At 46.2% G+C, this 72,089-nt stretch overlaps 2 protein-coding genes and 2 pseudogenes across 2 annotated transcripts; 3 read left to right on the plus strand and 1 right to left on the minus strand.

The window, feature by feature from the left end:
* Window positions 1–5,756: 5,756 nt before the first annotated feature.
* LOC136551033 (uncharacterized) lies at window positions 5,757–6,453 on the plus strand (annotated as a pseudogene).
* Window positions 6,454–29,868: 23,415 nt separating this feature from the next.
* Window positions 29,869–31,015, plus strand: LOC136548125 (uncharacterized; annotated as a pseudogene).
* Window positions 31,016–32,125: 1,110 nt separating this feature from the next.
* On the minus strand, window positions 32,126–32,952 carry LOC136551034 (probable histone H2A.5). Its single transcript, XM_066542629.1, has one exon. It carries the CDS (start codon window positions 32,911–32,913, stop codon window positions 32,437–32,439), a length of 477 nt encoding a protein of 158 aa, XP_066398726.1. The 5' UTR covers window positions 32,914–32,952; the 3' UTR covers window positions 32,126–32,436.
* Window positions 32,953–50,039: 17,087 nt separating this feature from the next.
* Window positions 50,040–51,817, plus strand: LOC136551035 (putative F-box protein At5g42430). The gene is made up of 2 exons (XM_066542630.1): window positions 50,040–50,179; window positions 50,271–51,817. Exon 2 carries the CDS (start codon window positions 50,304–50,306, stop codon window positions 51,522–51,524), a length of 1,221 nt encoding a protein of 406 aa, XP_066398727.1. The 5' UTR covers window positions 50,040–50,179; window positions 50,271–50,303; the 3' UTR covers window positions 51,525–51,817.
* Window positions 51,818–72,089: the final 20,272 nt, after the last annotated feature.

Raw genomic sequence — 72,089 nt, forward strand, 5'->3', positions numbered from 1 at the left:
CTATTCCTGCTGATTATGAAGTGTACAACACTGAGAAATTTCAAATGGAGGATGATCCCACCTCATTTGAAGAAGCCATGAGAAGTGATCATTAATCAAAGTGGCTTGAGGCCATGAAAGATGAAATGAAATCAATGAATGCCAATAAAGTTTAGGATTTAGAGATAATTCCTAAATGAGCCAAAACAGTAGGCTGTAAATGGGTCTACAAGACAAAGCTTGACTCTCAAGAGAATATAGAGAGATATAAAGCCCGACTTGTGGCAAAAGGCTTTACGCAAAGAGAAGAGATTGATTACAATGAGATTTTTTCTCTAGTCTCATGTAAGAATTTCTTCAGAATTATAATGGCATTAGTGGCACATTACGATATAGAATTACATCAGATGGATGTAAAGACGATATTTCTCAACGGAGACTTGGAGGAAAATATTTACATGGCACAATCGAAAGGTTTTATCATGGAAGAAAAAGAACGAATGGGATGCCGCCTAAAGAAATCCATTTATGGATTAAAACAAGTTTCAAGACAGTGGTACTTGAAGTTTGATCAGACAATAAAGAATTTTGGGTTTAAAGAGAATGTTGAGGACAATTGTGTCTATACAAAGTTTAAGAATAGAAAGTTCATCTTCCTTGTCCTATATGTGGATGATATCTTACTTGCTAGTAGTGATGTCAGTCTACTACTGGAGACAAAGAAGTTTTTGTCCTCAAAATTTGATATGAAAGATCTTGGTGAAGCTTTGTTCGTTCTAGGGATCGAGATTCACCAAGATAGAAGTAAAGGGGTATTAGGACTGTCACAAAAGGCATACATAGAAAAGATCTTAAAGAAATTCAGTATGCACAAATATAGTCCCTCACCTGTTCCTATAGTCAAGGGCGACAGATATGGGGATTTTCAATGCCCCAGGAACCAATATGATATCGATCAAATGAAAGTGGTTCCATATGCTTCAGCTGTCGGAAGCTTACAATATGCTCAAGTATGTACGTGCCCTGACTTGGCATTTGTTACCGGGTTACTTGGCAGATTCCAGAGCAATTCTGGAATAGAACACTGGAAATTGGTAAAGAAAGTCTTGCGTTATTTGCAAGGAATGAAAGGCCTCATGATAACGTATAGAAGATCTGATTCACTCCATATAGTGGGATATTCAGATTCTGATTATGCGGGAGATGATAGAAAATCCACGTCTAGATATGTATTCACTCTCGCATGGGGAGCTATTTTATGGAAAAGCTCAAAGCAAACCGTCACTACATCGTCCACAATATATGCCGAGTTTGTAGTGTGTTATGAGGCAACGGGGCAGGTGAACTGGTTAAAGAAGTTCATATCCGGTTTGAAGGTGGTTGATAACATCTATAGACCACTAAAGTTATACTGCGATAATAATCAAGCAGTACAGTATGCTCACAACAATAAGTCAAGTGGTGCTGCCAAACATATTGACATAAAGTATTATGTTGTGAAAGATAAAGTCCGGGATCAAGTCATAAGTCTTGAGCATATAAGTACAGTAAAGATGCTCGTGATCCGCTTACAAAAGGCTTACCACCCAACGTGTTCAGAGAACATGTAGCCGGCATGGGTTTAAGGGAAAGCCTATAATTCCTGAACAAAAGAAGGCCCAAAGATAAGTATCTATTTCAGAACAGAGTAGTGTGTTGTAGCTGTTAAATCTATCGGCAATGGACCGTGACGATGAGATATGCTCTATGCGCTAATCTATAATGGAATGAACAAAAGTAAGGAATATGAAAGTGAAAAATAGAAAGAGATCAATGGAGAGATTGTTAGATTGATCTCTAACCTAACTGGACCCAATGGCCCAGTTGGACCTTTGATTTGCGCCCTGATCGGGGGCGCCTAGCCCACCATGGCTGGAGGGCCCCTGTCACCCTGCGCTATATAAAGAGATGGGGGCCGGTGGCTCTAATCACGAGGTTGACTTGAGCCGACCTCCCCACCGACAAACCCTAAACCCGATCTAAGTGAGGGGCGCAGCCAGTGACGGGAAGTGCCTCCACCGCTGCACTGTGCCGCCGTCGATCTTCACCACCGGCACCGTATCTCCGACCGATCTTCACTGACCGTCGCTGCCTGTGCGCAGACATCACCAACGAACCCGATGGCGCGCGGCCACTGAACCCTCCCCCTCCTCGGTATCAGGCACTGTTCGCCTAAACGGCCGTTTAGCCCGTTTACACACCGTTTAAACGCTACACGGTGGTACACTGTTTCCGTTTAATCGGTTGTTTTGACCGTTTAAACGGCCGTTTTTCCTGTTTAAACACCCGTTTTGCCCGAATAATGGGCTAAACGGTAGGTGACCGACTGTTTACCGTTTAGCGTTTAGGATAACACTGGTATCAGGTTCAGCACCATCTCCCTGTCTCTCTCTAGTTCGTTCTACATGTATTAGGATCTACTGCTTCAGCTTTTATTATGAATAGGACAAGTCTATTGCTAGATCTATGATCTCTATGATCCAACAGTTTAACAGGTTATTCTCCAGCGGTGGACACTGAGGGTTGCACGCGGGGCATGCCGCCTTGCACTCCTCCCGCGTGTAGTAACAAAGAGGATGCGGTCGATCCATCTGGCAGCAGTAGCATATCTAGAATTTACAATAATTCTCGGTGCAAAATTTCAGGTAGACCTTAGTATTACTGTCATCTCTAGATGTGGAGTCCATGGTGGTAGCGTCGATTGAAGTTATTGCGTCGTCTGCGTAGCTCCCTTGTGTTGCGGCCTCGTGTGCAACATGACGACGACCTGATCCGATCCAACATTTTTTTTTATATATTCATCGGGCCTTGTTTGGACATAGTTAGATTAGCATCAATCTATATATGTGTTTACGAGATTCAAGTGGAAGTCGAACTAAATTTTACCTGATCCACACCGGCACATGTGGTTTGAGGGGAATCCGACGACATTCAAACAAGACCTCGAGAATTCAAGATCGGTAATGCGTGCACGTATATAATGGCAAGGAGGCTGAGAAAACACAAGAAAGATATGATGACGTACGTAGAGGCACACTTGGTAGGCATTGCTCTGTCCACCAGATGAGGACGATGAATATGATGGGCATCATCAGGTACCGCACGCCGCGGCCGCCGTCGCCGCACTTCATCATGTTGAACGAAATGTTGAGGAGAGAGAGATTGGAAGTAAGCGAATGCAGGGAGCTGCTTCCTCCGGGCCTCATATTTATAGGGTCTTTTCTTTTTGCGATTATATTTATTATAGGGGTCAAAAAAATGTTTTCCCCTGAATACGTCGAGTGCTTTTTAGGTATATATATATTATATGAAAAAAAGAGATATAAAGATATATTTTATATCCGATCCATGAATACACTGGAATACTACGATTTTTTTGGGTAATATACATATATAAAACAGTGTCAATCAAATAAAGAAAAGATATGAACTTCATTTCAAGATATGCGCTATCGTAGCAGAATATTTCTTCAGCCGAGAGCCCATTGATTCAGATTTAAGCTTTGATAGCTGAATATTTCCATTTATCTATGCATATAGGAGTATCAGCCTTTAAGTACCGTGATGCAACTATGATTTTAGACAGCCATATAAAAGGATCTAACCTCTCTGAGCACTTCCATAGGAATACAATAATATATACTCTCTTTTTTCATGTATACATATATAAGCCCAAAAGGATATATTGTAATGCAATGAATTCTGAACATTGAAGCCTACTTTGTTCACCTTCTGATTAGTTTTACTTTTCTATCAGTGTATATTTATCTAGGCTAATGTCATGTTGCTCCTTACATCAAAATACCTGAGCCTAGCTAATGCTTAAGGACTGATTGATTGATATGATCATTGAATTATTGTCCGATATCTTCTTCTGAAGATAGCCTGCACAAAGGAAAGTCACACGTCCAGACGTCCTTTCCAAAAAATAAGATCATTATGGGTACACTAAATCGCCTAAATAATGGCAGCAACCCACACAAAAATTAAAAAACATTCCTTTTGAGCAATGCTGGTTAACCAATTTCCAAGCATGAGAACTATGGATCGAGGTGGGGTTAACCCAAGCTATGTGAACAATTATATAAATAAATAGATGGTGTCCTCCAAAAAAAGAGGTGAACAACAATTCTGACTACCTGATAAATTCCTGCTAGTTAAATTGTCTTTAGTTAAAATCACACTCTTCTGAAGACCACAAATGAAAATCTTCATCTTCAGAGGTAACTTCAACTTCCATATGAATTATTAATGAAATGACCGTGTTTATGTAGTAAAAATAGTCCTTTTATTAGAAAGTTGAACCTCAACTAATTTAGCTACTAGGTTATTCCAAGCAGTCAGTTTGTCTTCCGACAAGAACTCTCCAAAACGATACATTAAGGATCGGTTTGCTTGATACCCTGGCAGAACTGCCTGGTCTAGACAGCAAATCCAGGCCATCGATTTCGTCAGGCCTTGGGATGCAGTTGCCTGGCTCAAGCCACCATCCAAACACGTCCTAAGTGAAGGTGCCACCGCAACATGTGGATAATTGACTATATTACAGGGAATTGCTCTTTAACAAGTTTCAAAGGATTTGGCAATCCCGTGTTTCAAAGAAATGGATCTTTTGGAACTGTGATAGAATATTCTCAAGATTCAGCTTTGAAGAGAATCAGTGCCGATCCTAGGATTTTGAGGGCCCTCTCGCAAACTCGTTGCTCTAGATCATGTATAAAATCTTATAATATATAGGCGCTAATTTTACATGCAAAGCGAAAGCAAATCTAATATTTTTTTTTAATTTAACATGTCTGATAATTATCAAGGAACAATGTAGATTAAAAAAACAATATATTTTATACATGTCTGATAATTATCGAGAAACAATGTATATTAAAAAAGTAATATATTTGTTTTCTTTTCTCAGCCCCCGATAAATGTTTCTTAGATAACATTCTAAGATTCTAACACCTAAATCAGATAAAAAACATGACTGTATGAGTACAAAGTACTATAAGTCTGGAATACTATACAAATAATTAATTTAGATTAAAAATAAAAATGAAAAAATACATTGGGCCTAAACAACTAATCAACGATCGCAATTCGTAAGAAGCCAAAAATTAAAATGCCGTCGTCGTGGTGCCCTTCCTGGTCGCCACCGTCGTGCGCCGTGTCCGTGTCTCCGGTAGTCCAGCTCCGCGTGTGTGCGTCGGCACGTCACGAACTCACGATCAGAGTGTGCTGTGTGCAGCGTGACTCCTCACGCTCCTCTCTGTTCGAGGGCCGTGAGGAAGGGAAACTAGGAAAGAAAGGCTGATGTTGTCTTTTGGGCCACAAGGTCAATTCTGTACCTCTCTTCTCATTAGTTTATTAATGTCTAATGAATTATAAGGTCTGATGTTGTATACCTGAGCTTGGACCCCTCCGCCGCCTAGGCCCTCGCCCGTCGCACCCCGTGCCTTTCCCCTCGGGCCGGCACCGGAGAGAATAACAGTAACAGGAGTGCAATTGTGCAAAGCAGAGTATGCGCCCCAGAATCGCAAAAAAAAAAAAGTATGCGGCCCAGGGCCCAAGCCGTCCTGCCTAGGGCTATAAATAAAGTCCCCAATGTCCCAACTCGATTTCAGTTCATCGGCACCGGTCTGCGCCGCCGCCGTCGATCCCAGCCTCCCCTGTTGCTGTTGTATCTCTCGCTCGCGCCTCGCATCTTTCGCCCATCGATCCGCGTTCTGTAGCTTGCTCTCGGTGGCATGGACTGCCCCAAGAGGAGACGCGATACGGAGGCTCCGGGCTCCCCGACGACCCCCTGCTGGAGATCCTCTCCCGCGTCCGTGCCAAGTCCTTCTGCCGCTTCAAGTGCGTCTCCAAGGCCTGGCGCGACCTCATCGCCGATCCCCACCACCGCAAGAAGCTACCCCAGACCCTAGAAGGATTCTTCTTAATGTTCGTCCAAGAGCATTGTGAGTATGATAGCTGCGGCGATGACTGCGACAGCTATGACGGAGATGGCGATGACTGCGACAGTGATGACGGAGATGGCGATGACTGCAGCGCTGATGGCAGCGACAGCGAGGAATTGCCTTGCCCAGGCTATGGTTTCGTCGATGTATTGGGTACATCTGTGCGTCCCGTGGACTTCTCCTTTCTGACTGAGCTGGGTAGCATTGAGAAAAGCATGCTCTTGCATTGCTGCAATGGCCTCCTCCTCTTTGTGGTTGACTGCAATTCGGACATTTCAGACAGCTATATTGTGTGCAACCCTGCCACTAAGCAATATGTGTCTGTGCCCAGCAGCCCCTACTCTGGCAGAATAAGAAGGGATCCGATAGTGACCTATTTGCTTTTCGATCCAGGCGCCTCTTCGCACTTCCACTTGGTTCAGTTCTCAGAGGTTGGGCCACCACCCTGTGGTCTACTCATCAGAAACTTAGGCTATGTTTAGTGGGACGAAATTTGGGAATTTGGTTACTGTAGCACTTTCGTTTTTATTTGACAATTAGTGTTTAATCATGGACTAATTAGGCTCAAAACGTTTGTCCTGCGATTTCCAACCAAACTGTGCAATTAGTTTTTTTTTCGTCTACATTTAATGCTTCATGCACGTATCGCAAGATTCGATGTGATGGCTACTGTAGCACTTTTTGGGAAAACTTTTTGGAACTAAATAAGGCCCAAATATGACTGGGATTACCGTTCCCTGTACATAGTACCTCATTTTCCCAATGCCTATGTTAATGGCATGCTACACCTGATGTTATATTCGGGAAAGGATCAGCTAGCTGTGGTAGATGTGGAAGGGAACATACAGAAGATTTCCCCTCTACCATGTCGGGCACGTGCAGGCTGGGGACAAGTGTTCTCTCATTATATTGGGCAGTCCCAAGGGTGCTTGCATTACATCTGCCGTGAACCAAAAAATTGGTTCTGGTCGTGGAAAACGGTTCCGGGAAAGATTATTAATCTGGGTTCTACAGAACTATCAGCCGGCTTATCAGCTAGAATTTACAATATTTTTCTCTCATAACAAATCAGTTAAGATCAGCTTATCAGCCGGCTTTAATACCGGCCAAACTGACCCAGACATCAATGGGTCCTGAAGGACACTGTAAGCTTTTTGAAGTTGTTTGGGAAAAGGAATTGCCATCTGCCTCGCTACAATGTTGTTGGAATTCATCGAGATCACAGTTTGGTTTTTCTTGTTCAGCACTGGGACCGGAAGCTGATATCATATCACATGGATAGTAAGGAAGTGCGCGATCTCTGGACTATTGGACATGGATACTAGTGCATCGCTCCATATGTTCTCTACTTCTCGGAGTTTGGCGCTTGAAAATAAGCAGTCAAATTATTGCTTGTGATCTACTGTTGGTATTTTTTAACGTCTACAGAATTAATCTGCAAGCGCACGGAATTACCGTTGTAGCTTTTACCCGAAAGTATTCAGGGTACCCTATTTTTCATAGAGAACGAAGGTACTTTTTCTAGCTAATTCGTCTAAGGATAACACAAGGGGTAAAGTTGGAAATGGTAGAGATTGATTTCTATGAATTTAGGGTCTATTGGATAGATAAACTCTACTTCTATTTGCTTACTTCGGGCATTGGATCACATCTGGTCTGCCAGCTGAGGACCGCCTATAGCTCTACGTTGAACCCGAACATGGGGGATTATAAGGGACGGACATGGCTGTCACCACCTGCCGCCTACCCCTCAACCGTGGGACACGAAGCAAACGAAGGTAACCTCTAGCCTGATACCACGTCTTTGCTATTGGTTACTACTCTAGCGTGCGCAGTGTTATCCATCTTTATCAGGGCCCTCTACTAGAGTATCCGTCATGGAGACGAACGACGACCCCGCAAACAAGTAAGAGCAAAGCTTAACTAATCAAAGACTTTATAACCAAAAGAACCACAAGCACTCACTTAGCGGGAGAACCTATTGAAGTAAGGATGCTCGTTGAGGTACAAGTTGGGGAGACACCGACAAATCCGGCGCTTCCCCGAGCTCTTCCACACATCTCTTCCTTACAACTCTAGCTAGCTACTAGGGCCTAAGCCCTTAGAGTGTTGCCCAAAAGTGGAGTGCTCTTCCTGGGTGTGTTGTGTGTAGAATGGGAGCCTCCCCCCTCCTTTTATAGCATCCCAAGCGCGGTTTGCTCAGTTATTTTTAGGAGATCCCCGCCGCAACCGACCTTAGAGAGGCGGTAAGAAGCACCTAGTCAAGGTTGGGCCCGAGGCGAGCCTGTAGGGGGGTGGCCAGCCCCATGGGTCGGTCGCTCCCTGGAGATGCCGTCCTGGCCCAAGTTTTGTCTAGTGGGCCTCTAGGGATGCGTGGGCCATGCTTGTAAAGTTTCACGCCATTTGGAGATCGTTTGGTTTGGGTATGGGCCCTTTTTCTCCATATGCTTGGCCCTGATTTGGCTTGGTAGTAGGCCTTTCCCCCTTGGGCTCTTTTGCTTTGCGCAATATGATGTCACACTTTGTTTCTCTGCACACTTTGAATGTGTTTTCCATGTATTCCATAAATGCCCTCCTGTAAATGGTCAAACACTAAAACTTGTGGAGATTGTTAGTTCTAAAGCCCTATTTCTAAGCTTGGTGTTATTTTAGCAGTTTTTATATGAAAGTTGGCAGTTAAAAATGTGAGTTAAATACCTCCAGCAAGCTCCCCCACATTTACCCGTTTGCTTGTCCTCGAGCAAAGTTGAGAGATAAAAGTAATCATGAGCATAACATCCTAAGATATATGGCTTACATAAAAGTTATTCCAACACATTCCCAACACAAGTGGGATATGCGGCTTTAGCTAACATGTTTCCTTGGGTTGTTGAAAAGCGAAACATTTCTTGAAACAAAGTCATCTTCTAAATTTCACATCTTAGCAACTCAGAGTTTTTGAAGTTTTCTCAAGAAAAAGCATAGTTCACTTTATACTCCTCAAATGGCACTCTCAAATCACTCAATGGTGTATAACTCCTCAACAAGGCATAGCATAGTTTTGCCTTCTTTTGTTTTCTCCTACTTCTAAAAAGGTTTATGTGGAGCTTTAGGTAGGGATAAACAATGTAGCATATTTGTATTGCATATGTTGTAAAGTCAAATCAAGGATCTGAGGAGAGAAGTGTCATACTCTTAGATCATGACGTGCATGTGTGTGGAAAAATGGTAAACTGAAACTATCGGTGCAGAAAGTGACCAACACGTAAATAATTGTAGTTTTGCTGTACGTTGTGATCAGAGGTGGCCTAGCACTCAATGACACAAGTTTTATACTGGTTCAGTTATTCCTAAGCCCAGGTGCTCGAAGTTTGCTGTGGGGTTACAAACAGAAGGGAGAAAGATGGGGGGTACAAGAGGTCTGGTCGGACTCTGGTCTAAAGGGCCGAAAGTGATTGGAGCTCCGCTATGCGCTAAGTGTTTGAGCATGTGCTCGAGGCTTGAACCTAGTGGTTCTGCTGTTGTGTGCTAGTGAACTGATCGATCTACCTGTTGGGAGAGAGCATATCCCCTTTTATAGATGAAGGGGATGGCCTTACAAGTAAGAGAGGGAGAGTATACGTATGCCAAGTCTTGTTGCCCACGCCATTGGGTACAAGATGATTGTAGGCGCCCATAACACTGTTAATGTCAGATGCATGTGGGAGGTTGCGTCGTCTTCTTCTGGTAGGGCAGACGTCGGTGCCTGCCATACTGTTGATGCTCAGAGGCATGCAAGGGGTTTTAACGTGCTTGCCTAGTACAGTAAATGCCGACGCCCACAACACTGTTGATGCTCAGAGGCATGTGGGGGAGCCTTTACCATGTTTGTCTGGTATGGGAGTTGATGGCGCCCATAATACTGTAGGGAAAATGTTGGCGCCTACAACACTGCTTGGGAAGGTCGCAGGGTACTGTCCTGTAGGTGTACAGAGTATGGTCCTTGGTATTATGGTTGACTTAAGTGCCCTGCCTTACTTTCTCCATCTATTTCCTGGTCCTTACCGAGCGGGCGTCCCCGGTCGGTTGGTCCCAGTCGACTCTGATTACGCCAGTTGGAGAAGAGCTGTGAGCCAGGGTTCGACACATCCCCGGTCGAAGACGCGGGTTGGAGTTGGAAGTGGTGTTTGGCTAGGCCTTCCGGTCGGAGAGGCCATCTGGAGGTGGGCTAGAGTCAGAAGCGAGCGTTGTTCTTCTTATGGTCGGAGAGGCGGACCGGAGTCAGAAGCGGGCGTCGTTCCTCCTCGGCCAAGCCTTTCGGTTGGAGATTTGGATCGCCCTTTTGGCCTGTCGTTTAGGTTTTTGGGCCAGCCTAGGAGTTGCGTGTCATTTACAACGTTGTCTGCTGGGTCGAGCTTTTGTTGGGAAGCTGGTCCATAAGGGACCCCGGGTTTATGAACTCGACAGGAGCCCCCGAGCCCCCGGGTGATTCGGGTAGAGTCGTCTAGGGGATTTTTGTCTTGATGGCAGGTGAGCATGAGCACACCTGCCGGTGTAGCCCCCGAGCCCTCGAGCGATTCGGGTAGAATCGTCTAGGGTTTTTTGTGTTGCCAGCGGGGGAAGTTTCGTTTCGTCAGCGGGTGTGCGCGAGCGCACCCACGGGTGTAGCCCCCAAATTGCCTGGGGGGTTTTGTCAGCGGGCATTTTTAGGGATTGAGGTAGTTTTCAAGGATCGAGCGAGACGGAGCTCGTGGATCCTAGCGTCGGATGTTTTAGGGATCGGGTGAGACGGAGCTCGCGGATCCTGGCGTCGGGCGCACGCATCGGGCGCAGCCGAGGCAGTTTAGGGATCAGGCGAGATGGAGCTCGTGGATCCTGGTGTTGGGCGCAGCCGAGGCAGTTTAGGGATCGGCCGAGACGGAGCTTGCGGATCCTGGCGTCAGGCGCACGCATCAGGCGTAGCCGAGGTAGTTTAGGGATCGAGCGAGATGGAGCTCGCGGATCCTGGCATTGGGCGCACGCGCCCGACGCAGTCGAGGCAGTTTAGGGATCGGGCGAGACAGAGCTCTTAGATCCTGGCGTCAGGCGCACGCATCGGGCGTAGCTGAGACAATTTAGGTGCCTTGAGCCCCTGAGTCCTGTTGGGCTTGGTAGGGGTCAGTTGAGTTTTGTGCATTACCCTGTCTGTGGTTTCTCGCAACCGGAGGGGCTGAGCTAACGTCGCTTGCCTTGATGGCTCGGGCTCGAGTGACGCGCTCGGTGAGCTCGCTAACGGGTATGATCGAGTGAAATTTAGGTCCATTGTTTGTCACGGGGTCGACATAGCCCTCATGTGACATTCCACTGCTCCTTAACCTGCAACCTGGCAGATGCCTAGGTTGTTCCAGAGACCGACCCGGGTGGCCCACTGGCCTCCCCTCAATAGAGATTCTGTGGGTTTGGTAGAGGTTAGGATCAAATAAGAAGGTTGAGATGACCCTGTCTGCTTTGGGGCAGACTGGGCGAGGGCCGCTCGGGGCTCATCTGTGTTTTCTCCAATGGCTCATCCTTCGTGGGCTGGCCTTTGAACCCTAGTCGGTCGTTGCTCATGTTGAATGAGGCAACTGCCGCTTCGTGACACAACACGGAGCGTTGTGATGCATTTGATTGCATATGCAATGCTTTGGATGTATGGAATGAATGAATGTGTGTATAGATGTATAAATGATTATATAAAGAAATAGTGGGGGTTGGTAATGTTACCTTGATGACTCGACTGACGGGGTTTGAGGAGCTCTAATCGGAAATGTCGGACTAGGATCCATGCTCGTCGTTCATGACAGAGTTAGCATGGCCCACATGGGCGTCCCTCTGCTCCTTACCTGTCTCTCGGCGTTTGCCTGAGACGTCCGATCAACTCAGGAAGCCCGATTGTCTCTCCTGGATGGAGATCCCATAGTTGGGCCTTTCCAAGTCTCGCCTAGGAAGGCGGAGGGCCGCCTGTGCATGGTGGCGCTTTATTTCTCACGCTCGGTCATGCGGTAGTGGTGGGCCATACCCAGGCCATGTCCCATCTGACCAGGCGTTGTTCTATCGGGCAGGGTGCGTCCCATCGGTCAGGGCACGTCTCATCATTTCCCATCCGTATTGAATGGGGGAAGGGAGAGGGTTTTTCACCCCAATCCTTTCGCCTTTCCTCAGCTGCTCCACCTCTTCTTTAAATAGGGGAAGGGAGAAGGAAAGGAGAACTCACAGACCCGTTCATGATTCTGGAGCACGATGTCGAGTTGGAGGTCCCCCAACGTAGATGAGATGGTGCTAGTCGCCTTTGCCAAGAAGGGGTTGGTTCTGCCGAAGGAGGTGGCACACTAGAGGGTGTCGTACGTCGTCGGCTTCATCACCGTCTGTGAGGCCTTTGTTTGGATGGAGCCATACGTGGACTCCTTCTGGCAAATCTTCTCCGGGCGAGCCTTGTCAGAGGGGAAGATGCTCAGGACTATGCTGGTGGGAGGTTTCGCCCCTGCAGCTGATCAGGTTGTCCAGTTCATAAAGTTTGATGATACATCCTCTAGCCATGGTGGCCATACTTCGGCGGGCTGCGTCCCTACCTAGGAGCTGCCTCGACTGCATGAGAAGGTCAGGAGCTCCATGCTCTTCTGCTGAGCATCTATGGGTGGGACTCCCTTGAGGTACCCGTTGCGCTCACCGAAGTCGAGGGAGTGGAACCAGGCGGGGCCCTTAAGGTACACGTTGTGCTCGCCGAAGTCAAGGGAGCGGAACCGGGTGGGGCCCTTGCGGTGGTGGTTATGTCCAACGGTATGTGCCGTGGCCTCTCCTTTGGCATCAGTCGATGCCCCCGAGCAGCCATAGTAGTATTTGGAGTAGAAGTAGTCAGCAAATGTAATCGTTAAGTTCGTGGGGGAGCCCCCGTATGAATAGTTTTTTTGTATCGACGAATACATCAGTTCTGTTTTGTGATAGAATCACTATATGTTCCTTGTTTTTTATCCTAGCATAGCTTTGTTTTTATCCCTTCTTTTTCATACCTGCCCATTCGTTCTATAGGCTACAACTTTTAAGAACCTAGGCATGGCCCGCGAGGCTCGGCTGCTTGTAACCATAGGTCATGGTGGGGTGCGCTCGATCAGGAGTAAAAACAAAGTCACGTAGGGTAATCAAAGGAATGGAATGCGCTTTCATTTCAGGAAAAAAGTTTTTACCATGTGATAGTAAAAAAGAGAGTTAGTATTTAGTATTGTACCCTCATGGACCCCCGAGCGACCCGGGCTAAAAGTGTTCGGGCTAGGGTGCTTTTACAGGAGCAAGTGTTGAATAAAAGTGGTAAGACCAAATTTAGGGGGAAAATGACGTAGCTGTTCAATGTTTCAAGTGTTGGTGAGAACATTGCCGTTATTGTCCTTTAGTTGGTAGGCACCCAGTCGGATCACCTCGGTCACCGTATAGGGTCCTTCCCATGGTGGAGAGAGTTTGTTTTTCTCCTTCGTTGATTGGGTCCTTCGGAGTATGAGATCATCAACTTCGAGGATCCTCCCCTTAATCTTCCTTTCATGGTACCTACGGAGAGTTTGTTGGTAGCGAGTGGAGCGGATGACGGTCATCTCATGGGCCTCCTCGAGCAGGTTGACTGCGTCTTGCTGAGCCTCCACGGCTCGATCGCGGTTGAAAGCCTTCACTCTTGGGGCACCATGGTCGAGGTTGGAGGGCAACACTGCTTTAGCTCCGTAGGCCAGGAAGAAGGGTGTGAACCTTGTGGATCAGTTCGGGGTCATTCTCAGGCTCTAGAGGATCGCTGGGACCTCTGCAACCCATCGCCTAGTGTACTTGTTGAGTCGGTCGAAGATGCATGGCTTAAGTCCTTGGAGGACCATGCCATTGGCATGCTCGACCTGACCGTTAGTACATGGATGTCCGACCGAGGCCTAGTCGATCCTGATGCCGTATCCATCACTAAAGTCTAGGAACTTCTTCCTAGTGAAGTTAGTCCCGTGGTCAGTGATGATGCAGTTAGAAACGCCGAACCAATAGATGATGTCGAGGAAGAATTTGACCGCCTCTTCCGAGTGTATGTTGGTGATGGGCTTGGCCTCTATCCACTTGGTGAACTTGTTGACCACTATAAGCAGGTGAGTGAAGTTGCTTGGGCCCTTTTTGAGGGGTCCTACCATGTTGAGGCCCTAGACCACGAATGGCCAGGTGATTGGAATGGTTTGAAGCTCCTGTGCCGGCAAATGAGTTTGTCGGGCGTAGAATTGGCATCCCTCACACCTACGGATGACCTCCTCTACATCTCATAGTGCGGTAGGCCAATAAAAATCTTGGTGAAAGGCTTTTTCGTCCAGTGACCTTGGGGCCACGTGATGTCCGTAGATCCTGGCATGGACCTTGAGGAGGAGCTACTTCCCCTGGTTGGTAGGGATGCACTTCATGAGCACCCCTGATGGACTCCGTTTGTAGAGTTCATCACCGAGCGTGACAAAAGTCTTGGCGCATTGAGCGATCCATCGAGCTTTAGTCCTTTTGGGTGGGAGAACCTCCTTGAGGAGGTAGGCGAGTAGCGGCGCTCGCCAGTCGGTTTGATCGAGTGCCAACACGGCGACATCAGTGGGTGATGTCATCACGGAGGCATTAGGGTCAGAGCCCTCAAGCATGGCTTGGCATTGGGGTGTGTCTGGATTAGACCTTCTAGGACGCGGGTGGATGGCTCGCAGAGATCGTTGATGAAGATCTCGCTCAGAGACGGATCCCGCCTGGCGGCCAATTTTGCAAGAAAATCGGTGGCATCGTTGTCCTTTCGGGGGACGTGATGCAGCTCGATCCCTAGGAATTTATCCTTGAGCTTGTGCACCTCCTGGCAGTATGCTACCATGAGGGGTTTTTGCAGGAGGACTCCTTCATGACCTGGTCAATGAACAACTCCAAGTCACCGTGGACGTAGAGTCACGTAGCACCAAGCTCGATGGTGATATGTTGCCCGTTGATGAGGGCGTCATATTCCACGGCGTTGTTTGAGGCCGAGAAATGGAGGCAGATGGCGTAGCAAAGCCTACTTCTACCCGAGGAGATCAGAACCACTCTAGTCCTCGAGCCGGGCGCCACTACAAACCCATCAAAGTACATTGTCCAGTACTCGTGGGTGACGTCTGGGGTTGGTAGCTGCACCTCCGTCCATTCGGCGACAAAATCTACGAGAGCCTAAGATTTAATAGCAGTACGGGGGATATACCTAATGTCATGGCCCATGAGTTCGAGTGCTCACTTGGAGACCCATCTCGTGGCATCGCGTTTGCGGATGATGTCCCCGAGCAGGTATGAAGTGATGACCACGACTTCGTGGTCGGTGAAGCAGTGTAGGAGCTTCTAGATCGCCATCAGCATGACGTATAGGAGTTTTTGCACTTGGGGGTACTAGACCTTAGGGTCGGTGAGTACCTCCCCAATGAAGTATATGGGGTGCTAGACCTTAAGGTGGTGTCCTGGCTCCTCCCTTTCGATGACCAGGGTGGCGCTCACCACATGGTTGCTTGCCGCGACGTAGAGGAGGAGGGGTTCTTCCTGTTCGGGAGCGATGAGGATTGGGGCTAATGTTAGGGATGCCTTGAGGCTCTCCAGAGCCTACTGAGCTTCCTCAGTCTAGACGAAGGTGTTCGTCTTTTTGAGGAGCTTGTAGAGTGGCATCCCCCATTCGCCGAGCTAGGAGATGAATCGACTCAGGGTAGCCAGACTGCCGATGAGCCTTTGTACGCCCTTGACGTTGCGTATAGGGTCCATGTTGGAGATGGCCATGATCCTTTTGGGGTTGGCCTCGATGCCATGCTTAGACACAATATATCCTAGCAGCTTCCCCTTCAGAACCCCGAAAACACATTTCTCGGGATTCAATCTGATGTTGAACCTTTGGAGGTTCATGAACGTTGCAGCCAAGTTTGTGATCAGGTCACAAGCTTGAGCCATTTTGACCACTATGTCATCAACATATATGGCGATTGATGGTTTCAGCCACTCAGCTTGATCAGGCTAATCGAGCGGGTCGATTTGGTCGGTGAAGCATTGCTGCATGCACCTTTGGTAGGTGGCGCCAGTGTTCTTTAGGCCAAAATACATGGTTATGTAGCAGTCCAAACCATATGGGGTGATGAACGAGGTTGCGAGCTGATCGGACTCTTTCATCGTGATTTGGTGATAGCCTGAGTAGGCATCCAGAAAAGAGAGGATCTCGCAACCCGAGGTGGAGTCGACTATCTGCTCTATGCATGGCAAAGGAAAGTGATCCTTTGGACATGCTTTATTGAGGCCAATATAATCAATGCACATTCTCTATTTCCAAGTCTTCTTTTTCACAAGAACAGGATTGGCAAGCCAGTCAGAGTGGAATACCTCTCTGATGAATCCGACTGCCAGGAGTTTGGCAATCTCTTCGCCTATGGCCCTATGCCTCTCATCGTCAAAGCGATGCAGGCATTGCTTAGTGGGTTTTGAGCCTAGGATGAGGTGCGGTGCGTGCTCGGCAATGTCCCATGGTATGCCCGGCATGTTAGATGGCTTCCATGTGAAGACATCGTGATTGGCGCATAGGAAGTCGATGAGCTCACATTCTTATTTGGTCAGGAGCTGGGTCCTGATCCGCACTGTCTTGGTTGGGTCAGTGGGGTCGATCCCCACCACCTTAGTTTCCTTAAGTGGATGGAAGGCTATCAAGGAGGTTGGTTTGTTGTAGTCTAGGACTACTGGGGTCGATGACTCCCCGAGCTATGGGAGCTCGGATGAGTTGATGACCACGGTGGCAAGCTCGAAATGCTCGCGATCGCATGTGAAGGCATGTGAGAAGGCGCTGCCCATGGTGATGACACCGTCTGGTCCTGGCATCTTCAGCTTGAGGTAGGTGTAGTTGGGGATCGCCATGAATTTGGTGTAGCATGGCCGCCCCAAGATGGTGTGGTAGGACCCTGGGAAGTCCACCACTTCAAAGGTGAGGACCTCCGAGTGGAAGTTGGCTCGGTTGCCAAACGTGACGGGTAGGTCGATCTGCCTGAGCGGGTACGCCTGTGCTCTCGAGATCACACCGTAGAAGGGGGAGCCCGCTGGACGGAGATCCAACCGGGGGATGCGCTTGGCGTCGAGGGTGTCGACATAGAGGATGTTGAGGCCACTGCCTCCATCCATCAACACCTTGGTAAGGTGCTTCTTGCGGACAATGGGGTCGACGATGAGTGGGTAGCATCCTGGTCTCACGATGTGGGATGGATGGTCCCTCTGATCGAAGGTGATCGGATATTCCGACCAGCTAAGGAAGGAGGGGACGGCCGTCTCTGTGGCGCATGCCTCCCTATAGCATACCTTGTGTTGGCACTTAGAGCAGATGGTGTCGAATCCCCTAAAGATCATGATGCATTCCTCGGGGTCGGGGAAGCTGTCCCCATCCTTGCCTGCCACGCCTTCCTTCTTGGCTGCTGCCTCTTTGCCATATCCTTCTTTCGGTCTGCCGGCCTGTCGTAGGAAACGTTTGAGGAGCTCACAGTCCTTGTAGAGGTGTTTGATGGGGTAGGTGTGATTGGTGCATGGGCTATCCATGAGCTTTTTGAAGTGGTCATGCAGGCCCTACTGAGGCTGCTTGCCCACGTGATCAGCTACGGTGACCAACGCAGTGTTGTCCGATCGGCGCCGATCCTTTTTGTTCTTCTTGCCCCTCTATGTGGAGGGGCCCTTGTCTTGGTCCCTGTGCTTGGCCTTGCCTTTGTCCGGGCCTCCATTGAAGACCGCTCCAATCATCTCCTCGCTAGAGGCATGGTTAGTGGCGATGTCGAGTAGGTCACGAGTGGTATGGGGCTTTAGGCAGCCAAGCTTGTGGATCAGGGACTCACAGGTTGTCTCAGAGAGGAATGTGCTGATGACATCCGCGTCGACGACATTAGGGGGGAGTTGCATTGTTGGGAGAACCTACATATGTAATCCCGTAGGGACTCGCTGGGCTCCTGTTGTCAGCTCTTGAGGTCCCAGGAGTTACCAGGGCAGACATACAACCTCTAGAAATTTCTAACAAAAAAACCTCTTAAGGTCTGCCCAGTCGTGGATGCTGTCATTCAGGAGGAATTCAAGCCATGCCCGAACATGTTCCCCGACACAGATGGGGAGATATTGAATGATGAAATGGTCATCATCCACTCCTCTGGCTCAGCAAGCGAGCCAGAAATCTTCGAGTCAAATAATGGGGTTCATCTCCCCAGTGTACTTGGCTATGTTGGTGGGCGGTTGGAAGCGCTGTGAGAACGACGCTCTTTGGATACACCGGCCAAAGGCCCATGGTCCTAGGCCATCCGGGCTGGGACTCTGGTCGTCTGGCCGACGACCATGCCTGGGGCGCATTTCACCGCTCCCTCGATGGTCCGGCCAGGGCCCATGTCGCTTGCCCTCGCCACCTCTTGAAGGACGTCATCATCATACCGGGCCTGATGTCGGTTGCTGATGATGCTGCGAGCGTCTTGGTGTAGACCGAGCCATTCGCGTACCGACGGTCAGTGTGGAGCAGGTGCCAGGTTGGACCATGGCATAGCCACGGCCTCTCGAGCCACGCTTGGCTGCTATAGCGATGAGCGGATGCAGCGATCCCGTCTAGTGCGTCCCCACTCCCCCAGTACGGGGAGAGGGCGCGAGTCAGAGTCACGATGTGGAGCTTTCCGCTTGTTGAATGGTGGCAGCTTCCACCAGCGCCCAGAGGTTTCGGTAGACCACCCGCTCCTAGGGGTCGACAGGCTCGGAAATGTTGTGCAGAAGCATTGCCGCAGCGGCGATGTTCTAGCTAGCCCGACCGAATTGTGGGGGGGTCGTTCCCCTCGCTCATGATGTCACGCTGGACCTAACGAGCACAACCCTAGGCGCCGCTCACCGGGTCATGCGCATGGGGCACAATGTGCTGCACCGAGCGCGCTGGCTCAGGCGGTGGCTGGTTCTGCCACCGTTGTTGTAGCTCCTCGGCGTGCTCTTGCGCGAGTACGAGGGCCCCACACGTGGGTCCAGAGGGGTGTGAGTATGCAAAGACTCCGCTACCACCGGTGGCTATATTAGAGCGTCCACCATAGCGCACTCCCAGGACGGACAGTGGCTAGGTGCCACGTCATCGATGCTGGAGCCATCGCTCTCAACCTCGTCATCTAGAAGTTCATGGAAAGTGGTGGGAGCATAGCTCGCCATTCCCACAAATTCGGATGTGAGAGGGGCGACGCCAGTGTCCTTTGGAGCCCCCAAGCCCACATGTCTGCGGGGGACACAAGGCCACAGGGGAACCAGTCGTACAGTGTTTGCGGTGTGGGCAATACAGTCCCTCTAGATAATCAGCGGAAGATAATAAATAGCGAATAAATAACAGCATGTACATTACTCATAGTGGGGTTTGAGTAGAGCGTTTGCTCGGATTGAAGCATTGGTGCCTCATCGTTGAAGTCATTGTGCGTCATGAAGTCGATCGAGGCGCCCCTCCAACGGGCGCCGAAACAAGTGCCTCCTTGCGGAGGTGTAGTACGTCGAGCCAGTCGGCGACAAAGTCCAAGCTTCCGAAGAGGAATGCCTGGGATGGCTTGAAGATGGGTGGAACCTACATCCCAACATGTGGGAGTGTGGGAAACTCCAACAAGCCGAAGCGAGTCGTATCTCTCGAGCCTGCCATGGCGGAGATGGCGAAAAAGTGGGCCATCCGATGACTAAAAAGTGTGAACATACATCATCTTCCCCACGGACGGTGCCAACTGTCGGTGCAGAAAGTGATCAACACGTAAATATTTGTAGTTTTGTTGTACGTTATGATCGGAGGTGGCCGAGCACTCAATGACATAGGGTTTATACTGGTTCAGGCAACGTGCCCTATATCCAGTTTGAGTCGGTTGGTGACTTTATTCCTGAGCCTAGGTGCTTGAAGTTTGCTGTGTGGTTACAAATGGAAGGGAGAAAGATGAGGGGTACAAGAGGTCTGGTCGGACTCTGGTCTGAAGGGCCAAAAGTGACAGGAGCTCCGCTATACGCTAAGTGTTTGAGCGTGTGCTCGAGGTTTGAACCTAGTGGTTCTGCTGTTGTGTGCTAGTGAACTGATCGATCTACCTATTGGGAGAGAGCACATCCCCTTTTATAGATGAAAGGGATGGCCTTACAAGTGAGAGAGGGAGAGTATACGTATGCCAAGTCTTGTTGCCCACGCCGTTGGGTATAAGATGATTGTAGGCGCCCATAACACTGTTAATGTCAGATGCATGTGGGAGGTTGCATCGTCTTCTTCTGGTAGGGCAGACGTCGGTGCCTGCCATACTGTTGATGCTCAGAGGCATGCAAGGGGTTTTAACGTGCTTGCCTGGTACGGTAAATGCCGGCGCCCACAACACTGTTGATGCTCAGAGGCATGTGGGGGGAGTCTTTACCGTGTTTGTCTGGTATGGGAGTTGATGACACCCATAATACTGTAGGGAAAATGTCGGCACCTGCAATACTGCTTGGGAAGGTCGTAGGGTACTGTCCTGCAGGTGTACAGGGTATGGTCCTTGGTATTGCGGTTGACTTAAGTGCCATGCCTTACTTTCTTCGTCTGTTTTCTAGTCCTTACCGAGCGGGCGCCCCCGGTCGGTTAGTCCCAGTCGGCTCTGATTGCGCCAGTTGGAGAAGAGCTGTGACCCGAGGTTCGGCGCATCCCCGATCGAAGACGCGGGTCAGAGTTGGAAGTGGTGTTTGGCCAGGCCTTCTAGTCGGAGAGGCCGTCTGGAGACGGGCTAGAGTCAGAAGCGAGCGCTGTTCTTCTTCTGGTCGGAGAGGCGGGCCAAAGTCAGAAGTGGGCGCCGTTCCTCCTTGGCCAGGCCTTTTGGTTGGAGATTTGGATCGCTCTTTTGGCATGTCGTTTAGGTTTTTGGGCCGGCCCAGGAGTTGCGTGTCATTTGCAACGTCGTCTGCTAGGCTAAGCCTTTGTTGGGAACCTAGTCCTTGAGGGACCCCAGGTTTATGAACCCGACAGAAACTGCACTCCCTTTATAGATATGATCTCTTATAACTTATTGCTTTGAAATAGGGCTATCTTTCTTCCTTCTCTTTTTTTCAATACATGAGCCTTCATGTGCTCATCATTTTTTTTTCTTTTGTACATGAACCTTCATGTGTCCATATTTTTTTTCAAACTTATGTATAGCTCATGTCTCTCTCTCTCTCTCTCTTTAGACCACATATTAGGGAGAGATCACTATCTTTTAGAGCATGGAGTATTTTTCTAACAAACATATTCTTGTCTACCCCCAGTGTAGGAGCAGAATTTTTAGTGGATCTGGATGGAAGTATGTATTTGCGTACTCCCAGTGTAGGAGCAGCAAGTGTATGTGGAGTGTACGTGATCTTGGTCTTGGGAGTATGATAAATCTCTCAACAAGGACCAACAAGACTTGGCCAAACTCAATACAATAACAAGCAGCTTATGTAGAAGGCTTGAAACTTACAAGATGTGACATTTGGCTTTGGTAGGAATTATTTACCAAATAAGGAGTATGTGATACTATGGTTTTATAGAATTTTTATGAAAATAAATTATCTAAGCACTTTGAATAGAAATGGTAGGATTTATTAGTCAGAACTATATCACACTTCACAACAACTTAGTCAACATGATTATCCTATTAGAATATTTTTTCCACAAGCATAAGTGTATATATATATAGAACAAACTTTATGCAAGCTTCTATCTTAAACATGTTATGAACATGTCACTTCTCAAAATTTTAAACCAAGTGTGGTTTATAAAATTGCATAGGGGCATTGTTCATCAAGAGGAGATAGCAGGGATAAATTGAGTTTAATTTTAGTGATTTATGTTTGTTCAAAACTCAAGATTGGAGAGAGTTGAGGGTAGTGTTGCACAAACCATCGGTTGAAGAGGAAGGAGCTGAGGTTTGGCTAAACCAGAGGTTCAACCAATCCTTTCTATAGCCATTTGTCATGTCCTTCTGCATGTTGGATCAGTCGATGTTTGTGCAACGTGTTGGTGGAAGATCTCGAATGTGTGTTCTTCTTGCTTGAGAGATCTCCCCCACACTTATTGTTGTACCTGCTTTTTATTTAACAAAGAAGAACAAAAAGAAACAGACAAGAGCTCTACCAGTTGAAACATCGGGAAGCCTTGATTTTATTACAATTGTTATTACTTTTATTTTTGTTATTTATTATTACTATTACTATTATTATAATTTGTTTACTTTATTTTCTGTGTTCAGCCAACTTTTTATCATTTAGCATAAACAAGACTAAGGTAAAGTTTTGCAAAAATAAACATAGCCTTGTTTTATCTCCATAGTAGATTACTTTTATTGTTTATGAAAGTAATACTCGAAGTTCATTAATCAAATTTCAACACCATGTCAAAATTTTGATTAAAGAAGGCTATTTTAATCTAAGCACCATGCTTAATTTAAAAAGCATATAGATGTATTGATATCGATTACACCCAAACCAGAGCATATGACATAAACAAAAAGGAGTATGAATTTTTATGATTAGGCTATATTGACATGGAGATAAACATGAGTAAAAGGTGTTGGTGAACATTTTTATTTATCTTTGCATACCTGAGGATACTTACCAGCCGCATATATGGATGGGAACTTTTAGGCTGCTACAGCAGCGTCTTTTACATGGTTCACTTCAGGTTATCACCAAGGCTAGACCACACGAACAACCAGTGTGTATGGACCATAGACCTTAGTGATAGCAAAGGGCTAGAAGAGGAGGATGCTCCTTCTCTCTCTTCTTGTTTTTTATTTTCTCTATATAATTTTTTTTCAACTTTCTTCTTTCTCTTTTTTTATATATATTTTTTCAGCAAGACAGAGCTGTCAGTACTTTTTTCTTTTTTAACCAAAATGGCCTTTGTGCATGGAACTTGTGGTGAGATTTTCACCATCCTCCCTCACACATGGACTTTTTGAGTGTGTTCATCGCTAAAGGGCATCAATGCGTTTAGTTGAGCGAGCCCCGCTGACACGGCAGACGGTGCTAGGGATAGCTCCATGCTGGGTGCATGTCCACTGATCCTGATAGGGCCGCGCTGAGCGTCTGTCCGCTGATGATGCCATGTTCTGGCTTGATCAGCAAGTGGTCACGTCCCATCCCGCCCCGGCGAGCGACGCGATGGACCAGGGTGCTGATCCGTGACCCTACAGGTAGCAGACGGTGTAGTGACCGCACGCCCATTACTGTAGACGATGCGAGTTTCCTCCTAGACCGTAGTGGTTGTCGTATGCTTCCGTCAGGATCCACGCCCGAGGGCAAATGACGGCGCCCACGGCACTGTAAGACAAATGTCGACGCCTACAACACTGTTGGGGCTCTGACATGCCTGGAAGGGCTTAAAGCGTCCGTCTTGTCATATCCTGATGGTACTTTTCTGTAGGCGTGTAGGGTATGGTCCTCGGTATTGCGGTTGACTCGAGTGCCCTGCCTTATCTGTGCCCGTAGTTATGAAGGAGCAGCGTGTAGACGTCGGGCGAGGCGGAGCCAGCCCCCGGACGTCGGGCGAGGTGGAGTCTGCCCGTAGATATTGGGCGAGGCGGAGTTTGCCCGTAGACGTCGGGCGTGGCGGAGCCAGCCCCCCGGACGTCGGGCGAGACAGAGTCTGCCCGCAGGCGTCGGGCGAGGCGGAGCCAGCCCCGGTCATCGGGCGAGGCAGAGCCAGCCCCCGGATGTCGGGCAAGGCGGAGCTAGCCCCCGGACGTCAGGTGAGGTGGAGCCAGCCCTCAGGGGTCGGGCGAGACGGAGTCTGCCCTCAGACGTCGGGCGAGGCAGAGCCAGCCCTTGGGAGTCAGCTTGAGGCGGGACCCATGGTCTCGGTGGACGGACGAGGAGTGACCCGGCATGCGGTGTAGTCGCGCTCTCGATCGCGCGTATGAATCAATGTTGACGGTCATTAGCTCCTCCTCTTCGGGTACTCTAATATTGGTCCCCGACAGGCGGGCCTGGTGCAAGCGATAGAGTCTTACCGCCTGTGACCGGAAGGTCCCGGGTTCGAGTCGCGGTCTCCCCGCATTGCACAAGCGATGGTCAGACTTGCCACTAACACCCTTTCACAAATTCCGCACAGAGCGGGAGCTCTCTGCACTAGGTACGTCCTTGTATTGGTCTATTGGATGCAATACAGTGTAGCCCTATAGTCTTGGAGTCCGGTTGACAGCACTTACATGGGAGCTGTGAGCATTAATAAGGTTCCTTGATGATCTGTGTTGACTATGAGAAATTTTGTTCATTTGCTTTTGATTGTACAATACCTTAGGGATTATGTAATGTTATTCTTGCTGCACATAGCAACCATATTGTGGCAATTAATTTGCTAATAAACTACAAATGGTATTTTTGTTAGACAAATCTGCTCGGTACATGCATCCCGGTGTTCATAGTTTTCAGTTTACTAATTTTGTTTCCTTCCTGATGTCATCTGTGCAATACCTGATGGTGATAGCCACCTCTTCTTTCTACTTTCTAGGCATCATATATGTGCCCATCTGGCTGTGTTTGTGATCAACCAACAGAATGGAAGACTGAGGAACTCACTTTGAATTGCCTCCAAAAAGTAGCCCTTGACATGGAAGACGCTGACCATCAAGTTGCTTTTGTGAAACGACTATTCACCTGGGCAGTGGTGCTGAAAAAGATAAAAATAGCTTTCCATCTTTCGATCAGTGAAAGCAAGGTCCGGGAGTTGCGTCAAACATTATTGAAAACACACGTGGAGTTTTACATGTATGACAATGCAGAGTTGGGCAGGAAGAGGTACCTGCTTGCGCCATAAGACTAAGGCTGTGTTTAGTTTCCAAAAAGTTTCCTAAAAAATGTTACAGTAGTCATTACATCGAATCTTGCGATACGTGCATGGAGCATTAAATGTAGACGAAAAAAAACTAATTGCACAGTTTTGTTAGAAATCACGAGACAAACGTTTTGAGTCTAATTAGTCCATGATTAAACACTAATTGTTAAATAAAAACGAAAGTGCTATCGTAGTCAAATTCCCAAATTTCGCGAACTAAACACAGCCTAAGGCAGCAGGTTGTGGCTCTAAGCGCTGGTTGTAACTTGCAGCGTACTGAGAGCTGCTTTTCTGTAGCTTAACTATGTGTACGTTGCACTGTGCTGTTGTGTCAACGCTCAAATGCTACATGCTAGTACCATATATCCTTAGTGTAGGCTCTTAATTTATGGTTTATGGTGGTAGCTATGCTCTGTGTTTGCATATGGAGTTTTAGTCACTCTTTTGCAAGCTTGATATGTCTTCTGTTGTACTGTTGCAGGGTGAATCTGTGCTGGTCCAGTATTCTTCGTTCAATTTTTTTATGCAGATATAATAGATTGAACAAAAAAATGAAACATCATTCAAAAGCCAGTATCCACAGGATTAATTTGGACCTAATTTTTATGCAGATATTAGATTGGCCTGCTTGAGTAGGTGAGGGTTGCAAGTTGTACTGTTTGTTAGGTTTGTATGGAGCTATTTTGGCAACCCGGCTTATGTAAAGGCGGCTTGTATTAGTCATGGAACTGTAAAGATGTTGGTCTACAAATTCAACATGGAAATGATTGCACAGATGCAGTCACTTTGATGAAATAGAATTCAGTCAACTTTGGATGTTATGGTTTAACTGTGCGTGCATGTGAGAAACAGAGAGATCATCTATGGAAATGGAACATAAATGATAAAATCTATAATCATCCCAAGAATACTGAGAATCTTCTCATGATCACTTGAAACAAAAAAAATCGAAATGCACAAAACATCATTTAGTGTTTTTTTTAAGAAGAAAACATTGTTTAGAGTGTCTCCAAAGAGACTCTTCGTATTCTTCTTAAATGCTAGGAATAGAGATTTTAGTAAAAACTATCCTCCAACAGCTTTTCTAAATAGTCATCCAAATATAGCCATCTTCTATTTCGGATTTTTCGCTAGCCAAAAATAGAAGACGAGAATGGCACTCTAAAGTGCGCATTAGATATAGAAAAACTGTTGGAGAGTAAAAAGGTATAGAAAGCGATTTTTATACAAATAGCTCTCTAAATAATGATCTAAAGAGTGAGATTTAGGAGATGCTCTTAGTTTCGTTGATGACTAGATGCTATAATTGATTTCTTTTTTTTCTTGCATCCAAGAAAAAAGAAGGTATTATAAGCGTTAGACAACTTGGAAGTATCTAGTACACATCACATCGTGTGTACAAATACAGATACACAACGCATACCGTGTAGGCAGCTGGTTATCATATACTAGTACTAGTACGAGCCGCCCCAGGCCCCACTCGCAGAGAGCCAGAGAGTCCCCCAACTCGCAAGCACGTGATCAGCCCCAACACACAGCTTCGATTCGTTCCCCATTCCCACACAAGCATCAGTGCACACTGCTAAATTGTCCATAGGACCAATTAATTTGCTAAGCTGCTCCATAAACCAGGTCCAGTTCTCTTTAGTTTTTTAGTCAAAGAAGTCAAAGGCTAAGGAAAACATCCAGTTGTGACCATCCAAAGCTTGAGCTGAGAGCAGCTGACCATTCCAGAGCCCATTTAGGTGAGTGGAGTCTATACTAATGTAAGGCCTACATCCATTTCTAAATTCATCTATGGCAGCCTAAACAACAAAAGAATCTGCTAAAATGAATCTTTCCTTCAACTTTCTCAGTAGCTATCTCAACAATACTACCAGGTGATCTCATCTCTACCTCTACCTTAAATCTATACAACCAATCAAAGCAGTCATCCCACTTACCAAAAAGCTTGTTAGCTGCTCTCTTTCTGCCATACACAACAGTCTGGTAGGTGATCTCAATCTTGTATTTGAACTTCAGCTCTTCCTGCAATTCCTTTGGGTCCATGCTTGGCTTCCTCTTCAAAAATTGTATAGCCCTCTCTGCTACCCAAGCTTGTGAGGCCATTCTACCAACCCTCTGATCCTAGAGACACAATTATGCTCTCCTTCATTTATTTGCACCTGTACATAAGAACACCATTTAGATTCAGCCACATATAGCATGCAAACAGTAGAATTTACACAATTTAAATGCATAAGCAAAGAACCCTGACACTCCCATCATGTTGGGTTCTAGCTCAAATAATCCATGGCCATCCAAGAGAAGCACAGTGTCCCCTAAACCTTGATGGATCTGAGTGAGCAGTAGCAAGCTCAAATTCTTTAACTATTGCATGTTGTCTTACAGCTAGCCTGAAATCATCCATAGAAGGGTAAGAAACCACTATTGACATATCTAGATTATCCCTGTCCCAGTCAAACATTTGCTCAAAATCAGCATGGTCATCAACTGGAATAGTTGCCTCTGCCATATCTTACTGCATCTCAGCTGTCATGGTAGGGATAGGCACAAATTCCCTAGCTGCTTCCTCAGCTCTCTCATCTGCTGCTTTGAAGCCCATTGCTTCATAAACTTTGTCCTCATCAGCAGCTTGCTTAGCCTCTCCATCCTCATTAGGTTCTGCTAAGATAGTCAACTCAGCCCAATCAACGGATTCTGCTGATTCAACTGGCACAGATGGAGGTGGAGTGCTGCAAGTGTCACCACTGCCTTCAACATTATCAGGTACAGCACTGCCTTGTGCATTATCAAGAGTTGCACTATCTTGAGCATTACCAGCACCACCACTGCATTGTGCATTATCAAGAGCTACACTGCCTTGAGCAGAAGTTACACCAGAGGCACACCTAACACTAGAGCTAGCATTAGCATTATGATCATGTTTACTAACAACCTCCACTACAAGCACAGCTACCCTCTCATTCCATCTATCCTTTATAAGCTGCTAAAAATGTCCATCCCTCCTTACTTTCCATTTAGATTCACTATCAGTATCAACCACTCAAACTGCCAATGTCTGTGAAGGTCCCCAGATTATCTTGGTGGCCATTTCATCATGAAACTTAGCAAGAGAATACTGTTCACTCCTATCAAGCCATAGTACATGCTCCTGCTCAGCCATTTCTACTAGCATGTACTCACCATCAGCAACATACTTAGAAACCTTAACAACTAATCTAAACGCATTGCCAGGATCAATCCTGGCACAATAACAAACACAAACACAAACACAAATGCAATGTTAGACGGAATCCTATTACACAGCATCCCCAGTCCCATCAAAGCGAGGAGAATACGAGCAGTGAATTTCTTACCAAATAGGGCAATCCCCCGAATGCTAGTACATTGCGTCTCCCATCTCCACCGCCTACATCAATTGTCTACGAAAAAAGGAAGGCCAAAAATCCAAAATTAGAGTCAATAACCCTAACCCTAACTTGGAATCAAACCAACACCGAAGGGGAAATAACAATGGCGGTCCAGACATACCTTCAATCGTTCATGACGGACAGCTAGTGGACGGGACGGAGAAGAAGGTGGTGGCGGAGGTCTACGGCGAGAGCGTGAAGAAGAAGGGGAAATGGGTCGGGCGAGGGGACTAAGAGCGGCCTGCCTTGCTTAGACGCGGAGGCCAAGGGCAGGCGTGGTCATTTTTCCCCCGCTGCTGACTCGGATCCCGCGTGGCATGCGATGCTAGCGTGCCATGCCATCAAAAGTGGCAAATCTGTATGCCTTTTTTAACTGTGCGGCAAAACTTGTATTAGCAGCCGTTAATGTGAGATCTAAGGAGGCACCACTCACTATAATGGTAAAAAATTAAATTTCCCTCGTCAGTCTCCTCCCTGCCGACTCGTGCGACACGCACAAAGACACACAGGTCACCCTCACCCAATGTTTTCCTAAACGGTAAACGGTCTTTACACGGTCGTCCTTCGTTTAGCGTTTAGGCTGTTTACACGGTGTTTAAACGAAGTTAAATGGTTTAAATGGTTTTGTACTTAAAAAAATACATATAATTATATATGTGCATGTAAAAAATCAAGTATTCTAGCATTTATACATATTTATCCGAGTAAAAATCAATTATTTTGGTATGTATATATATTTATGCATGTGAAAAGAACCAAATATAGATATTTATGCATGTAACATATCAAGTGTATACATTTATAAATATAATAAACTTAAGTATACAAATTTATCCATACAAAACTGAACTAGATTTACCTCGTGTTCGTCTAAACAGCCGTTTAAATAGCTGTTTAGCCTGTTTAATGTTGTTTATCTCCGTTCCATTTAGGCCGTTTTTCCCTATTTTTTGACCGTTTAAACGGTCAACCATTTAATTTCCGTTTACCCCCTAAACAAAACAGTTTTTTGTGTACCGGTTTACTGCATTCTCGCCTCTCCTAAGATATCCTTACCAAAATTCAGATAAGTTAGTGCCTTGTAGTACCTTTAGTAAATCAAGCGGTTCTTGTTTCACGATAGCACAGGGATCCAGGAAGAGCTCAGCAGATGGAACTGTTAAAATTTGAAAAATTCTTAGCTTAAACTAATTGTGTGGTTTTCTGAGATTTAGCAAAGGCCAAAGGTGTATTTCAGCTGCTCAATGTACCAGTTTGCCCCTGAATAGCTTCTGTCCTGATAATAACGGAAACTTCTTTTCCTTTTTAAATTTAACTTCAAATTCTCATTGCTTGATGAGTTGATTGTTGATTCAAAGTACTGTTCCCATCATGAGATGGAAAAAATGCATGGATTCCTCATGCTACTAAGAAATATATCTATGTTGAGGTGCAAGTTGTGGGTGCTATTGTCGTACTTTGCTTCGATTGATGTTTGGCATGCTTAGATACATCCTATTATGGAGTTTAATGAAATGCATATTCCTTGTCTGCCTTGGTCTGTAGCAAGAGCACTTTGCATTTTAAACATTTTTTTATTTGTCATGTTCATCACATTAATTCATCAGCACTGAATTTGCTGTGTTTGACAGGGAAGTTACCGTTGCAGAAAGCCCCTCCAAAAAAAACTTGCCACACCTTAAGTTGTACCCCCTGTTCCGCACCTAGCCCTGAATTTGCTATGTTTGACAAGGAAGTTGTTGTTGCAGAAAGCGCCTCCAAAAAAATCTGCCACGCCTTAAGCTCTACCCCCTCTTCCGCACCTAGCCCTGATGTTTGGGCAGATCTCCTGGACAGCCTGCTTCTCCAAATAATTGTCCTCGTTAGCTCATTCCATGACCTCCTTGCTTTCATTGGTTGGCACCTGCCGCTCTTGGCGCGCTGTGCTCTCTTCTCTCCCACCTGCATTTACCTTCAATATCCCACCTCTCCACCTTCGACCATATGGTTATGATTCTCATCCCCATTGCAGGTACGTCAAGCAAAACCTTTTATCCAATATCAGTTGGCAGCTCGTTGATCCTGCGAAGCAAACCTCCTCCCTTAGCTGTTCAGCATCCCAAAACCTTCAGGTCCACATGCAGTATTTGGGTTGCTCATATAGTTAGCTTATCTTCTCCAAATTGGAGCAATGCCTCCTTGTCGATGTGTACAGTGGTGCTACCGTGAGGCCTCCCTAACTCAAATTCACTGACAACCGTAGTGTCTACTATGGAGCCCTTGTAGCTCCAATCAATTTATCTAATTCTTGTCTCCTCTTTTGCTCAAGATCATCCATGTTTCAGTGGCAAGTTGGATCAAACTTTTGGTCTGAGCACCCCTTGGGTGTCGAATGCCTTGTTCAAATCGTGTCCTTAAAAGGTGAGATACAGTTGGAACCTCAGCTGAGCATGCAGGAAGTAGCAGTTGTATGGGATGTGGACATGTTTCTAGGGCTGTGTCATGCACAATGGTTGGTGGTCTATGGTGACATGCTTCTCCTGGTTCACTTGTCAGTAAGCATCGATACCTTTTCTGGATTACCTGGAACCTTTAATGTCTTCCAGCACGACTTTCAGGTTGAACCAGCTAAGTGGGTAACAGTGGATGATTTGGGAGACCATGCCCTCTTTGTTAGTATTGATAGGAGGAATCCAACATTTTCTTGCCTGAGTCCCCAGAAATGGGGAGGGAAAAGAAACTGTATTTACATTGCCAACCCGTCTGCAGATTCTAACGAACCTTGGAGTGTGGTCGAGGTTGGTCAGGTGGTGCATGACCCAAAGTTGTGTGGTAACAGTGAAAAGAATCGATCCCGTGTCCATTGGAGGCAACTGCAAAGCCTTTAAGCTTCCCAGTTTTGTTTATGGTGTTGGCCAGTGACCAATCCATGCTTGCCTTTTGGCTATTCGTGGACATCCCTTTCCTTTGATGCTCTAATATAATGTATTAGCTAGTCCCGTGGCTTTGTTCTTTCTTAACTTGGCATTCAATGCCCTGTACAAATTGCAGTTCAGATGTACTTGATGTTGATCTCATGATATATCTAGTTTCCAAATCAGATTTTCTCACTGTACTTCTGAACAGTTACTGAAATGTTTTTGTAGGAGACTGTTTGCTAGAACAGAGCTTAAAGTTCATTGTAGATGCTGATTACTTGAAGTACGTTATCATTGTTGTGGAAGATTATTGTACTTCAGCCGTCCAAAAAAGAATGTAACTACGTGTTGCGTGGCACATTTGACCAAATTTCTAGTAAATACTATTCACATTTATGGCTCTAAAATAATTTATTAGAAAAATACATTTCATAATTAATTTAATGATATTTATTTGATATCATAAATATTGATATTTTGTTTATCTATTATTGATCGATCTTAATATACAAAACCTCGACACTGTGCTAGAATTGTATTCTTTCTTGCACGGAGGTTAGCCACAGACAATTACTCTTTGTTACAGCAATCGATGGTTGAGTTGAGCTAGGTGCTTCCACAAACACAATTGTGTTGCATCCAACTGTTGCCTTTAGTCATCTACGAGGAACTTGTTTGCTATTTGTTGTTGTGGATCCAGCTGTAAGCAATTTCTGTTTTAGATATTCACCCCGTTCATTTGAGTTTATTCAATATTACTTTTCAGAGGAACTTGTTTGCTGTCTGTTGCTGTGGATCCAGCTGTAACTCTGTAAGCAATTCATGTTTTAGATATTCACCCTGTTCGCTTGAGTTTATTTAGAATTACTTTTCAATCATAGAATAGTATTTTTCTCTCATAATATTTCAGCATAAACACCAACATAAGTTAAATTTTAGCATCAACAAACAAGGTGATTAATATATTCAATGCGAGACTCTTAGTAAGGTTTGTTCAATTATGGTCCAACTTATGAATTGCGACTGTGTTATAACTTGTTTGACGAACATACAATTTGTTCCTTAGTTATAATAGTACATAACCTACTGCAAGTAAATTTATGCACCCAAATTGCAAGTTTGATTTCTGAAATCAAAGAACATTTTGCAAGTACCGAACTCTGATCTCTAAAACCTCCTTCAGAGCAAAATGCACAGATCTACTAAACAGTTCCAACAACAACGACGACACTATAGCGCAAAGACCGTGCCATCTACAGAGCTCCAGATCTACTAAACATGAACATTCAACATCACAGCGGTAATGGTGGCCTCCCTATGCCTTCTTGCGCTCAGAGCTCCAGATCTACTAAACATGAACATTCAACATCACAGCGGTAATGGTAGCCTCCCTATGCCTTCTTGCGCTCCTTGGCGGCCTTCTTGGGCGACTTGGGCTCCTTGGCGGCCGCCGCCTTCTCGGCGACCTTCTTGGGCAGGAGCACACTGTGGATGTTGGGGAGGACGCCGCCGTGGGCGATGGTAACGCCGGCCAGCAGCTTGCCGAGCTCCTCGTCGTTGCGGATGGCCAGGAGCACGTGGCGCGGGATGATGCGGGTCTTCTTGTTGTCCCTGGCCGCGTTCCCCGCCAGCTCCAGCACCTCGGCGGCCAGGTACTCGAGGACGGCGGCCAGGTAGACGGGGGCGCCCGTGCCCACGCGCTGCGCGTACCGGCCCTTCTTCAGGTACCGCCCGATGCGGCCGACGGGGAACTGCAGCCCAGCCTTGACGGACCGCGACACCGACTTCTTCCTCGGCCCGCCGCCGGCCTTCCGCCCGCCCGCGCCCTTCTTCGCCTTCCCGCCAGCACCGGCTCCGCTCACGTCCATGGCCGGCTGGCTGCTGCTTGTGCTGCCCTTCGAGGTCGAGAGTGGGAGAGCTCGTGAGGCTGGGACGCGTAGAGGGGGATGCTTTTAAAGTTTGGACCCCGCGGAAAGGGTGGGGTGGTGGGCCCGTCGATCCGCGTGCGAACGCGATGGACGGTCCGATCGGCAGGGACATGGACGGTTGGATGGGGTATCCGGAAGGACGATCCGTGGGAGGGGTTGCTGGGCCAATCAGGTGCAAGGAAGCAAAGCAGAGCGGGAATCGGGTTTTCACCTTTTTAATTTATTATATATATATAATGGCTGGACCTAGGAGAAGTACACCTATGTCTTATTAGACCTTGTTTGGCTATTTTATCACTATAGGGGGTGTTTGAGATTGCTCTACAAATTCCACCATGGAGCTGCTCTACAAAAAAAAAACAGGAGTTTGTGGAGCACCTCTTTAGGTGCTCTCACAACTCCACTATTTTTTCTTGAATAGATTGCGTGGAGCTTAAACGTTTGGCCAAAAACGGTGGAGTGGAGCTGAAAACATGGAGCAGAGGAGTCCCAAACACCCCCATAATAGCTCATATATTTGTTACTATAAAATCCTTTCACTATTGGTTTAATCTTAGGCCTGGTAGACACATACTAATTAAGCTAATATGGTTTCATGTGGATTATATTTATATATTATTGTTGGATATACGAGAAATATACTTATATGTTGTATTTCTATCGTAGGAGAGCAAGTTGAAGAGCGTGATATAAGTTGCAAATTATAAACATAGAATGATAACCTATAGAATTAATTTTCATCTCTCACACTATGAATTTGAGATAGACTTATATACGAACTTTGAAAAGTGATGGGATGTCAAATTCCAAACCAAATAGCCTAATTTATCAAATACTCCCTCCATACCAATTTATAAGACGTTCTGGGTCCGAAGTGAATTACCAAATTATAAGACGTCCTCGCGTCCGACGTTCATCCTGCTTTCATCTTTTCCTAAATGCCCTCGTACCCTCCGTTCCTATCCACGCTCCCTCCGCCCTCTCTCTACCGAGTCGTCCTCCTATGCTTCCCCAAATCGCCGGCGCTCCATGCTCTTCCGAGCGCATCGCTGCACCTTCCCAACTGGACTTCGTTGAGTGCATTATTTCCTGCTGTTTCCCCAACAAGACTCGCACTGGTCACACCGACCGAGGAGGAGCAGTAGGACAACGAGCTGGATCTGGCTGAGGAGGCACCATTAGTGGAGGCGGCGGTGGCGTTGAGGTCTACAAGGTGAATCCGGGCCTAGCTTTGAACGTGGCATGTTTGGCGTCGCTGCTAGTGGAGGAGGGGCCGGATCCACTGCGGTGATCTCATTCCACTCGCGTGTTCCCCAGGGGCTGGGGCTGGCGTAGGGAGCCCACGAATCTTCGCCTTGCCCATGCTGCTGGTCTGGCTCAGGGCGGCCAGGTGCGGTGCGCCGGATCCTAGACTCATCGACGGCGGCGCACAGCCCGACGTCACTGCTCGACCTCAAGCCCTTCACCGCGCTCGCCCAGGAGCCGGGACTCGCACCGCCTCGCCCTCAGCGTTCCACACGACGACACCCTTGACGAACCCGCCATTGGTGCCAGGAACTGTCTGCTCGGTCCCCAGACGCAACAGCCCATTCAAGCTGCCACAACACCTCACGAAGCCTCTGGATCCAAGAAGAAGAGGGTGAAGAGGTAAGGAAAAATCTCTCTTTTATTCTAATTTGTTTGATTGGGACTCTGAATACCTTCTTACTTGTTCTCTAATTGGTTTGGTTTTTAGGACTTGGCAAGTTTATGATTTTCCCTCTGATTTCTTTACCCATCCATGGCGATTTGTCCTGAATTTTTTTCACTGTGTTCCCTTGACTTGGATAGCTACGGTTGAACCTGTAATCACAAGTTGTGACTACTGATGATCCATAATTTTGTTGTTAAGCAAGAGTACTTGCTTTATCAGAGTGATTGTTTTGTTTTGCTCACCCTTCATGCATATTGAAAATCGATGATTTTTTCCTTCATGTTATTTGTTTGGTGAGCTTCTGTCGGTTAGTGTCATCTGTCGGTCAGTATCTTTGGGTCACACTGCAGCTGCTTAGTGTTGCATGTTTGTTCACATTGTGTTGACTGCAAATTCATGTTCTTTCATAAGCATGTCAGTAGGTAGCTTTGCCCTCGCACTACCAGTCTACCGCCTAGACAGGATATGGAGATGAAGAAACCATCTCTAAAACACATGTTTTTTATCTGATTTCAATGCTCTGCCTCTCCGGTCCAGGGCACGCTGCAAAGGCGATCCTTTATGCTCCCTATACGTATGAATATGGATAGGATATGGTGTCCGTGTACAGGCTTCCGAGGAACGCCATATGTGCTCCCTGCCACAAAGGTGTCAAGGCCATCAACGAAGGAGTACGTACGAATTCTTCCCTAGTTAATCTGTTCCTTACTGTTTCTGATTGAGCATGTTACTGATTGATCATTTGCACTGCTAGAATTGCACATCTGAATTTTCTAATTCAACACAGAAAAGTCTGAATAATACCAAGACTACTAGAGAGAAACACCGAACATGTAATAAAATGATTCATGCCTTATCCATCCTCAAAATGACAAAGTAGGCAACAAAATGACATAAAAAATTAGAGGTGATCCTTGGTGCTTTCTATAGCTTACGACTGTCGATAGTCCTTGGTGCTTGATACCGGTCTACATTAAGTAAAGTTATGATACTCTGTAGCAGTCCAGAGTTTGTATCTTGACAGCAAAACAATGATTCTCAATGTGCAGCCCCATGTTATTTTCTGTATTGAATCTCAGTGGAACTAGTCATATGTATGTATATTTGTAAGTAGGCTTTTGATTTTTATAATTCTCACCTGTAGACTTCATTGATGACTTCATGTTGGGAAAATGAGCTTGTGATATCCACAAGAGCAGAAAAAGTAAGAAAAAAACTCAGGAATTAACTCTGAGCTGAGAAACTATCGATGACTAAAAACTGAGCTGAAAAACTATAGATGACTGAAAAATAATGGTGGAATGTTGCTTTCTTGCATGTGTAGGCTAATATGAGACTAGTGAGAGAATGAGGCCACCTTGGAGTAGCATTGCAGATAAGTATTTCCACTCATACATAGATTCTGAATCAATATTTTGTTCCTCTCTATAAATAAAAAATAATCTCTGAAAATGTGCTAGCATAATCTTTACAAAATCTCCTATAGCAACACACTAAGATACTCAACCGAATTGTGCTAGATGGGCTAGCGCGATAGCATAAAGACCATTCTCGCATGACAACCGATGAGGTAGCCTTCCTTCTCTTTCTAGGCGTTGCTTATTCATATGTGGGAGTTTGTACCCATTTCCTCCTCTAATTTTCATGACCTCTTTCATGGACAACTATAGACTTAGGAATACTCTATTCAGAATTGCCTCATTATATTCTTCAAATTCTTGCTCCACATTATGAATTAGATCTTCAATAGCTTCTGGATTTCCACAGTCGGTTAAGGACTGTATAGAGTTGAAGAAACCAAGATCCAAAACATTCATGTCTGGGAAGTTTGCTAGCTGTTGCATTAGTTTAATGTCTAGACCAGTAGCCGCCACAGTTTCAAGAAAAGCTGGGTCATTTGAATGAACATGGGTTCTAGCGTTGTATTGTTGAATGAAAATAGTCTTGTGTGCGTCTTCTTGTGGCCACTTATCTTTGATGGCTGGGATAACCTTTTTAAGCAAATATTGCCTCATCACCTCCCTGTTGACTATGATAGATTTAGTTTCTAAGGTCTCTCTTTCTCTGTTCTAGCTCCTTGCCGCAGGCGCCTTTTTCACAAATGGCCATACTCCGAGCTTTCCAGAAAATGTCAAATTTCCTTCCTCATCATATTTTGGCCTACCTATAGCAGTCAGGAACATGACTTTACCAATGTTGTTCTTGTTCTAAATAGTGCGTTCAGGGTCATCTTCTTCAGGCGTCAGGTAGGATTTTTTCTGGTTTTTTATCATAAAATACTATTTCTCATCAATATGCACTATATTCTGCATATCAATGAATTTAGGTTCTGCATCCCCTAGAGTTTCCTGATCCAACATTGAAATGCAGAACTACAGTCTATCCCTTTTGTTGCTCTCTCTCAAGTGTGGCTTTAATGTACTGGAGTGGCGTCTTATCTCACCCAGCTTGAACTTCCTGTGCAATGTTGAAATACTAATGTCTAAGGATTTGGCTAGTGACTTTAAGGTGGATCTTCTATTTAGTGGAATTATGGCCATTTGAGAGACATCAAGTTGAACTTTCTTGCGACCCACTTGGCTTGTTCTTTTGTTAGAAACATCAACCTCTTGTCCTAGCACAATCTGCTCCCTTGCACACTTCCAGATCCTTTGATCAACTCGAATACGTGCCTAAAAGAACTCAGCAACCTCCTTTGTTGCATTCTTTGGTAGTTTTCCATTTCTGCTTTTGCCATGTAAAGCTGCATACACAGCATATCTTTGAGCATCAGTTAACCATCTCCTTAACCTCATTTGTGGTTCAACACCTGCAAGTGCAATAATAAGAGAAGAGAATTAGGTTGATTCACATTAACATGTTTTTTATTCAAGGTTTGAACAACTAAAAAGATTGAAACAAGCAACATGGCAACATGCTGTTCAGAAGTCACTTATAGATAAGCCACTTACTACAATTTTCATTTACAAAAATTTGGATTGGCAGAGCTATTTTTTCATAAAAGCACAAGAAAAATGGACAGCATAATGTTGTATAAAATCACAAGAAAATGGATTTCATAAATTTCTTGGTTACATGCCCTGCATGAGTACCTTATTGTGCATAATAAATGCATTCAAGCTTGGCAGGTGTAGTTTATCACATGTTATGTTGAAAGAAATGGTTTGTGGGGGTGTATCTCATGGATCAACATCACATGTTATGCGCTGGGGATATGTAAATGAAACTTACTCAAGTTACTAGCATGAACTCAAGTTATTTTTAATGTAATCTGAATTATTTTTAATGTAAATGATTATACAGTTCTTTCAGTTCAGTTTGCTACAAATATGTTACTCCTATGTTTCAAACTATCAATTTCCAACACTTGTAGTTATGTTTTGCCTGAAATAGAAATATAACCCTTTTTTTAATGTAATCCGAATTATAACCCTGACCAAGACCTCCTGTTGTTTATGGCTAGTTGCAACCCTCTTGGTAGTTGGTTCCCATGCTGAAAGCTCTTCTGGCTGTAATTTGTTGTGTTTTTGTTATCATTATGGTTCTATCATGATTTCCTGCACACATGTGCTACCATAACATCTCCAATTTGGAGCTAGTAGTACCATGTTTCATGAAACTTTCCTGGGGTAATCTGCAGATGCATACGATCCACTCGATCCGAATGGGAACATAACAATAAAGTGGGATGTAATATAGTGGACTCCATATGGCTATGTGGTGAGTGAACGATTAATGTGTGTTTGAAGCTGCTTATACCATCATTGAAAAAATTCGAGTGCATGTCGATGTTGTTACAAAAGTCTGCATATGCTCTCATAGTCCTTTCAGAAGTGGATAAGATTATTCTACAAGACTTTTCGTTTATGTCAGTTATCCCATCTTACTAGTCTTGGGTCTTGTTGGCGGTATTCTGCTTTCTCCGTCATTCTTTTGCATCAGGAAACCCCATGTCCTCTGTTATATTGCCATTCTGCTCTGCCGGTCTTTGCCCATTGGGCACTGCAGTACTTCCTTGATATGCTTACAGTGGAATCAAGGCTGTAGCCGGACGAGCATAGTGCCAATGTCTTCTTTTTGCAAGCATAGAACTAGTAATGGGAAATACATGTTGTTAACAGATACACTGAATTGTGCAATTTGATTAGCTAATCAATGAACTAGGAATTGGAGCATCTCTGAATATATCAGCTCATCAAGTAACTGGACGCAATGCATTTGAGTTGTATAAGCTGTCAGAAAGATGTAGCTCCGCTCTTGATCTTTTATCACATTATTGACAGAAATGGTTTGTGCGGGTGGATCCAAGTCTATCAAAAGAGTAGTGAGGAAGAGGCAAATGCAGAACCTATACCTGTAGCATCAGAGTCATCACCTTCATCTTGAGCTAGAGCATCAACATCTAGTGGGCAGCAGCCTCACCTTCTTTAGGTATGATCCCTCCATCTAAGTATTCTGGAGGTGTACAATTGAGGTCAGGAAGAATACTCGCTGCCATGGAGGTGAATTGTTGATCCAAACACCCAATTTCACACCTGTTTATGCAGATGAGCATCCAATGAGTTGGCTTCATGAAGAAAGCTAGAGGGAGGAGGGCAACTGGCTGGCCAGACATGGGCATGCAAGGACGGGTGCTCGGGCACCTGTTGATTAGACTTGGGGACCTTTGCTTCCGGAACAAATCCAGTGAAGGCGGGTGGCCAGCGGTAGCGGGGGAGTTGAGCTCATGGAGGAAATCATGGGCGGGTGGCCAGGCATCAAGCAGTGGAGCCCCCCCCCCCTGCGCAGCGGGCTCCCTGGTGCCGGCGACAAGAGGCGGGATGGTTCATGTTCTCAGGAGAAATTTGAATTTCTCGGTGCTCTCTGTTACGTCAGAGTTGCGTGTAGCATTTGAAATTCTCCGAGGCACACAAGTTGCGTGTACTTAATTTGGTGGTAGAGGGGTAGAAGTGACAATTTGTACCTTACCTTAATCTATGCTAAAGTGGTCGGAACGTCTTATAAATTGGTATGGAGGGAGTAGATTTCAATTCCTCCAAATGAAAAGATCCAAACGACCCCTTAGCTTTATTCTATACCAGCCCCTATCAATTACATATATTTATGTATATTTGTATGAATTCAAGCTCTCTCATTTGAATCAATCAAAATCCATCTAAATTTCATTCTTTTCATATCCTATAACATTGTCATTCTTGTAAACATTGTCCTATAACATAACAGAGTGATAGCATGCTATTCAAAACACTGTCTGTTGTTGATGTATTTTGCACATATACAGAATTGTGAGCACATTATACGGTTGTTTACCAACTCCAATTGCATATAAAATCTTAGTGCATCTACCTATATATGAAAAAAAAACCCTAGACCTGACACTACAAGCCTCACCCCTTGAGGTCTAGCATGACTTGGTATATGAGCCGAGCTAGCCTGGCTCTTTTTGACTTTGTGCTTCCTTTTTGGTTGAGTCATGGTCACTTTGTTATTGACACACGTGACAGTAAAGGTCACCGTGGCTTCCACCGCGGACAAGACTCAGCATCTGCGTGGTATCGTTAATTAGGGACGAAGCTCTCTGTATGGCGAGGCATGACACTTGCCACACCTTGAATTTCCAGTGATTTCCACTTCCAAATCACTCTCTACCACAAAGATATCAAAGAAAATGCACTTTCGCTGCAATGAAGTCTCAGCCGGCGTTTTAGAGGAAGGAGAAAAGCAGCGAATCTTTTCCCTGGACCTTTGCATCTGGGCTGCTACCTGCGCTTTTGGGCCGCTACTATATATGACCGTACGGGCCCTTTAGCCTTTGCCGTGGCTTTCGACCTGCGGCCAGCAGCCCAGCAGCACGCCAATGCCAACCATTCACGATTTCACGTCCGCGGCCAGATCACCGTGACTCCGCGAGCGCGAGCCCCCCAGTCCTGGCGTCGCCGAGTCTCCGATACTCTGCTCAAGATCAGAAAAGCAGCAACACCGATCTCCGAGACTGACTGATCAACATCAGAAGAGTTGGCTACACGACTCCCTGTTTAGTTCCCTCCCAGAATGCCAAATTTTTCAAGATTCTCCGTCACATCAAATCTTTGGACGCATGCATGACACATTAAATATAAATAAAAAATAAAACTAATTACACAGTTTAGACGAAATCTACGAGACGAATCTTTTAAGCCTAATTAGACTATAATTGGACACTAATTGCCAAATAACAACGAAAACACTACAGTATCGTTTTGCCAAAAATTTTGGCAACCAAACTAGGCCCAGGCAAGACCAACGCGCAGTCTGCAAGTGAATCCAGAGTTAACCTGTTTATTTATTTATTTATTGTTATAGAATACTTGGATAAGTACTTAGTGTTAGATTTAACCCATATTTTATTTAATAATTGAATCGAATAAATTCTAAGGCCATATTAGATGCGAGGTGCAATAAAATGGTGGACTAAAACTAGTTGACTGGGGAACTTGTAACAATCATATTTATGGCTGCGGTTATTAGTACCTCCCATGGTTATGGTTGTAGATACTAGTAACCCCATGTTTATGGCAGAGGTTACTAATAATTGATGGACGCTTCATGATGCTTCATGACGTCCAGGTTCATCCTCTACACTTCACCTTCCACCTTCCACGACTATAAGAATGGTGTGTTCACCTTCAGCTAAGCGAGAGAGACACAACATCCAGCGCCATTGTTATTCTGTTGAGTTGCTCTCGAGTATCTCCGTCCCAATCCTCTACGCACAGAGAGTTGGGAGAGCAGGACTCTGAAACCGTCGTCAGCATCTGCGACACATGCTCGGGTGTGCGGGCGATCAGATTTTTGGGGAGCGTCTCCGCGACTGCTCGCTAACTTCCTCGGGTCGTCTTCGTCTTCCTTGTGAGTGTTGTCTCCTTCCTCCTCGGATCGCATTCTTCTTGGTGGACGTTCGAGGGACTGCACTGCTAACATCGTTGATCCACGACATCGAGCAACGCACTATATCGACTAATGCACATGGAGCCGCTAGTGCCTTGAGCATGGGTCCCTCCGCTAGGTATACTTCTAATCTTATTGTCTCTATGTTCAATAAAGTTTTTGTGCTCTTAAACATGATCAATATGTTCATCATAGTTGCCACTAGTAGTTCACACGTGTACATATTTGTTGTCACGAATTTACTACTATTTTTCTAGATTAAATTGAACATGAAAATGCCTAAATTCCTAACAATACAAAAACCTAATAATAGGTAATTTTCTGTTAGTGGTTTTGCCGCTGCATTGAAGCTGGATGATTTCGATGGCACGAACTATAAGAGATGGCGTGCTAAGATGGTCCTGTGGTTAACTGCTATAAATTGTTATTACGTCCCATAGGAGAAGTCCGAACAGTTTACTCCTAAGGAGGAGCAAAGGTTCGTGGCTGCCGATAACCTGATTCAAGACGTCGTGATTAGCTCTCTTCATAGCAAATACGAGGACAATTACATCATATGCACGACAGGCAAACAATTATGGTATGTACTTGATGCTCAGTTCGGTGTTTCAGATGTTGGTAGTGAGCTATACATCATGGAGCAGTTGTGTGACTATAAAATAGTTGATAACCATTCAAAAGTGGAACACACTCATGAGATACAAGTACTAGCTAAGGAACTCGAGCAGTTTCCATGTGTGTTGCCCAATAAATTTATGGCCGCGGTATTTATCGCTAAGTTGTCACCTTCTTGGAGGGATTTTGTTACCTCTCTAAATGACAAGAGACAGCAGTTTAACGTGACTGAGCTGATTGGGTCTCTTGATATTGAGGAGAGGACGAGAGCAAAAGACACACGTGGAAAAGAAGTTGCTTCTGCATGGTACAGATGAAAAACAACAATGCATTTTGTAATAAGAAAAAGAAGGACAAGCAAGAAAACAACTCGAAGCCTAAGCAAACAACCACTTTAAGAAGAAAAAGAACAAAGAAAGTGCATGTTTAGATCGCAAATTTAAGCAAAAGAAGAAATCAGCAAACACGGTTGTTAGCGAGGCTGAAGAAGAAATATCTGGGTATGGTCATTTTTACCTACTGTTCTTTCAGTTTGTCATTCATCTGAGTGGTGGATGGACACTGGGGCTAACATAAATGTGTGTGCTGATGCTTCTTTGTTTTCTTCTTATAATGTCGGTAGGGCTGGAGCCTTGCTGATGGGGAACGAGTCTCATGTGCGTGTTCTTGGTGTTGGTATAGTTATTCTGAAGTTCACTTCGGGAAAGATGATGCTGTTGAAGAACGTGCAACATGTTCCCTCCATAAAAAGGAATCTAGTTAGCGGCTCTCAATTATGTCGAGATGGTTATAAAATTGTCTTCGAGGCTAATAAATGTGTACTATCAAAGTATGAAACATTTATTGGTAAACGTTATGATTGTGGAGGCTTGTTCTGCTTATCTTTGCATGATGATGGTTGTAATAAGGTTGTGAACAATGCTATTATCCCTGATGAGTCAAATATTTGGCATTTACGACTTTGTCACGTTAATTTTGGTTGTCTATTGCGGCTAGCAAATCTAAATTTAATCCCAAAATTTAATTTAGTCAAATGTTCTAAGTGTCATGTGTGTGTAATCTAACCAACCTCGCAAGCCTCACAAGGCTGCGGAGGCGAGGAATTTGGCATCATTAGAACTAGTTCATTCCAATCTATGTGAGATGAATGACAAATTGACTAAAGGTGGCAAAAGATACTTCATGACATTTATAGATGATTGTACTAGACTTTACTATGTGTACTTGCTAAAATCAAAAGATGAAGCATTGCATTATTTTAAGACCTATAAAACTAAAGTAGAAAATCAACTTGAGAGAAAAATTAAACGGTTAAGGTCTAATCATAGTGGAGAATATTTTTCAAGTGAGTTTTCTGAATTCTGCATAAAACATGGAATTATTCATAAGAGGACACCGTCATACTTACCACAATCTAATGGGATTGCCGAAAGAAAGAACTGCACTCTAACTGAGTTGGTTAACGCCATGTTAGAGATAGCAGGACTATCTAAGGAACGGTGGAATGAGGCTATTCTAACAGTGTGACATGTCCTGAATAGAGTTCCTATAAAGAATAAAGAAATCACACCATTCGAGGAATAGGAGAAGAAAATATTAAATCTCTCTTATTTGCACACTTGGGGTTGTTTGGCCAAGGTGAATGTGCCAATTAACAAGAAGCGTAAACTTGGGCCTAAAACTGTTGATTGTGTATTCCTTGGTTATGTTATTCACGACGTTGGATATAGGTTCTTAATAATAAATTCTGGAGTACCCGACATGCTTGTTGGTACTATAATGGAGTCCAGAGATGCTACATTTTTTGAATATGAATTTCCTATGAAAAATACACCTAGCACATCTAGTCATGAATCTATAATACCCCATGAGCAATTTATTCCGATAGAACATTTTAAGAAACCCCCTGTGCAAAATCCTGAGGAGGATGACATTGTAGTCACTCGAAAGAGTACGAGAAAAAGGACTGCAAAGTCTTTTGGCGATGATTACATTGTGTACCTTATGGATGACACACCAAGAACCATTGAAGAGGTATATTTCTCTCCTGATGATGACCTTTGGAAGGAAGCAGTACGAAGTGAGATGGACTCTATTATGTCTAATGGAACTTGGGAAGTTGTTGAACGTCCTTATGGGTGTAAACCTCTAGGATGTAAATGGGTGTTCAAGAAAAAAGCTTAGACCTAATGGTATAATTGAGAGGTACAAGATAAGACTTGTGGCCAAGGGTTATACCCAGAAAGAAGGAGAAGATTTCTTCGATACTTATTCACCTATTGCTCAATTGACTACAATTTGAGTGTTACTTTCTCTGGCAGCCTCACATGGTCTTCTCGTTCATCAGATGGACGTCAAGACAGCTTTCCTAAATGGAGAGTTAGAGGAGATCTATATGGATCAGCCAAATAGATTGGTACCAAATGGTTAAGGAGGCATGGTGTGTAAATTATTGAAGTCCTTATATGGCCAGAAGCAAGCTCCTAAGCAATGGCATGAGAAGTTCGACAGAACTTTGACATCTGTCGGCTTTGTTGTGAACGAAGCTAATAAATGTGTGTACTATCGGTATAGTGGGGGCGAAGGTATGATCTTGTGTTTGTACATTGACGATATACTGATCTTTGGAACCAGCATTGATGTGATCAAGAGGGTTAAAGAATTTTTATCTAATAATATTGAGATAGAATGTTTGGGAGAGGTTGATGTTATTCTTAATATCAAGCTGTTAAGAGAATGCAAGGTAGGGTTACACTTCTATAATCCCACTATATGTAAAAGGTTTTAAGTCACTTTGGGTTTAGTGACTGTCAGTCTGCTCCTACGTCTTATGACCCTAGTGTGCTATTGAGAAAAAATCGGAGAATAGCAAGGGATCAATTGAAATACTCCTAAATCATTGGTTTGCCTATGTATCTAGCTAGCGCTACGAGGCCTGATATCTCATTTGCTGTGAGCAAACTAAGTTGGTTTGTGTCAAATCCAGGAAATAATCACTGGTGTGTTCTTGAGAGAGTAATGCGCTACCTGAAAGGTACTGTTAGCTATGGCATTCACTATACTAGGTACCCATAGATACTTGAGGATTATTGTGATGCAAACTAGATATGTGATGCTGATGAGGTTCACGCCACAAATGGATATGTGTTTCTGCTTGGAGATGGCGCTGTTTCGTGGAAATATTGCAAGCAGACCATCTTAACGAGGTCAACCATGGAAGCAGAACTCACAACATTAGACACCGTCAGCGTTGAGGCCGAGTGGCTTCGTGAACTCTTTATGGATTTACCGGTAGTAGAAAAACATATACCAACTATTTCTATGAACTGTGATCGACGGTGATCCGCAACATCGAGCAACACACTATGTTGACTAGTGCGCGTGGAGCCGCCGGTGCCTTGAGCATGGGTCTCTCCACTGGGTATACTTCTAATCTTACGGTCTCTATGTTCAGTAAGGTTTTTTTTTTGCTCTTAAACATGATCGGTATGTTCATCATAGTTGCCACTAGTAGTTCACACGTGCACATATTTATTATCACGAATTTACTCCTATGTTTCTAGATTAAATTAAACATGAAAATGTCTAAATTCCTAGCACTTAGTTTGTTTGGTTAATAATTTTTAAAGACAGTGAACATGAATTTTCTAAGGATGTATCAAAAGGAAATGGAAAGGGCAATGCCAAAAGAAACAATATAATTGACGAGTGACGACGCATGCGTGGAACCGACAACATGGGATCAAATCATCAATCAACAATATAATTGACTGACCGGACAGTTGTGAAGACGATACATACTACCTACCGCGCACTTATGTTCTTTATTACTACTTCCTTTATTTGTTTATTTATCCCAAAAGGAACTTTTTGCGACAAGGTGCTAAATCGATGTGGGGCTGGTGTGGAATAACAGGGCAGCGTTACCGTGTTGTGGTGTCCACGTCCTAACCGCACCAGGCTAGACGTCGTTCGTCAGTCTTCTTTCTTAGCGCCACTTCTTTTCGGCCGATGATCCATCACGTGGGCGGCTTGAGTCATCATGCATTTGTAATGGCCGGAGCATGCTACTACTCGGCAATTTCATTTCAGGGCCCGTTTAGTTCACCCTGGAGTTGGCGCCGGCAGAATTCGGTTGGCACTGCAGCGCATTGTAGCGTTTCGTTTTTATTTGGTAATAATTGTCCAATCATTGACTAATTAGGCTCAAAACGTTCGTCTCGCAAAGTACAACCAAACTGTACAATTAGTTTTTGATTTCGTCAACATTTAGTACTCCATGCATGTACCACAAGTTTGATGTGACGGGAAATCTTTTTTTTGCATAGTGCCAAAGTTGGAAGTTTTGATGAACTAAACAAGGGCTCAATTCGCCGCCAGAAGAAAAGAAAGAAGGCTGAAGCCGCTGCCGGTGTGACCGCACGATCACTCCACAAAGAAAACAAGTGGAGTAGTAGGAATGCATGTACGATCCAGCTAGATTTGTCAGACCACGCATGCAAAGAAAACCATAGGGAGGTGTATCCCCAACACGTGCAGTGCTAAAGATGCTTTTTGTTAGAAGCATTTGGCAGGGCATGGAGCAGCTTGTGTTTTATGTCATGCGGGATCGTCGGTTCTTCTGCGGGAGACTATGAACAACTGTGAGACTACCACTCTTGGTGACATAGAGTCTGGACGCCTAGGTGGATGTTGGGGGTAGTACGCCACCTTGTTGCGTTGGGGAAGCCCTTAGGCTGTCCGCACCGGGCAGCACTAAAGCTCCCGGTACGCTACCGGTAGCGTGCGCACCGCGTGCCTAAGCCCGGTAGCGTACCGGCTGTACAGTAGACCGCGACAGACCGCGCGCGAGAGAGCAGCCGCTAAAACACTGTAGCGCTACTGTAGCAATGAGAGAGAGAGAAAGAGAGAGGGAGGGGAATAAAATATGGAATAGTGGGTATAGAGTATGTGATAGAGATAACACGGATGCGGAAGAAATGAGTATAGAGTAGAGAATCTTGATGACTAGGATAGAATGTTGCTTTTTAGAGATGAAAATAGAGGTGGACGAGTGCGGATAGCCTTAGATGGCTTTCAATAGCTTAGGGTGATACCTAGTTTTTGTAGATTATTTATGAGACTTGAGAAGGTTACATAAAAATGTCTCTTACATTATTTGGATCTAGATGACATCACAAGAAAATTTTAACCTGGTTGCCATCTCTACTAAAGTGCTCCTAAGCCAATTACCGTTGCTAAGATTGTAGCTCATTCATTCCTGTGTCCTTAGGCCCCCTTTAGAACACAAGAACGAAAACGCACAAGAATAGAAATCTCTAGAAACAAACACAGAAATATGGGTAGCAATGCATGTACAAACCTAAAAAATTGAAAACATAGGAACTATGTAGGATTATGCGTTTGGATGGGTATTAAAAAAAGCTAAATAATTCTAGAGAAATCTTAAGAACAAATACATGTTACTTCTTTATTCAACCTAGGTATCCTGTCCTAATAAGGTATCAATGGAGAGCACATGCTTAATTAGACATCAACTGCAGCTATTCATTCCTTGCTTATCCTTGTTCCTTGTGCATAGAATATTTTTATGATGTATGAGTGGATTCTTTTTTCCCTGTGATTTTCCAATGGAATCAGAGGGGAATGAATTTTCATTTAGTCTTCCTGTGACCTACTCTCTCCGTCCTAAAATAATTGTCATTCTTGTTTTCCGAGAAATAACTTTGATTAATTTTATATAAAAAGGTATTAATATTTATGAGACATAATTAATATCATTAGATAAATCGTTAAATCTAGTTTCATAATAAATTTATTTGGAGATACAAATGTTGCACGTATTTTCTATAAATCTAGTCAAAGTTATGGTAGAAAAACAAAAAATGACGGTTAATTTAGTAAGAAGGGGGTATTCCTATGAACCAAGGCTGCTACACAAACTAAATTCTCAGGAATTGAGGCCTCCTTTGAAACACATGATTTTTCTTCTGTTCTTGCTTCTTCTTATAAAAAACAAACTAATTCCAGTGAAATTTCTATTATCATTTTTATATAATTCATGTAAAATTCTTGTGTTCTAAAGGGACGTGAAATCCTATACTTTTCCGGTGTTTCTTCTCCGTTTCAAAGCGGCCCTTTGTCTTTTCGTTCTTGTACAGTCCGGTCTGGGCACACTAGTGTATACAAGTGCCGGATGTTGAATGTTCAAGCTCAAGAACAAAAGAGAGCAGGCATGATTGTTCGTTCGTTTCGTTTTCTTTTCTAAAATCGGTAATACTATCACTCGAACGTCTGACGTTCCGAACGCGTATCAGATAGCAACTCGACCGGTGTCTCGCCTTATCCGCCCGCTCGACTTCCTCTCCATCCTATCCCGTGTCCGCGCGCCCCAGTTCTCTCGCTCTGCTCGTCCTCTCCTCCTCCCCCGCTCCTCCACTCTCTCACTCTGCCCGCGCGCCGCCGCCTCTCCCTCCCTCCGCGACCTCCATGCCGCGACGGTGGTGGCTTCCAGCGAGCCGTCCCTCCCTCCCTCCCCCCTCCTTCTGTGACCTCCATGCCACCGGAGAGGAGGGTGACGGCAGCGGCTTCCGGCGAGCTGCCCCTCCCTCCCTCGTTTCGCGACCTCCATGCAACCGGAGAGGAGGGCGACGACGACGTTTCCGACGAGGTAGGTGGGTCCTTCTCTAGATCTAAGCCCTCCTCCTTCTCCTCCCTCCTCCTCCACATCTAGATTTGAGCTCTCCTCCTTCTCCTTCTCCTCCTACTCCTCCTCTGGATCTGGATCTGTGGGACGCGGCGGTGGTTAGGGTTACGACGAGCTCTGTTGTAGTAGCCTTGTTTTGCTATTGCAACAAGCAATATTTTTTTTGTTGCATCTCAGATTGAGCTTTTTGTTTCTGTTGTTTTGCAGTAGCGTCGTTTTGCTGTTGCGTCAAGCAATATTTTTTTATTGCATTAGTCTTTTTTTCTGATGTTGCATCTCGTATTGCGTTTTTGTTTCTGTTGTTGCAGTAGTGTTGTTTCGCTGTTGCAACAAGTATTTTTGTCTTTGTTGCATTTAGTCTTTTTTCTGATGTTGCATCTCGCACTGCGCTTTTTGTTTTCTGTTGTTGCAGTAGCTTTGGTTTGCTGTTGCAACAAGTAATTTTTCTTTGTTGCATTAGTATTTTTTTTTTCTGATGTTGCATCTCGTATTGCGCTTTGTTTCTGTTGTTGTAGTAGCTTTGGTTTGCTGTTGCAACAAGTAATTTTTCTTTGTTGCATTAGTATTTTTTCTGATGTTACATCTCGTATTGCAGCGGCTTTGTTGTATTGTTGCAGTCGCTCTTGTTCTGATGTTGCAATAGACTTGTTATGTTGTTTTCACCTCGCATTGCGCTTTGTTTGATGTTGCAATCATTTTTCTGATGGGAGTGCGTTGGGGGCGGGCAAGGTTGGAGAGCGGATGGAAAACCTGTTCTATTCGATCCGTTCCGTGCGGGGGGAGGGGGGGAGAGGTTGGGGGCGGGTGGGTTCCGTACGCGTTTGGGGCGGGCAGGTTCGTTTACGGGGAGCGGAGAAAGGGCAGTTCCGATCTCTATTCTGTTTCGTGCGGGAGGCTAGCGTCCGGATCGGACGTCTGAAATCTAGTAAGGAAATGCAACCATGCCCGCACCTTCTATAGTTCTATATAACTGACATACACGGACAGGATTTCACGATTTCAATTTTGCAATTTGTGATGTTGGCATATTTACAAAACGCACCTTAATCCTTGGTCTATTAGAAAAAATGCGCCTAGTCTTCTTCCTCCCAAGTCCCAAGTCCCAAGTACCTCCCGTCGACAGTCCCCCACTTCCGAGTTCCGACTCCTGTCCTAAGGCGAGACACGAGAGGGGCGAGCCGCGAGGGTTTAGAAATTCCCCCATCTGAGCAAATCCCCCGCCGTCTAGCACGGCCGCCGTCGACGCGGACCCTCTCCGGCAGCCGGTACGTTCCCCATTCGCCGCATTTGTCCGTCCCTGTTTCTCTCGTGCGCATCCATCCCCTAACCTCACCTGATTCTCCGCAAAACTCGCAGCTTGCGGCGCGTGCCTTCCCCGCTCCCGGCGGCATGGACTGCGCAAAGGGGACGGCGGTGGCGGGCCTCTACGACGACCTGATGGTGGAGATCCTCTCGCGCGTGCCTGTCAAGGACGTCCGCCGGTCCAAGTGCGTGTCCAAACCCTGGCGCGACCTCATCGCCGACCCCCTCCACCGCAAGAAGCTGCCCCAGACCCTGGAAGGCTTCTTCCACGGCGGCGCCGGCGGGCGTTGCAGCTACGGCTATTTCACCAGCCTGTTGGGAAGCGGAGAATGCGTGCCTCCAGTCGACCCGTCCTTCTCCTTCCTCACGGCGAAGCTGCCTGGGGTCAAGCGCATGGTCCTCTTGGATTCCTGCAATGGGCTCCTACTCTTTGGGTGCACCCGGGAGGAAAAGTTCGGGTACATCGTGTGCAACCCTGCGACCGAGGAATTGGTGGCTGTGCCCGCCAGCTCCGGCTCTTATCCGCCGCCGCCTCCTCTGGAAAAGAGCTATGATGATACTGATAGGGGAAGATATGCACACACCTTTCTGATGTTTGACCCCGCTGCCTCCTCGCACTTCAACTTGGTCCAGATCCGGGAGAATAGGTCGATGGAGGAGGTGGAAACAGTGCGCTCTTATTCGTCTGAAACCAGGGCATGGAGTGACAGGTCAAGCAAGTGGAAGCAAGGTGAAAAGGGCGGTGAATGGGGACTTTGGGGTAGAGCCATAATCAAATTCACGTTCGGCAGGGCTTTGGTCAATGGTCTGCTGCATTTTATTGTCTACCACGTTCAGAAAGAGGAGGCTCTGATAGTTGCAGTGGATGGGGAAGGAAAAACATGTAGGATCATCGGCTGGCATGATAAGCATGAGTGCATGGATGCTACTTTTATTGGTCAATCCCAAGGCCAGCTGCACTGCATCAGTGTGAATCTGCAAGCACAAGGCTTCCGTATCTACTGCACTCAGGTGTCAGTTTGGGTTCTTGAGGACTATGTTACACACGAATGGATCCTGAAGCACAATGTGAGCTCTTCGCAGGTCTTTGGATCACTGACATGCCCAATCAATGACTTTGATATTGTGGCCATTCATCCGGATCACAATTCGATAATCCTTGTTCAGCACTGGAACCAGAAACTGGTATCATATGACATGGATAGTAAGAAGCTGCGTGCTCTCTGCACTCTAGGAAAGGGGTATCGGTTTATTACCCCGCACGTTCCCTGTTTCATGGAGTCACTGGTTCTTGCCACCAAGGATTGAGGTTGTTGCTTGTGGGATACTTCTCTGAATGTTCGGCAAGAGCCTGATCTTCCAAGTATGGGTAACTAGCAGTGTGGGTAAATCTACGTAGTAGGTGGTGCAAAGTTGGATAAATAAATCTTATATAATTAGGTGATCTATTCTGCTGGTGCTTTAATGTACCCATTTTGTAATGATGCGAGAAAGCTTTTTACAAGACAGCATGTAGGTTAGCATTGCATATGCTAGTTATTTAGTTAATGCAGAAAGCCATGAACTAGTTTGAGCTGTCCAATACATCCAAGTTATGAATTTGAAATGCTACCCTTTGTGTTTCCAGAATGATGTCTCCATCTTTTATATGTGCTTCTTTTTTTTTTTCTCGGCCTTACTAGCAAGCAATTACTGACTAAATTTGTGTTTCCTTGGTACTATTTATGTTTATTTATTTATGCTGGAAAATGCATTTAGCCATATGTAGTAGGGGAGGCCATGTCTCGGAAATGTTTGAACTGAGAGCTCTGTCACATTAAGCTGTAAGGTTGGTTACTTGCTGTTGGTTACTTGCATTTGCTTTGCCCGTCGTGTAGAAGCTGAATCATGAATGTATTCTATTCAGCTATAGGCATGTTACAAACGTGCAGAAGCTGAATCATGAATGTATTCTATTCAGCTGTAGCCATGCTACAAACGTTGCATGCATCAGAATGTTCTATCAGTTAACATAAGCTAAAAAGCTTGACCTGCTTGTGATAGGAGACTTTAGGCAAAAACGGAGAGCTTGTTTCTTAAAAGGAGAGCAGTTATTAGTGCTTCAGATATGTACATGTAATCTTTGTTTTCTCTTGTCTATTTGGAGAGATAAAGCTGTCCCATTAGTATTCACAAATTTGGCTATGTCCAATATGTGGTGAGGCCTCTGTCAAGCGTGGCGAGTGCTGCCTCCACCGCTCTGCGTGTGTCCCTGGTGTGGCAACCCGAGCTCTCATGACTTCCTCTTCCAGATCCGCACCCAGACATACTTCCTCAGCCTCCACGCTTCGTCGTCGCCATGCTGCAGTAGGCCGCGGAAAGCCGGAAACCGACCAACTCGCCGAGGTGCGTGTTTCGATTTATTCGCACTCAATGTTTTCTTTTCTTAAATAATTTTTCTAGAACTCAAGAAGAACAGTTTAATATTTTACTGATTCGTACTGTCTTTGATTCCGCGATGTTTCCTCCACTGTAGTCTACATGGTGTAATAGCCTAGCTTCTCTTTGATTCAGAAAGATATTAGTTGTTCCCTAATCCCAATGAATATGGATTAGCTGCCAAGATTATTGTCATGTTTGGATCCAGAAATAGACAGATATGTTGATAAGGCGCAGGATGGGCTGGGTCTGTACCTGTTTACATGATTTAATTTAATAATGAACGTACAGATATGTTGGGCTGGGCCTGTATGAATGGGTGGGTGTTAACTGGCAACTGGGAGAACAGATTGCTTCTTGAATAATGAGTTACCCTGTAAGCTTGGCTGATAAGCCATGACTGAAAGTACTGTTGGCTGATTTATTGTGAGAGAAAAATACTGTTCGTTGGCTGAAAAAGTACGGCTTATAAGCCAAACGAACAGGAGTAGAAGCAACTCTGAAACACAATAGGAGCTAGCATGACAAGGATGTGTAAGGTGCTTTCTCGAGCTCGATGGCATGATGAACTGATGTTTTTAGTTCATATTAGTACTGCTTGTTGTTTGTAGGATACCCCAGGACTATCTTTGAAGGGAATCAACAGATGGCACGATTCATTTAGAGTTAAGACTTGAGAGCTCCCAGAATAGGTGATATTTTCATGAGTCTGAGTTCTTTTATCAAGATATTTTTTTTGGTAGCCAACAAGTTCACATGCTCCAAAAAAAAGTTTGAATGCATTGCAACTAAGGAGTTTAGTATAAATTCAGATGGGTGGCCATACACATATGTATTTTTGCATTGCAACTAAGGAATTTAATACAAATTGACACATTTATCCATGTGACATGAAGTTATTTTCTACTGAATTTGGTGGAATCTGAATTTTTGTTGAATCAGGATCGGTAATGCTCGCGACCGGGCGTCCGTTCATCCGGACGCCACGTTTCCTGGGCCTGTGCAGCGGTCTGGCCCAAGACACAACCGGCCTGCTCTCTTCTATGCTCTACCGATCTCTCTACTCTCTAATGAGCACGCTACGATAGAAATTCCCCACTCGCTTCGGCCATCGTGGCTTCACGGTTGCATCTGCCTGCCCTACTCCATCGCGCCGCCGTCGCTGCCGCCATCCCTCGCGGCGCCTTCATCCCGTGCCACGCCCCACTCCGGCGCATTGCCGCCGCCATCCCCCGCCACGCCATGCCGTGCCCCATCGTCCGCCGCGCCCAGGCAAGGGGGCTAGAGATAAGGCTGTCGATGGCCGGTCCCAGGCTTGGCACAAGCGCAGCTGGCTGCTGCTAGGCTGCGCCACCATCCTCTGCCGTCGGCTGGCTGGACCCGACCGTTCCCCGCTCTGCTCTGCGTCGCACGAAAGAAGAAGGCGCGAAAAAACGCATGTTACAAACATATGTTTCAAATGTATGTTGCAAGTGTATCGTATCGGTGTTGAAAATGTAGATCGGGATGTTGCACATGTTGCAATGGCTAAACATGTATGTTTCAAGTGTATGTTCCAAATATTTCATCTGTATCAGACGTATATTGCAAGTATTTTCATCTGGATGTTGTAAAAGTAGATCCAAATGTTGCATATACATGTATGTTGTAAGCGTGTTTTTAAGTGGTTTCAGGTGTTTCATACGTCTATTGCAAGTGTTTCATATGAATGTTTGCAATGATTTCATGTGTTTCGTACGTTTTTTTCAAGTATTTTAGACGCATGTTTCAAGTGTTTCATGTCTTCTTTGCATGTTGCAATTGTTGTATCTGGATGTTTCAAAAGTTGATCGAATGTTGCACATGGGATGTACGTGGGAAACGACTAGCAGCGCCGGCCCGCTGGGGCGCGTGCTCGCAGACCCGACGCGTTGTGGTGCTTGCTCGCTAACTAAGCGGGCAGCGCCCCGGATCGGATGTCCGAGCGCTAACCAGTCACGATCAGGATTGCCGCATGAATCAATGAAAATGCTAGGCCTATATGAGTTACCTATCAGGAATCGGGATTCGGACTGAATGCAACAGGATTGTTTGTATGGAATGTGTGGTTGAATCGAATAGTACGAATGAATAAAATACACCTTCACTTTTGCGCTGAAAGATGCATGCATGGTGTGATTTGGTTTGTTTTCAGTTAAAATTAAAAGCCAGGTTACACTACACTAGAAACTGAAATGAGATGGCAAGACTTCTTAATTTGTTATCAATTTAAATCTCCTACTCAATTTATAATTTCATACAAAGCGGGGAAAACATATGAATTTGTTTCCTACTCAATTTGAAAGAAGCAATCGTCAAAAAAATAATCAGGATTTGCATCCCTCACTCTCTCTCTCACAAGTCATCCACGTGTGAATGACAGGCAAACAATTCAAATGGAGGAAGCAAACACAGAAAATAATAAAAGATTTGCACGTCCGCAAATGCAGAGCCACGTATTGGCCATAGAGGGCTCCGCCCCCCTTGCCCCATAAAAAAAATAAGGATATATACTGCGGATGTGCAAGTCCGCTAGCTAATTTAGCCCATCAGATGATGGGTCACATGCAAGCCTGCACTTGGGAGTTGAGACCCGGGCACCTGGCCCTGGCATCGGTCAACACGAGCAAAATAATCCACGGAGTGACCGAGACGGCGGAGGCGACGAGCCAAAAGCCGAATGTCGGAGCACCGGAGCTGTCGATGCGGCGGCGGCCTTCCTTGACTGCTCGTCGGCGGTCAACTGACCGGGCCCCGGCGGCTGGCGCGGCGGCGCCCCAACGCGGCAACGCCCAGGCAGCCAATAACAACCACGCTAGAATCTGTACCTGTCAGAGTCAGTCTCACTGAAATGGCCACCCCTATATTTGGCTCAAGCTCCGCCACTGCACGTCCGTGAGGACCGTGACCCGTCTGCTCTGTGGCGCCAAATCGAGGGATCCGACAGGACGTGATATATCCGTGCGTTGTAATGGAACGGAAAGTAATACCATGACAATTGTTCATGCATCGTGAAAACGAATCTAACTGGTCTCCTTTGGTATGATCTATATGTCAATTTTCTTTTCCAGAGCTCAGAGCTGTTTTCTTTTGCCAAACATAAGTTGGTCACGGTTCAACAAGCGAAAAGCTACCCTGTGTTGGCAGAGCTCTTTCACTTACCACTCTCTACAGTGCTTATGATCAATTGCTCCTGCTTACTAATGCTGACCTACTGAATCTGGTTCCTATATCTGCCGATTTGGACAAATGGATTTAGGGGTTGTTTGGATCCAGCTATTAAAATTTAGAAGGTGTGTCGAGAGGATATTATATGAGGTGTTCGGATACTAATAAAAAAACAAATTACATAATCCGTCAGTACTCCACGAGATGAATTTTTTAAGCCTAATTAATCCATCATTAGCACATGTACTGTAGCAAATATTGTCAAATCATGGACTAATTAGGCTCAAAAGATTCGTCTTGCAAATTAGTCGTAAACTATGTAATTAATTTCATAATTAGTCTATATTTAATACTCTATGCATGTGTCCAAACATCCGATGGAACAACAACTAAATTTTAGGAGGGGCAACCAAACACCCCCTTATATTTGGGGATCTTTGTTCTCCTCAACAAAAGCATACAAACACCTTATGGGTCACGCCGTGATGATGTTCTGCAGCCTCCTGGAATTCTTGCTGCCCATTCAACATACGGATAAGTCTCCACAACGGCATGACCCCTCTGGTAATGAAGTTCGTATACTTATATCCACGCACATCTCATGTGCAACACCTGATCTATTTTTAAAACATTTAGATACAACACTTTGTGGGGGTATTAACCCCTATACCCTTACGGCTAGGCTTGAGCCGGCCCGAACCAGGGGGTCTGGCCCACTAGAAGACGACGCGCGGCCCGACCAATCTGTTCGGAGTCCCGAGGAATCAAGGCAGATTTGAAGATCAAGCAAAATTCTGGTCGGTTAGAATAGGAATCCTTATCCGACCACCTATGGCAATTGTAACTGGATTAGTTTCTAGATCTGTAACCCTGCCTCCCGGACTATATAAGGCGGGCAGGGGACCCCTCTAAAAACATCTCTTATTGACATACAGCAATACAATCAGACGCAGGACGTAGGTATTACGCCTTCATGGCGGCCGAACCTAGATAAAACCTCATGTTTGTCTTGCGTCACCATCTTGTTTGTAGCTTGCGCATCTGTCTGCCGATAATCTACTACCTTAGACATACCCCTAGGTAGACTGCCGACCATATTTCATCGATAGTGGCGCGCCAGGTAGGGGGTGTGCGTACTGCTCTCCAGACGAACAAGATGGTCATCATCCCCGGTTCCATGGCTGTGCCGAACGGCCTCACGTTCACCATCGGCCAGATCACCTGGACCACTAGCTCCGACGACTACATCGCCATGACCACGGAGGAGGCGCGGGTTCAATCTGCGTCGACCACTGCTTCATCTGCATCGGCTATGGCTCCGACCATGGTGGAACTGGCTTCGGCCACGCCAGCATCGTCTTCAGCCACGCCGACAACCCGTCATCAGCTTCCTCGCTACAAAGAGAGGCAAATCGACAACACCGACCTGCTCGACTCCATCGATCGGGTCGGCACAAAACTTGCTGAAACCCTAGCTCTGGTAAGTTCGATTCAAAGTCAACCTAATGAGCAGACAACCACTACCCACAATAGATCTACCCGACCAGCTCGGGCCAGTCGTCTTGCACGACTCAGTACGGATCTCGTGGTCACATCTACTCCTAAAGGGCGCTCCGTTCATCACCGACCAGCCCCTGCGATGGGTCTTCGGCTCTCCGAGTACGAAGCCTCAATGGAGAACTACTAGGCTTAGCCCTACGGCCTGCGCAACTTCGTCAACATGGTTCGGATTGAGGAGTATCAAGAAAGATCGGTCCACACAGTTCAAGAGGGTGGCTCAAGCTCCCCATCTGACATCGCATCTAATGGCTCCATCCACACTGAGCTCCAGCATCATGACAATGAAGGCGTTGAATACGATCTGGATATTCCAGACCATGCCCTGAGGTTCCCACGATTCCCATCCTTCCCATCAAGGCGAGGGGACTTGATCAATGTTGTCAGTAATGACAAACCACCGATAGTTGGCGAAATAGAACAAGAAAGGCTGGCATGCGAAGCACGCAATATTGATCGGTTTAATCACCGATAAGTCGAAGCCGAGGCAGAAGAGGAGGCACGACGCATAAGGGTCCAGCCACGCGACCTTAACAATGCCTTTGACAGGGTGGGGGACAAGCAGGTCTTCAGGACTCCAAGCGCCAACGTAGCTGTTGCTATGGTGACAATGCAACGACTACCCAATACCCCAGAAATCTAGGCAGTTCGTGATGATATATAAGCTTACTTGACGGCTGCTATGGCCCAGACCACAGAGATTGTAAATCAAGCCCGGGCTCCATCCGTCTCAGTCGAATCAAGCCACATCCGCCAGTACTCAAGTCGCTCATAGGCACCCAACCAATGTGGCTCGCGCAACAACAACCCATCAGACAACCGTCAAGGCGGAAACGGTGGTCATGATGGTGGTCGGGACGACAACCGCCGCGACTACCGGGATGATAACCGCCGCGACTACCAGGATGACAACCGCCGAGACAACCGCGATAATCGCCGTGATAACCACGGTTGCAAGGTTAACCAGGGTGGCAATCAGGGTTGCCATGATGGCAATAACGATCTCCGTCATTCCCTCGAAGAACGCGATCTGCGCGATCGCATTAACCAAAGAGCCAATGATCGTGCATCCCACGAAAGCTATCACCATATGGAATATGATACTACCCATGGCCCTCTGGGTTTGAAATAGTTTACTCCACACCTTCACCAAGTCATATGGCCCAAGAACTTCAAGCTCAAAAAACTTCAGAAGTACGACGGCAAGGAGAACCCCGAATTATGGGTCATGCTCTATGAAACCGCGTGTAGATCAGCCATGGCTGATGAGCATGTCATGTCTAATTACTTCCCAGTCGCCGTCGGCCATGCAGGCCACCAATGGCTGGTCAGCTTGCCGACTAACTACTTTGATTCTTGGCAAGAGCTCAAGCAAGCATTCATCGACAACTTCATTGCTACTTGCGAGCAACCCGGCAACAAATATGATCTGCAGTAGATTTGAGATCGCAAAGATGAGCCACTGCGTGAGTACGTCCGACGCTTCTCAGAGATGCGCATCAAGGTCCCGTCAATCTCCGACAATGAGGCAATCAAGGCTTTCATCACTGGTCTCCGCTTCCACGATGCCCTAAGGGACAAGCTCCTCTGCAAGAGACCTAAATCAGTCACAGCGCTCCTAGCCACTGTTAAAAAATATGCGGATGCCGATGATGCTAAAAAGATAATCATCGAAGAAGCAGCAAGGGTTCCACGCTCCGACCACCCCCCCACACCGCGATGACTACCGTGGCAACCGTGGTCAGAACGACAATTTTGATCGCCGCAACCAGCGCAACGATTCCCGTGACCACCGCGACCAGCGTAATCAGCGGTGTAATCGCCGTGACGATTACAGGGGGGAAGCGTGCTCGGGAAGACGACGGCGAGGTCAACACTGTTAAAAAAGGTGGCGGACGTCGCAACTACGAAGAGGACTACGCCAAAGCATTGAAAGGACCCTGCCAGCTCCATCCCAAGTCAAACCATACCATGGAGAATTGTCGTGTTCTCAAATCTATCTACACGTGCCAATAGGCTCCAGATACATCCGACAAGCCTAACGACGCAGGGGAGCAACGTAATGAGGACAACGACAATGAAGACGTAGATCCCCATCACAAGTACGTTAAGCCAACCGATTGCGTCCACACTATCATTGGGGGCAAAGTGTCCATCGAGACCAAACGAGAACGCAAGCTGCTCGCCCGCGCTTGCTTGAACGTGGCCAACGCCGACAACCTCATCGCCGATCCGCGACTCCCTCCTTGGTCTCACCACGAGATCTCCTTCAGCAGAAAGGACCAATGGGCTACAATACCTGAGCCAGGGCGTTTTCCTTTGGTTCTCGATCCTTGTATCAACAAGGTTTAGTTCGACAGAGTACTGATTGATGGCGGCAGTTCCATCGATATACTATTCAAGAACAGTTTGCTAGCCCTGAAGATAACCTAAGCTGATCTCAAGCCATATGAGGCATAGTTTTGGGGTGTTCTCCCCGGACAAAGCACCACATCTCTCGGGCAGATCACGCTACCTGTGCAATTTGGTACCCCAGACCACTTCCACACCGACTACGTCAACTTCGTGGTCGTTGACTTCGAAGGCACCTACCATGCTATCCTTGGCAGACCAGCGCTCACCAAGTTCATGGCCATACCTCACTACAGGTATTTGGTGCTCAAGATGCCTATTGAGAAGGGGTTCTAACTCTCAGGGGCAATGTATACGTAGCTTACACCTGCAAGGATGACAATTTCAAAATAGCAGAGGCTCACGACCTCTCTATTCGCATGGCCGAGACCATGCTCGATGCCAAGAAGACCCCAGCCGACCACCTGGAGATCCTAGAGCTCGAGATCCCACGCAAGAACATCAAGTCCAAAGAGCACAAAGCGATCCAGCTGGTCGATGGTGATCCCAGCAAAACGGCCCTTATCGGGGCCAACCTGGATCCTAAATAGGAAGATACGCTCGTCAGGTTCTTGAGGAGTAACGTGAGTGTGTTCGCATGGAAACCCACTGACATGCCCGGTGTACCTCAGAACTTGATCAAGCACTCCTTAAATATCGATGGCAAGGCCAAACCTGTCAAGCAGAAGCTACGATGGTTTGCTCGCGACAAAAAGGAGGCTATTAGGGTAGAAGTTACATGGCTTTTGGCAGCCAGATTTATCAAAGAAGTGTATCATCCGGAGTGGTTAGCCAACCCGGTTCTTGTACGCAAAAAGAATAATGAATGGAGAATATGCGTTGATTACACTGATATCAACAAACACTGCCCTAAAGACCCTTTTGGCTTACCTCGCATAGACGAGGTCGTAGATTCAACTGCCGGTTGCAAGTTGCTTTCCTTTCTCGATTGCTACTCTGGTTATCACTAGATCGCTCTCAAAAAGGACGACCAGATCAAGACATCCTTCATCACGCCCTTCGGTGCCTACTGCTACACGACCATGTCATTTGGGCTCAAGAACGCCGGGGCTACCTATCAATGCGCCATACAGGCCTGCCTCAAAGACGAGATAAAAGACGACCTCATCGAGGCTTATGTTGACAATGTAGTTGTTAAAACCAAGGAAGCATACACCCTTATTAACAACCTCGAACGTACCTTTGCAGCTCTTAACACATTCCAATGGAAATTAAACCCAAAGAAGTGTATATTTGGTGTTCCATCTGGTATATTGCTCGGCAATGTCATCAGTCATGATGGCATACGCCATAACCCAGAGAAGGTAAAAGCTGTCTTATACATGAAGCCGCCCAAAATGGTGAAGGATGTTCAGAAGCTTACCGGATGCATGGCTGCCCTCAGTCATTTCATATCAAGATTAGGCGAAAAAGGACTACCGTTTTTCAAGCTACCCAAAGCATCCGAGAAGTTTGAGTGGTCGGAGGAAGCAGACGCTGCTTTTACACAGCTGAAATAATTCCTTACATCATCTCCGGTCCTCACTACTCCTAGAGAAGACGAAACCCTCCTGCTTTACATTGTGGCAACTAATCGAGTGGTCTCCACTGCCATGATGGTCGAGCGCGATAAGCCCAACCACGCCTACAAGGTACATCGACCAATTTATTTCGTCAGTGAGGTGCTCAATGAATACAAGACCAGGTACCCATAGATTCAGAAACTGATCTACGCCATACTGATTACATCCTGAAAGTTGAAACATTACTTCAACGGATATCGTGTGGTGGTCATGACCGAGTACCCTCTAGGAGACATCATTCGCAACAAGGATGCGAACGGGCACATCGTCAAATGGGCAATGGAGATATGTCCTTTCTCCTTGGAATTTGCAAGCCGTACTACGATCAAGTCTCAGGCACTTGTCGATTTCATCGTCGAGTGGACAGACTTAAGCACACCTGCCTCTCAGGGGCCCACCGAGTATTGGAAGATGTACTTTGACGGCTCTCTCAACATCGACGGCGTAGGAGCAGGAGTCCTTTTCGTATCGCCATCCAAGGAGCAGCTCCGATACGTTCTTAGGATTTATTTCTCGGTGTCTAATAACGCCACCGAGTATGAAGCATGCCTACATGGTCTGCGCATTGCGGTCGAGCTCGGTGTCAAACGTATCTATGTCTACGGAGACTCGGCTCTGGTCATCAACCAACTCAACAAGGACTGGGGTACGACCAGCGAAAAGATGGACGCATACTGCAAATCGATCAGAAAGCTAGAATGCAAGTTCTATGGCATCGAGTACACACATGTGGTCCAGGACAAAAATCAAGCAGCAGATGCGCTATCAAAGTTAGGATCATCCCAAGCCAAAGTCCCACATGGCGTATTTGTTTAAGACCTGCTCACGCCTTCCATCAAAGAAGAAGATCCCGCGACCGATGAGCCTCTAGATCAGCTATTGGTGGCTACGGTTCCGGCGTCAAACACCACCGAACCACCTCTGACCACTAAGGAGCCTGACTAGAGAGTACCTTTTATCAAGTACCTGATAGATGGTAGCGGTTACACTGATCGGATAGAAAACGAACACCTGATGCGTCGCAGTAAGCAGTATCTGCTCGTTGATTGCAAATTGTGGCGCAAGAACATGAAGGAGGAAATCTTGATGAAGTGTATAACCCAGGAGGATGGTGAACATCTCTTGGACCAAATCCACTCTAGCTCCTGTGGAAACCATGCGGCCTCGAGAACGCTGGTTGGCAAGGTTTTCCGAGCAGGGTTCTATTGGCCGTCAGCCGTAGCCGATGCAGAGAAGCTAGTCTGCCATTGTGAAGGTTGTCAGTTCTTCACCAAGAGAATCCACATACCAGCACACGAGATTCAGACAATACTAGCCTCTTGGCCCTTCGCATGCTGGGGACTGGATATGATCGGGCCTTTCAAACTGGCCCCTGGGAAATTTACATGCGTCTTTGTGCTGATCGACAAATTTTCCAAGTGGATAGAGTACATGCCACTGGTCAAGGCATCTTCAGAAAAGGTTGTCACATTCATCGACCAGGTCATCCACCACTTTGGCATACCCAACAGCATCATCATTGATCTGGGTACTCAGTTCACCGAGAACACTTTTTGGGACTTCTGCGATGAAAGGAGCATAGTAGTAAAATACGTCTCGGTGGCGTACCCTAGAGCTAATCGATAGGTCGAGCGGGCAAATGGTATGATCTTGGACGCACTTAAGAAGAGGATGTACAGAGAAAATGACAAAGCTCCCAGAAGATGGCTCAAAGAGTTACCAGCCGTGGTCTGGGGTCTCAGAACCCAGCCCAGTCGCAATACCGGCGTATCACCATACTTTATGGTTTATGGCGCTGAGGCAGTGCTCCCAGCAGATATAGCCTTCAGATCAGCACGGGTAGAGAACTTCGATGAAGACAAGGCCAATGAAGTATGGGAGCTAGAAGTGAATAGTGCAGAAGAGAAGTGGCTTGATTCTTGCGTACGTACAGCCAAATACCTTGCTGTTTTGTGCAGGTACTACAACAAGAACGTCAAGGAGCGGTTCTTCATGGTTGGGGACCTGGTCCTGAAGTGGAAGATGAATCAGGCTGGCGTCCATAAACTCGCAACCCCATGGGAAGGGCCCTTCATGATCAAGGAGGTTACACCACCAACATCTTACAGGTTAGCTCACCTGGATGGTACAGACATACCCAATTCATGGCACATCGACAAGCTTAGGAGTTTCTATGCTTAACTACTAAGATATGTACCCCTCTTGTACTTTCGATTTAATTCAATAAAGCTATTATGATTTCTCCGACCACTCTAATGTGTCACTTCGAAGTCTATTGTTATTCTAACTCAACCAGTTAAAACCGACCACCATTCCTTCTCGGGTTTTCAGAGCAGGCCCTGTCTCCGGTTCCTCCCAACGCGTGCATGGGATCCGCTCTCTATGCTATGGGTGATCGGTAGGTCCTCTCTGGTTTGACTTGTGTGTGTCTACATGTGCACAAGCTACGCACCTCACACTTCGACCACAAGACAAACCAAGGCCATACAAACCTTTTAGGATGATGTGTCGACTAAACTGGTACAACTAAACAGAACGCTAACATGTTCTCACTTAGTTACACCAACACGATATCCAAGCTTAAATACGTTTTCTACAAAACAAACAAGCTTATGCTGATATACAGTTACGTTATTACAAGCTTGCCTGAAAAGGTCCAAGTTTACAATAACACAACTACATCTTCTTCTACAGCTATAGCCTATACTATTGGCTAGTCGGGGCACGCGGCACCTGCTGCTCACTAGGCCTGACATCGTGCAAGGGTCTCGGGGACTTTGGCGTTGATCGAGCTGAAGAAGATGGCCTCGCCGATGCCTGGCTGGTCGAGACCGCAGGCTTCGCCGGTTGGCTTGAAAATGACGGCGCTTCCAGCTGACTTGTTGATGGCGTTTCCTGTATAGGTGGTGTTGCGCCTCCACACAGCTTAATGTCGCCAATTATTTTCGCCGACAAGTCCAGCTGGGTCATCCGTAGCTCCTCAGCCTTGTCTGGATCTAAGCCTGCACTACAGCTGTTACTACCAACAACGCAACAACACTTGTCAGTGGTTGTTGTGATAAAGTAGCTACTTACTTGTTCCTTCCCACTCTTTATTACTGAGCTGGACAACCAGGTTCTAGTTCTAGGACTCTTGCACCATCTTTTCATGGTTGGCGGCTTCAAGTCACTAGCGTAAGCGTTCCACCTCCGCCGTCAGCTCCCTATTGCTTGCAGCGATCCCCTCGATCTGGTCGAAGCATTTCTTGTGGTACCTTGCGGTCTTCATTAAATCCTATGTGCAGATAGCTAAGTAAGACATCTACGACTAGACAGCGAGATCAGGGGGTGAAGAAAAGCTTACCTGCACTTCCGTCACCAGCCATTTCGCTGCCCGTTCAACTTTCTTGGTTTCTTCGACCTCCAGGATTTCCTCATGGACAACCCATTGGTCGTTCCGCCAACGCGACACATACACATGTTGTCGATTGTCCTGCGGATGGCCTAGGACCTCCTCCACTTCGTCCTCTTCGGGCTCTTCTTCGGGTCTCGGTGCTGGTCCGGCGTTAGTAGCTTCTGCGATCACCATGGCCTTCCCACGGGCTGCCGCATCAACAAACGTGGTTTGTGCTCTCACCTCCGGCCACTGCTCCTCGATCTGTTCTGTTACCCTTGACGTTGAGGTGTTGCCCTCAGCAGGTTTAGTGCTCGAAGCACTCGTGCTTGGCTCGGCTCTTCCCTCAACCCCCTGCTTAGGGACTATTGTCTTACTGTTTATTTGCTGAGGCCTCGACGGATCTTCTGCTATGGGTTCCTCGATGGTCGGCCGCTGGGCAGTCTGCTCTGCACTTATTAGCAGCGCCATGCCGCTTCCGGCTAGCTGGTCCAGACTTTCGGTGGACGCCGAGCTAGTACATCCGAGATAAGTTCAGAAGGCAATCATATTCAATGCAAATTGCTAGCTTACATCAAGGTTACAAATACTTACATGTTGGAAGCACGGAATGATGTGGCGAAGGTGCGTCTCTTTGGCCGTACTTGCTCCACATGCTGTGCGGGTGACTCCTGGTCTCCCTCTACATCCAGCACTATCGATGGGCCTTGGTGCTTGACCCATCTACCGCTTGTCCTTTGCGCTGCAGTGGCCGGCGGCGTGCTCGATTGAGTTGTCGCTCTCGTCGCCGGTCGCGTTCCTTGCCCAGGTACTCCTGAGGTCGACCCGGCTGCATCCTTCACCGCCGTTGGCAATGTGGGTCCCATAGGTGCGGAGGAGACACCTTGCTCCATTGACTCTAGTTGTTTCCTCCTCTTTCGAGGGACAAGTCAAAAGGTGTCTGCATCCTCTCCCTCCTCTGTGTCATCGTCCGACCAGGCAAAAATCGCCTGTCGACGCTTGCTGGCCGGTTTCTCCTTCGAGCCCCCCTCGGGCTCACTGATACTTAGCACCCCCCGGTGAGCAGGGTGGTTGCTGATCTCTTCTTCGGCTGTTTGGGGGCAGCCGGCCGCTTACCAGCGGCTAGGGCCGCTGCCTCCTCTCTAGCTTCGAGCACCGCCCAGTCGACGTCCTCGTCTTCGATCTCGACGCTGGTCTGGGTGGTGGGACCAGCTCCTTGTGGCCACTCCACTCCAGGGGGTGGCGACACAAACATCGTCGCTCTATCTCGATCATTAACCTGGGTAACAAAAATGGGTGAACACAGTAAGTTTTCACTTATCCTACCACAATATAAAACTACAGGTACAGGGCAAGACGAGTTACCTTTAGCGGTTGCGTCTCGGGCTCGGTCTCGGAGGGCTCCAATCGGCCACTCGGCCTATACAGGTACCCTCACGGCCTCACCCTCACCCTCACCGTCTATTGCGCCCGCCACAGCGCACAAAGGCGCCACAGGACGCCAAATCGGCGTCACGGCGCTATGGCGGACGCCATATGCGCTGGAGCCGTGGCGTCGCCATGGCGAGAGCCAGAAAAACGCCACGGCGATATGGCGACGATATGGCGTCGGTATAGCGACGCCTTAACAACTATGTATTTAATGAATGCAGTTGACCAGCTTGTGATGATTTTCTTGATTTAAAATTACATATTTCAAATGCTGCCTTTTCTGTTTCTAGGATTATAAGCAGCGTAAATACTCGGGGGGGTGGGGGTGGGGGGGGGGGTTGGCTTTACCTTGCAAGTAATGAGTTATTGCTAGATGTTAATTTTTGTTTCAGCCAAATGTACACTACTACAGAAATGAGATTTAGTCCCAGTTGAGAACTAGCTCTACTCCCGGTTTCCCAACCGGGACTAGCAATCCGGGGCTAAAGGTGTTGTTCTTTAGTCCCGGTTTACCACAACCGGGACTAAAGATCCTCCTAGCTTTAAAAAAAATAATGCCTCCCACCGCTGCACCATGTGAGATTCGAACCCAAGACCTCATGCACTGCCTCGCGCGTAGCTTACCACCCCAACTACACAACACATCTAACAATGGATGGGATGCTTTCCTTTTGAACTAACCCATCCGGGGACCTTTAGTCCCGGTTGGTGTTATCAACCGGGACTAAAGGGTCCTTTAGTCCGGGTTGGTGTTACCAACCGGGACTAAAGGGTCTACCTTTAGTCTGGGTTGGTATTACCAACCGGGACTAAAGGTTGGAGGACTTTTAGTCCCGGTTTAGCCGTTGGGCAGGGACCTTTAGTCTCGGTTGGAGACACCAACCGAGACTAAAGGCCTTCTAGTCCCGGGGACAAAAAATTCCGAGGCTAATGCCAAATTGAGACATCGTTCTAAAGTCTGTTCTCTAGTAGTGGTATGTGCTCATTTAAGCTGAGGGATTAAATCTTCCACGTGTTGCAAACAATGTGTGTATTACAAATGTTTAGGCTGATCTTTTATTTTGTATCATATTAAGATCAAAAGCTGCCCAGTTGATGTTGATTACTTGATGTGACTAGTTTGGAGACCATATATTCTGTATGCTGCTAATCAATAGCTGAAGCTGATAATAACAGATTCTGTAGTTCGGACAGAGGGAAATAGAAGATCTTGCGTGCCCATGCTGGTTGCTTGTGTCTATTTTAGCCGCCCTGCATAAGACAAATGCATTTTATTGAGCTATTTTCGAATCGTTGTTATAACAGTCAATAGTTGCGCTAGTACTTTTACAATTGTTTAGCCTACAGATTTAAAGTGGATTTTTTTTTCTTTCTGTTCTGTGCATATAATGTTTATATTTGTCTTTATTCTATATGCATGCAAGGTGGCTTTACATATGCTAGTTATTATCTTAATGAATGCTGTTGACTACCATTTGATGATTTTCTCCGAAGACTTGAAGTTATATATTTCGAATGCTACCTTTTGTGTCACTAAGATTATAGGCAGTATAGATACTTGTTGTGACCTTACAAGTGGTGAGTGATTACTAAGTGTTATTTTTCATTCGGGCCCCGTTCGGTTTACCCCATATTCGGTTTGTCCGGCTTCTTTTTTCAGTCGGAACAGTGTTTTTCTCTCACGACAATTCAGCCAGTTTCAGCCAAAATTCTATCTGTTAGTACTCCCTATAGTAAAAAAAACTATGATGTTTCAGACATGCTAGTCAGTTTGTTTTGTGAATCATTTTCATGTCTGAACTCTGAACGTCTTGTTATTCTGACTGGAGATAAGTATATGCTTTTTTTAAGCTGAAGGAATAAGTATATCACTTTTCCCTATGTTGCAAAGTGCAAACACTTTGGGCGTGATTGGTTGCCCCGCTCACGCCATCCGAAGAGCCATCCAGTATCGCTCTGTGCACTTGCGTCGTGTTTGGTTCCCCTGCTCGCACTTTTCACTTGCTTCCTCTCATTCATTTGCCCTTCTCCATCCCGCACACCTTCGTCTTCTCAGAGCGTGATTGGTTGCAGAGCAAGCCTTGAGCCAGGATGGCTAGGCTGTGCAGGACCAAAGAAGTCGGGTTGAGCTCGTGCATGTGGTCGTGTTTGGTTGTCTTTGCTGTTGGTTCAGTATAAGACGGGGTTGTGTTTGGTTGCATGCATGCATCAGAGTTTTGGGTGTCTGACGCATGGGTGCTTGCATCATGCGTGAATCAAGTCATCCAGCAACATGAGGGAAGAAGAAATCCACAAAATGGAGGTGTGCGGGATGGAGGGGTGAAAAGGAACGGAACGAAGTAGGCAAATGGTACGAGACAGGGAACCAAATAAGGCCAAAGTGTATGATGCGGTACGGGATGGCCTTTGGGCGGTCCGAGCAGGGCAACCAATCACCCCACCTCCTCAATTTCCACTTCCCTCTCAATGCAGGACAGTTTGATTCACTAATGGTGCAAGAGCCATGTTTGCCATCAGGATTAGGCGGGCCACATGATCCTCGTTTGCGTGACGAAGTCTTTGCCTATCTGATCTTTGACCCTGCTGTCTCCCCCGACGACTTTCAGCTGATCCAGTTCTGGAAGGAACATAGGCGGTTCTTGGGTTTTTCAGGGGTGCACACCTACTCGTAAAAAACTAGGGAGTGGGTTGACAGGGCTGGAGGTGGATGGGAACAGTGGAGTCTGGATGCAATCATAAACCAGTTCCCGAGCAGCGTCGTCTTCAAGGGCATGCTGCACTTGGTCATCCGTGAAATTCGTCCTGGATCTCACAACATGATAGTCGCTATGGATGCGGAAGGGAAGACGCAGAGGATCATCCACTGGCCAAAGTCTCGTGGCCGTCTTGCTCTTGTGAGCCAAGCCCAAGGGCGGCACCTGTGTTGCATGAGTGAGCATAGGGACACTGCCGCGAAAGAATTCCTGTGTCTTTTGGGGTTCTTGAGGACTATGACACTGAAGAATGGGTTCCAAAGCATGATGTGATAAGCCTTTCACAACTGTTTAGAAGAACGAGCAGTCCAGATGATGGCTTCGTCATCTCTCGCTGTGATATGCGCAAGGAAACCATGTTTTCATTCTATTATGTGGTAGCCATTCATCCGGATCGCAGTTTGGTCTTCTTCTTTCAGCGCTGGAACTGGAAGCTGATAGCGTATAACATGGATAGCAAGGAAGTGTGTGCTCTCCACAAGCTAGGAGATGGCTACCCCTCTATTAATCCATACACTCCTTGCCTCGTGGTGTCATCCACTCTTGTGAATAAGCATGGTCTTTTATACAGTAGTAGAAAAGAAGGATGCTACAGGTGGTTGGAAAATGGGATATCGGAGATTTCTTCTAGAGTGAAAATGGCGATCCGGAATTGTTTCACTCCATGGAAGGATTAAGATGTTCTTTTCAGTGTTGTTACTCCTTTGCCTCAGAGTAGCTGGGTGGGGATTATATTAGTGCAACCCAGCTATGGGACATTATATGCCTCTAGCTGTTCGGCTGATGGTTTTGCGGCTGATAAGCCGGCTAATGTTGTTTTGTTGTGAGAGAAAAACAGGGCTATCATGGCTGACAGTGGCGGAGCCATAGGGTATGCCGGGTATGCACCGGCATACCCTGCAAAATCGGCGGCAAGTAGTATATATATACTATATAATATAGTGTATACGGTGTATTTATAAAAAAGAAAAATGAAAAAACATATCTGGACACCATCGCTTGATGACGGGAGGCCCATGTAACACGGCCCACTCAGCAAGTGAACCCATACGATATGCGCGCTCTGAGTCTTCGACTCTGTACACGACGTTTCAGTTTCCTAATTTGAGTATGGAGCCACGGAGGAACACACCGCCTGCGCCTGACGCCCTGACCGGGTGAGTCGAGTCGGTGCCACCCTGCCGCCCTGGCCCCTGGTGCCTGCCGGCCGCCGCCCTCCGCCCTGCTCTGAATTGGAGGATCGCCGTCTATTTCGCGCATGTCTCGTTTGCAATATTTACGGTAATTTAATCTTTGCTCTTCAGGTTTATATAGAAAATTATTGTTTAGCCTTTTGAATGATTGTCTAGTCACTTTCGTTGAGCGAAATATATTTTTTAAAGTTGATGAAAATGATATAGTCAAGACATTCATGTCCCTTTGTAAACGTCGAATAAACCGGTGAGAAAAATAGCACTATAAGTCTCTGGTACTCTTTTGTGACTATATTTGAACTATTTATATTGTATTTAGTGAATGGTCTGAATCTAATCCTTAAATTTATCGAATCATATTGTAAAATTTACAATTATTACCGAATTGCTAACATAGATTTACCGAATTGTATATGAAATTTTTTGAGCGGCATACCCTAAGCTAAAATCCTAGATTCATCACTTATGGCTGATAAGTGTATTATCTGTGAATAGGGAATGGAGGGAAATAGTACCTTCAAGAACAGAATCTTATGGTATCCTGATCAGCTGATCCTGTCTACTTCTACTCCTGTGGACATGGGCATATATACCTGAAAATTATGGAAAAGATAATAAATAATGGAAAAATGAATAAGCTGATGGTGATGAGTTTGCTTCAGCAAGTTGTCAGGGCGTGCAAGGGAAAGACGTGCTCGACTTATCAGGTGTTGCTGAAGATATAACACTACCGAAGTACTCCCTCCGTATAGGTTTTAGAAGTCGTTCTAGCGCATAATCAGAGTTGAGGAAAGGAAGTCGTTCTACCGCTTATGCAAAGTTTTGGACACCGCTGCCCCCGCATGCACGCGCTCCGGCTCCCGCCCCGCGTTAATAGCGCCGCGCTCGTGCTCCCGAACAGCCACGTGTTAATAGCGCCACGTCAAGGCAGTAATCACGCGCCGCCTTCCTTCCTCTCCGCAGCACGCTCGCCTTCCTTCCTCTCCGCAGCATGCTAGCCACTCGTTCCTCTCCAGCCGAAACGCTCGCCGTGGAGTCCGGCGGCCTAGGGTTTAGGGCTTGCCTTCGCTTCCTCGCCATGGAGTCCGGGGGCGCAGGTGCTGCTCGCCGTGTAGTCCGGCGGCGCGGGTGCTGCTCGCCGCAGAGTCCGTCGTTGCGTCTGTTGTTTGCCGCGGAGGACGTCGCGCCGGACTCGAAGATGGAGGTGGTGCCGGAATCGCAGATGGCATCGGACTCCATCACGCCGGAGTTGCAGGAGCTCGCGCCGGACATGCTAAGCCAACATGCTGAGCGCGCGCAGTGGAAAAAACGAGCGCCAGTGCACTTAAACGCAAAAAACGAACCAAACTAACGAGGCTAAACGCGCCTCATCGCGGCTGAACTCGCGCCAACGGCGAAAATCGAACGCTGGAGCGCCTCCCTACCGCGAGTGCGAACGGCAAAATCGCGCAGAAACCGCCCAAACGCAAGCGCCACGCCCAGCCGTAAACGCGAAAAAACCGAGCCATGCAGCCAAAGCGCAAGCGCCACGCAGCAAATAGTGCCATGCAAAATCAAGCCACAGCAAAAAAAAAAAAAAGGCGTCTGTCGAGTTTCGAACTCGAGTCGCTGGACTTATACCTCGATGCACTAACCGTACGAGCTAAGGAACTTTCTCATATGGAATGCACCCGTAACCCTATTTAATAGAGGCAGATAGGGAAAAATATCCCCTAATTAATCACTCCTTGGTAAGCACAATCATGTCCTAAACGACTTCTAAATCCTATACGGAGGGAGTACTATACATCTGTAGTCTTATTCTGATGAATTGTACTTCTCTATGTACTGGGATCCATGGAAACCGGATATATACTTGGTATTTCTTTGCTTGCTTGGATACTATTATGGATCTGAGGGAGATTACTGTTATTCTCACTGTGTGTGTGTGAATTACTTGTCATGGTTGTGAGAGATGGTGTGGTTTACAGGCGTCACATGAGTGCTCG

Source organism: Miscanthus floridulus, chromosome 4, assembly GCF_019320115.1.
Source record: "Miscanthus floridulus cultivar M001 chromosome 4, ASM1932011v1, whole genome shotgun sequence".
NCBI lineage: Eukaryota > Viridiplantae > Streptophyta > Magnoliopsida > Poales > Poaceae > Miscanthus > Miscanthus floridulus.

Excerpts from the sequence above, each read along its gene's own strand:
- LOC136551035 (XM_066542630.1), top strand. The coding sequence starts at position 50,304 with ATGGACTGCGCAAAGGGGACGGCGGTGGCGGGCCTCTACGACGACCTG.
- LOC136551034 (XM_066542629.1), bottom strand. The coding sequence starts at position 32,913 with ATGGACGTGAGCGGAGCCGGTGCTGGCGGGAAGGCGAAGAAGGGCGCG.